The 72,089-nt window shown below is 42.9% G+C and overlaps 2 protein-coding genes across 2 annotated transcripts in view; one reads left to right on the forward strand and one right to left on the reverse strand.

Moving 5' to 3' along the window:
* vipr1b (vasoactive intestinal peptide receptor 1b) overlaps positions 1-331 on the reverse strand; it is a 165,827-nt gene extending 165,496 nt beyond the window's left edge. The window contains exon 1 of the mRNA XM_045710828.1: positions 233-331. Within this exon, the coding sequence (XP_045566784.1) occupies positions 233-331 (99 nt within the window). The remainder of the gene's footprint in view (positions 1-232) is intronic.
* Positions 332-21,253: 20,922 nt separating this feature from the next.
* On the forward strand, positions 21,254-39,501 carry LOC123731550 (1-phosphatidylinositol 4,5-bisphosphate phosphodiesterase delta-1). Its single transcript, XM_045710829.1, has 5 exons — positions 21,254-21,272; positions 29,415-29,747; positions 34,656-34,884; positions 38,526-38,655; positions 38,868-39,501. The coding sequence occupies exons 1-5, from the start codon at positions 21,254-21,256 to the stop codon at positions 39,135-39,137; spliced, it is 981 nt and encodes a 326-aa protein (XP_045566785.1). The 3' UTR covers positions 39,138-39,501.
* Positions 39,502-72,089: the final 32,588 nt, after the last annotated feature.

Raw genomic sequence — 72,089 nt, forward strand, 5'->3', positions numbered from 1 at the left:
AGGAGGGAAGAGGAGAGGAGAGCTGAAGGAGGGAAGAGGAGAGGAGAGGAGAGCTGAAGGAGGGAAGAGGAGAGGAGAGGAGAGCGAGGAGAGGGGAGGGGAGGTTAGAAGGAGGACAGGAGAGCTGAAGGAGGGAAGAGGAGAGGAGAGCTGAAGGAGGGAAGAGGAGAGGACAGGAGAGGAGAGCTGAAGGAGGGAAGAGAGGCTCTTCCAGGGTGGTCGGTAACGATGCCCTCTGGTTTCTCAGTATGATCATCTTCCAGTCCTGGCCAGCACCCAGAAACAACTCTCCAGACAGACCGCTGTGGCTGCTGTAAACACTCCCAGCCATAGCGCCTAACGCGTTTCCTGTATATATCTTCAGTAGGTCTGGTCCTGTCTCAAATTATATCTGACATGTTTGTAGTGATTGGTCAAAGCGAGGAATTCATGAAGCCTGTAACGTGGGGGTTTTCTCTCTGTTCTCTCTGTATGTTCTTCATCTGTCTTCCCTGACATTTATCAAACTGTTATTTCATGTCACATGACCAGATACACAGCCACTGAAGTAGAAACAACAGTGAGTGACTTGGCAGCGGTCCTGCGGGATGAGATATGTTTAAACAACCATCTCTGGAAGACAGCCGTGATGCCTCCTCTCTGATGGGGTAGAGAGTGGACATCAGAGGGTCTGACATGTCGATGTAACAGGCGTACTGCGCTGCTCTACTGTCTGTGTTGGGTTCCTGACTAGTGTCAACTCACGACCATGATCTCAGTGTGTGATGTTTGTCTCCACTGCCAGCGCTGCCTATTGGCCAGATAGGTTTCTATCTCTTACACCACAGACAGGACAGGACAGGACAGGACAGACAGACGGACAGACAGGCAGGCAGGACAGGACAGACAAACGGACAGACGGACAGGCGGACAGGCAGGCGGACAGGCAGGCAGGCAGGCAGGCAGGCAGGCAGACAGACAGACAGACAGACAGGACAGGACAGGACAGGACAGGACAGGACAGGACAGGACATCTCATAAATCATCCCCCTGGCAGAACAAGAGCGGCCAGGGCTCTATCTGTTGTTGTGACTGTGCTCTGAGTGATCTGGCTCCAGACACAATGGACGGACAGGGTGGTGTGTGTGTGTGTGGGATATTAACTATTAAACCCCACTATATCATCAGAACTCTTGATCCCCTCTCTGTCTACAGCTCTGGCACAGTAACTCACTCCATTATCATATCAGGGAAATCTGCTTCCTTCATCACAGACAGAGTTCTCATTGCCTTGGTGTTGTAATACTGTCATGTTGCTGTAATACAACTCATTACTAGTGATATAATACTGATGTAATACTACTCAGTACTAGTGATATAATACTGATGTAATACTACTCATTACTAGTGATATAATACTGATGCAATACTACTCATTACTAGTGAAGTAATACTGATGTAATACTACTCGGTACTAGTGAAGTAATACTGATGTAATACTACTCGGTACTAGTGAAGTAATACTGATGTAATACGACTCAGTACTAGTGATATAATACTGATGTAATACCGCTCAGTACTAGTGATGTAATACTGAGGTAATACTACTCGGGTACTAGTGAAGTAATACTGATGTAATACTACTCAGTACTAGTGATGTAATACTGATGTAATACTACTCAGTACTAGTGATGTAAAACTGAGGTAATACTACTCAGTACTAGTGATGTAATACTGATGTAATACTACTCAGTACTAGTGATGTAATACTGATGTAATACCACTCAGTACTTTTGATTTAATACTGATGTAATACCACTCAGTACTAGTGATGTAAAACTGAGGTAATACTACTCGGTAGTAGTGAAGTAATACTGATGTAATACTACTCAGTACTAGTGATGTAATACTACTCAGTACTAGTGATGTAATACTGATGTAATACCACTCAGTACTAGTGATGTAATACTGCTCAGTACTAGTGAAGTAATACTGATGTAATACTACTCAGTACTAGTGATGTAATACTGCTCAGTACTAGTGAAGTAATACTGATGTAATACTACTCAGTACTAGTGATGTAATACTGCTCAGTACTAGTGAAGTAAAACTGAGGTAATACTACCCGGTACTAGTGATGTAATACTGATGTAATACCACTCAGTACTAGTGATGTAATACTGATGTAATACCACTCAGTACTAGTGATGTAAAACTGAGGTAATACTACTCGGTACTAGTGAAGTAATACTGATGTAATACTACTCAGTACTAGTGATGTAATACTGATGTAATACCACTCAGTACTTTTGATTTAATACTGATGTAATACCACTCAGTACTAGTGATATAATACTGATGTAATACTACTCAGTACTAGTGATGTAATACTGATGTAATACTATTCAGTACTAGTGATGTAATACTGATGTAATTCTACTCAGTACTAGTGATGTAATACTGATGTAATACCACTCAGTACTTTTGATTTAATACTGATGTAATACCACTCAGTACTAGTGATGTAAAACTGAGGTAATACTACTCGGTACTAGTGAAGTAATACTGATGTAATACTACTCAGTACTAGTGATGTAATACTGATGTAATACCACTCAGTACATTTGATTTAATACTGATGTAATACCACTCAGTACTAGTGATATAATACTGATGTAATACCACTCAGTACTAGTGATATAATACTGATGTAATACTACTCAGCACTAGTGATGTAATACTGATGTAATACTTCTCAATGCTAGTGATGTAATACTGCTCAGTATTAGTGATGTAATATTGATGTAATACTACTCAGTACTAGTGATGTAATACTGATGTAATACCACTCAGTACTTTTGATTTAATACTGATGTAATACTACTCAGTATTAGTGCTGTAATACTGATGTAATACTACTCAGTATTAGTGATAGGTCTAGTGATAGGTCTTCCCTGTGGCTCAGTTGGTAGAGCATGGTGTTTGCAACGCCAGCATGGTGTGTGCAACGCCAGGGTTGTGGGTTCCATTCCCACGGGGGCCAGTATAAAAAAAGAATAAATGAAAAATAAATGAAATGTATGCAATCACTACTGTAAGTCGCTCTGGATAAGAGCGTCTGCTAAATGACTAAAATGTAAAAAAAAGATGTAATACTGATGTAATACTACTCAGTAATACTGATCTAATGCTTCTCAGTACTAGTGATGTAATACTGCTTAGTATTAATGATGTAATACTACTCAGTACTAGTGATGTAATACCACTCAGTACTTTTGATGTAATACTACTCAGCACTAGTGATGTAATACTGATGTAATACTACTCAGCACTAGTGATGTAATACTACTCAGCACTAGTGATGTAATACTCATGTAATACTACTCAGTACTAGTGCTGTAATATTGATGTAATGCTTGCTGCTCAGTATTAGTGTGTAACGGCTGTCGTAGTATGCGCCGAGCTGGAACACTCCGACCTGGCTCGATGCCCACTCTCGCATGGCACTTGCGGGGGGCTGGCATGTAGCGCTCCGAGCTATCAACGCGTACTGGGGACACCGTGCGCTTTACCGCATAACACGGTGCCTGACCAGAACTGCGCTGCCTCCTGTAAGCACGGGGAGTTGGTTCAGGTCTCCAACTCCCCGTGTGCCCCCCCAAAAAAAAAGTTTTGGGGGCTGCCTCTCATGCCTGTTGCGCTCCCTTGCCTCATACCAGCGCCTCTCAGCTATCGCCGCCTCGATCTCCCACTGCGGGCGGCGATACTCCCCAGCTTGAGCCCATGGTCCTTTACCGTCCAGTAATTCCTCCCATGTCCACGACTCCCGATAGCTCCTCTCCTGGTGCTTCTCCATCCTCCGCTGCCTGGTCCGTTTCTTGGTGGGTGATTCTGTAACGGCTGTCGTAGTAATGAAGCCAAGGTGCAGAGGAGGACGTGTGTTCATCTTGAAATTTAATTGAAAAAGTGAACACTACTAAAAATAAACAAAAGACGACAGCAAAACAGTCCTGTCAGGAAACACTCTAAACAGAAAACAATCACCCACAAACCCCAAAGGAAAAACAGGCTGCCTATGTATGACTCCCAATCAGCAACAACGAACTACAGCTGTTCCTGATTGGGAGCCACACACGGCCAACCAAAGAAACAAACCAACATAGAAAAATAAACACAGAACGCCCACCCATGTAACACCCTGGCCTAACCAAAATAGAGAACAAAAAAACCCTCTCTATGGCCAGGGTGCAGACGCTCTCATCCAGAGCAACTTACAGTAGTGAATGCATACATTTCATACATTTTTTCTCCATACTGATCCCCCTGTGGGAATCGAACACACAACCCTGGCGTTGCAAACACCATGCTCTACCAACTGAGCCACATGGAACTGATGCGATACTGATGTAATACTACTCAGCACTAGTGATGTAATACTCATGTAATACTACTCAGCACTAGTGATGTAATACTACTCAGCACTAGTGATGTAATACTCATGTAATACTACTCAGCACTAGTGATGTAATACTACTCAGTACTAGTGATGCAATACTGACGTAATACTACTCAGTACTTGTGATGTAATACTACTCAGTACTAGTGATGTAATACTGATATAATACTTCTCAGTACTAGTGATGTAATACTGATTTAATACTACTCAGTACTATTGATGTAATACGGATTTAATGCTACTCAGTAGTAGTGATGTAATACTGATGTAATACTACTCAGTATTAGTGCTGTAAAACTACTATAATACTGCTGTAAACACCATAGAGTCAATACATTTAGGCACATTTTACACAGACTCCGTGCTCTTTGGTGCCCCTCCATACAACAACATAATGTGTCAAACAGTGTTATTGCTGTTGGATCACGGAGGCTCCAGAACAGATGTTTAAAAAGACTTTCACAACAATACACCGATATTGCACCCAAAATATGTCAACGCAGATTGGCCAGACAGAACAGATAGATGACCCTGGCTGCTGTACTGGCTCTCAGTATATAGAGCATGGTGTTATCAGAAAGAGAACTAGCAGAATTATAACTGACAGAACTAGAACGAGCAGAACCAGTTCTAACAGAATTAGAACTAGAACTAGCAGAACCAGTTCTAACAGAATTAGAACTAGAACTAGCAGAACTAGAACGATCGGAACTAGAACTAGCAGAACTAGAAATATCAGAACTAGAACTATCGGAATTAGAACAATCAGAACTAGAAATATCAGATCTAGAATTATCAAAACTAGAAAAAGCAGAACTAGATAATAAACTAGACATATAATAAGTATAACTACCAGAACAACCAGAAGTAGAACTTTCACAACTATAATTATCAGAACTCGGGCTATTAGAACTAGAACTATCAGAACTAGAACTATAATAACTAGAACTATTAGAACTACAACTATCAGAACTAGAACTATAATAACTAGAACTATTAGAACTACAACTATCAGAACTAGAACTATCAGAACTAGAACTATCAGAACTAGAACTATCAGAACTAGAACTAAAACTATAATAACTAGAACTATCAGAACTAGAAATATCAGAACTAGAACTAAAACTATAATAACTAGAACTATCAGAACTAGAACTATCAGAACTAGAACTATCAGAACTAGAACTATCAGAACTAGAACTAAAACTACAATAACTAGAACTATCAGAACTAGAACTATCAGAACTAGAACTATCAGAACTAGAACTATCAGAACTAGAACTATCAGAACTAGAACTATCAGAACTAGAACTAAAACTACAACGACTAGAACTATCAGAACTAGAACGATCAGAACTAGAACTAAAACTACAATAACTAGAACTATCAGAACTAGAACTATCAGAACTAGAACTAACAGAACTAGAACTATCAGAACTAGATCTATCAGAACTAGAACTATTAGAACTAGAACTAAAACTACAATAACTAGAACTATCAGAACTAGAACTAAAACTACAATAACTAGAACTATCAGAACTAGAACTATCAGAACTAGAACTATCAGAACTAGAACTATTAGAACTAGAACTATCAGAACTAGAACTATCAGAACTAGAACTAAAACTACAATAACTAGAACTATCAGAACTAGAACTATCAGAACTAGAACTATCAGAACTAGAACTAAAACTACAACGACTAGAACTATCAGAACTAGAACGATCAGAACTAGAACTAAAACTATAATAACTAGAACTATCAGAACTAGAACTATCAGAACTAGAACTATCAGAACTAGAACTACAACTATAATAACTAGAAATATCACAACTATAACTATCAGAACTAGAACTATCAGAACTAGAACTACAACTATAATAACTAGAACTATCAGAACTAGAACTATCAGAACTAGAACTATCAGAACTTGAACGATCAGAAATAGAACTAAAACTATAATAACTAGAACTATCAGAACTATAAATATCAGAACTAGAACTAAAACTACAATAACTAGAACTATCAGAACTAGAACTATCAGAACTAGAACTATCAGAACTAGAACTATCAGAACTAGAACTACTACTATAATAACTAGAACTATCAGAACTAGAACTATCAGAACTAGAACTATCAGAACTAGAACTACAACTATAATAACTAGAACTATCAGAACTAGAACTATCAGAACTAGAACTACAACTATAATAACTAGAACTATCAGAACTAGAACTATCAGAACTAGAACTAAAACTATATTAACTAGAACTATCAGAACTAGAACTATCAGGACTAGAACTAAAACTATAATAACTAGAACTATCAGAACTAGAACTATCAGAACTAGAACTATCAGAACTAGAACTATCAGAACTAGAACTATCAGAACTAGAACTACAACTATAATAACTAGAACTATCAGAACTAGAACTATCAGAACTAGAACTAAAACTATATTAACTAGAACTATCAGAACTAGAACTATCAGGACTAGAACTAAAACTATAATAACTAGAACTATCAGAACTAGAACTATCAGAACTAGAACTACAACTATAATAACTAGAACTATCAGAACTAGAACTATCAGAACTAGAACTACAACTATAATAACTAGAACTATCAGAACTAGAACTATCAGAACTAGAACTAAAACTATATTAACTAGAACTATCAGAACTAGAACTATCAGGACTAGAACTAAAACTATAATAACTAGAACTATCAGAACTAGAACTATCAGAACTAGAACTATCAGAACTAGAACTATCAGAACTAGAACTATCAGGACTAGAACTATCAGAACTAGAACTAAAACTATAATAACTAGAACTATCAGAACTAGAACTATCAGGACTAGAACTGTCAGAACTAGAACTATCAGAACTAGAACTATCAGAACTAGAACTATCAGAACTAGAACTAAAACTATAATAACTAGAACTATCAGAACTAGAACTATCAGGACTAGAACTGTCAGAACTAGAACTATCAGAACTAGAACTATCAGAACTAGAACTATCAGAACTAGAACTACAACTATAATAACTAGAAATATCACAACTAGAACTAAAACTACAATAACTAGAACTGTCAGAACTAGAACTATCAGAACTAGAACTACTACTATAATAACTAGAACTATCAGAACTAGAACTATCAGAACTAGAACTATCAGAACTAGAACTATCAGAACTAGAACTAAAACTACAATAACTAGAACTATCAGAACTAGAACTATCAGAACTAGAACTGTCAGAACTAGAACTATCAGAACTAGAACTACTACTATAATAACTAGAACTATCAGAACTAGAACTATCAGAACTAGAACTATCAGAACTAGAACTATCAGAACTAGAACTAAAACTACAATAACTAGAACTATCAGAACTAGAACTATCAGAACTAGAACTATCAGAACTAGAACTATCAGAACTAGAACTAAAACTATAATAACTAGAACTATCAGAACTAGAACTATCAGAACTAGAACTAAAACTATAATAACTAGAACTATCAGAACTAGAACTATCAGAACTAGAACTAAAACTATAATAACTAGAACTATCAGAACTAGAACTATCAGAACTATAAATATCAGAACTAGAACTAAAACTACAATAACTAGAACTATCAGAACTAGAACTATCAGAACTAGAACTATCAGAACTAGAACTACTACTATAATAACTAGAACTATCAGAACTAGAACTATCAGAACTAGAACTATCAGAACTAGAACTACAACTATAATAACTAGAACTATCAGAACTAGAACTATCAGAACTAGAACTAAAACTATAATAACTAGAACTATCAGAACTAGAACTATCAGGACTAGAACTAAAACTATAATAACTAGAACTATCAGAACTAGAACTATCAGAACTAGAACTATCAGAACTAGAACTATCAGGACTAGAACTATCAGAACTAGAACTAAAACTATAATAACTAGAACTATCAGAACTAGAACTATCAGGACTAGAACTGTCAGAACTAGAACTATCAGAACTAGAACTATCAGAACTAGAACTATCAGAACTAGAACTATAATAACTAGAACTATCAGAACTAGAACTATCAGAACTAGAATTATCAGAACTAGAACTATAATAACTAGAACTATCAGAACTAGAACTGTCAGAACTAGAACTATCAGAACTAGAACTATCAGAACTAGAACTATAATAACTAGAACTATCAGAACTAGAACTATCAGAACTAGAACTATCAGAACTAGACCTATAATAACTAGAACTATCAGAACTAGAACTATCAGAACTAGAACTATCAGAACTAGAACTATCACAACTAGAACTAAAACTACAATAACTAGAACTATCAGAACTAGAACTAAAACTACAATAACTAGAACTATCAGAACTAGAACTATCAGAACTACAACTATCAGAACTAGAACTAAAACTATAATAACTAGAACTATCAGAACTAGAACTATCAGAACTAGAACTATCAGAACTAGAACTATTAGAACTAGAACTATCAGAACTAGAACTATCAGAACTAGAACTAAAACTACAATAACTAGAACTATCAGAACTAGAACTATCAGAACTAGAACTAAAACTACAATAACTAGAACGATCAGAACTAGAACTATCAGAACTAGAACTAAAACTATAATAACTAGAACTATCAGAACTAGAACTATCAGAACTAGAACTATCAGAACTTGAACGATCAGAAATAGAACTAAAACTATAATAACTAGAACTATCAGAACTAGAACTATCAGAACTAGAACTACAACTATAATAACTAGAACTATCAGAACTAGAACTATCAGAACTAGAACTAAAACTATATTAACTAGAACTATCAGAACTAGAACTATCAGGACTAGAACTAAAACTATAATAACTAGAACTATCAGAACTAGAACTATCAGGACTAGAACTATCAGAACTAGAACTATCAGAACTAGAACTATCAGGACTAGAACTATCAGAACTAGAACTAAAACTATAATAACTAAAACTATCAGAACTAGAACTATCAGAACTAGAACTATCAGAACTAGAACTAAAACTATATTAACTAGAACTATCAGAACTAGAACTATCAGAACTAGAACTAAAACTATATTAACTAGAACTATCAGAACTATAAATATCAGAACTAGAACTATCAGAACTAGAACTAAAACTATATTAACTAGAACTATCAGAACTAGAACTATCAGAACTAGAACTATCAGAACTAGAACTAAAACTATATTAACTAGAACTATCAGAACTTGAACGATCAGAAATAGAACTAAAACTATAATAACTAGAACTATCAGAACTAGAACTATCAGAACTAGAACTACTACTACAATAACTAGAACTATCAGAACTAGAACTATCAGAACTAGAACTACAACTATAATAACTAGAACTATCAGAACTAGAACTATCAGAACTAGAACTATCAGAACTAGAACTAAAACTATATTAACTAGAACTATCAGAACTAGAACTATCAGAACTAGAACTAAAACTATATTAACTAGAACTATCAGAACTATAAATATCAGAACTAGAACTAAAACTACAATAACTAGAACTATCAGAACTAGAACTATCAGAACTAGAACTATCAGAACTAGAACTATCAGAACTAGAACTACTACTATAATAACTAGAACTATCAGAACTAGAACTATCAGAACTAGAACTATCAGAACTAGAACTATCAGAACTAGAACTACAACTATAATAACTAGAACTATCAGAACTAGAACTATCAGAACTAGAACTATCAGAACTAGAACTACTACTATAATAACTAGAACTATCAGAACTAGAACTATCAGAACTAGAACTATCAGAACTAGAACTATCAGAACTAGAACTATCAGAACTAGAACTACAACTATAATAACTAGAACTATCAGAACTAGAACTATCAGAACTAGAACTACAACTATAATAACTAGAACTATCAGAACTAGAACTATCAGAACTAGAACTAAAACTATAATAACTAGAACTATCAGAACTAGAACTATCAGGACTAGAACTAAAACTATAATAACTAGAACTATCAGAACTAGAACTATCAGAACTAGAACTATCAGAACTAGAACTATCAGAACTAGAACTAAAACTACAATAACTAGAACTATCAGAACTAGAACTGTCAGAACTAGAACTATCAGAACTAGAACTATCAGAACTAGAACTATCAGAACTAGAACTATAATAACTAGAACTATCAGAACTAGAACTATCAGAACTAGAATTATCAGAACTAGAACTATAATAACTAGAACTATCAGAACTAGAACTGTCAGAACTAGAACTATCAGAACTAGAACTATCAGAACTAGAACTATAATAACTAGAACTATCAGAACTAGAACTATCAGAACTAGAACTATCAGAACTAGACCTATAATAACTAGAACTATCAGAACTAGAACTATCAGAACTAGAACTATCAGAACTAGAACTATCACAACTAGAACTAAAACTACAATAACTAGAACTATCAGAACTAGAACTATCAGAACTACAACTATCAGAACTAGAACTAAAACTATAATAACTAGAACTATCAGAACTAGAACTATCAGAACTAGAACTATCAGAACTAGAACTATTAGAACTAGAACTATCAGAACTAGAACTATCAGAACTAGAACTATCAGAACTAGAACTAAAACTACAATAACTAGAACTATCAGAACTAGAACTATCAGAACTAGAACTAAAACTACAACAACTAGAACTATCAGAACTAGAACGATCAGAACTAGAACTATCAGAACTAGAACTAAAACTATCAGAACTAGAACTATCAGAACTAGAACTATCAGAACTAGAACTACAACTGTCAGAACTAGAACTATCAGAACTAGAACGATCAGAACTAGAACTATCAGAACTAGAACTAAAACTATAATAACTAGAACTATCAGAACTAGAACTATCAGAACTAGAACTATCAGAACTTGAACGATCAGAAATAGAACTAAAACTATAATAACTAGAACTATCAGAACTAGAACTATCAGAACTAGAACTAAAACTACAATAACTAGAACTATCAGAACTAGAACTATCAGAACTAGAACTATCAGAACTAGAACTATCAGAACTAGAACTATCAGAACTAGAACTATCAGAACTAGAACTACAACTATAATAACTAGAACTATCAGAACTAGAACTATCAGAACTAGAACTAGAACTATAATAACTAGAACTATCAGAACTAGAACTATCAGAACTAGAACTAAAACTATCAGAACTAGAACTATCAGGACTAGAACTATCAGAACTAGAACTAAAACTATAATAACTAAAACTATAATAACTAGAACTATCAGAACTAGAACTATCAGGACTACAACTATCAGAACTAGAACTATCAGAACTAGAACTAAAACTATAATGACTAGAACTATCAGAACTAGAACTATCAGAACTAGAACTATCAGAAATAGAACTAAAACTATAATAACTAGAACTATCAGAACTAGAACTGTCAGAACTAGAACTATCAGAACTAGAACTAAAACTATAATAACTAGAACTATCAGAACTAGAACTATCAGAACGAGAACTATCACAACTAGAACTAAATCTATAATAACTAGAACTATCAGAACTAGAACTATCAGAACTAGAACTATCAGAACTAGAACTATCAGAACTAGAACTAAAACTATAATAACTAGAACTATCAGAACTAGAACTAAAACTATAATAACTAGAACTATCAGAACTAGAACTATCAGAACTAGAACTAAAACTATAATAACTAGAACTATTAGAACTAGAACTATCAGAACTAGAACTGTCAGAACTAGAATTAAAACTATAATAACTAGAACTATCAGAACTAGAACTATCAGAACTAGAACTATCAGAACTAGAACTAAAACTATCAGAACTAGAACTATTAGAACTAGAACTATCAGAACTAGAACTATCAGAACTAGAACTACAACTATAATAACTAGAACTATTAGAACTAGAACTATCAGAACTAGAACTGTCAGAACTAGAATTAAAACTATAATAACTAGAACTATCAGAACTAGAACTATCAGAACTAGAACTATCAGAACTAGAACTAAAACTATCAGAACTAGAACTATTAGAACTAGAACTATCAGAACTAGAACTGTCAGAACTAGAACTAAAACTATAATAACTAGAACTATCAGAACTAGAACTATCAGAACTAGAACTATCAGAACTAGAACTATCAGAACTAGAACTAAAACTATCAGAACTAGAACTATCAGAACTAGAACTATCAGAACTAGAACTAAAACTATCAGAACTAGAACTATTAGAACTAGAACTATAATAACTAGAACTATCAGAACTAGAACTATCAGATCTAGAACTATAATAACTAGAACTATCAGAACTAGAACTGTCAGAACTAGAACTATCAGAACTAGAACTATAATAACTAGAACTATCAGAACTAGAACTGTCAGAACTAGAACTATCAGAACTAGAACTATCAGAACTAGAACTATCAGAACTAGAACTATCAGAACTAGATCTATCAGAACTAGAACTAAAACTACAATAACTAGAACTATCAGAACTACAACTATCAGAACTAGAACTAAAACTATAATAACTAGAACTATCAGAACTAGAACTATCAGAACTAGAACTATCAGAACTAGAACGATCAGAACTAGAACTATTAGAACTAGAACTATCAGAACTAGAACTATCAGAACTAGAACTATCAGAACTAGAACTAAAACTATCAGAACTAGAACTATCAGAACTAGAACTATCAGAACTAGAACTAGAACTGTCAGAACTAGAACTATCAGAACTAGAACTATCAGAACTAGAACTATCAGAACTAGATCTACTACTATAATAACTAGAACTATCAGAACTAGAACTATCAGAACTAGAACTATCAGAACTAGAACTATCAGAACTTGAACGATCAGAAATAGAACTAAAACTATATTAACTAGAACTATCAGAACTATAAATATCAGAACTAGAACTAAAACTACAATAACTAGAACTATCAGAACTAGAACTATCAGAACTAGAACTATCAGAACTAGAACTATCAGAACTAGAACTACTACTATAATAACTAGAACTATCAGAACTAGAACTATCAGAACTAGAACTATCAGAACTAGAACTATCAGAACTAGAACTATCAGAACTAGAACTATCAGAACTAGAACTACTACTATAATAACTAGAACTATCAGAACTAGAACTATCAGAACTAGAACTATCAGAACTAGAACTATCAGAACTAGAACTACAACTATAATAACTAGAACTATCAGAACTAGAACTATCAGAACTAGAACTAGAACTATAATAACTAGAACTATCAGAACTAGAACTATCAGAACTAGAACTAAAACTATCAGAACTAGAACTATCAGGACTAGAACTATCAGAACTAGAACTATCAGAACTAGAACTATCAGAACTAGAACTATCAGAACTAGAACTAAAACTATAATAACTAAAACTATAATAACTAGAACTATCAGAACTAGAACTATCAGGACTAGAACTATCAGAACTAGAACTATCAGAACTAGAACTAAAACTATAATAACTAGAACTATCAGAACTAGAACTATCAGGACTACAACTATCAGAACTAGAACTATCAGAACTAGAACTAAAACTATAATGACTAGAACTATCAGAACTAGAACTATCAGAACTAGAACTATCAGAAATAGAACTAAAACTATAATAACTAGAACTATCAGAACTAGAACTGTCAGAACTAGAACTATCAGAACTAGAACTAAAACTATAATAACTAGAACTATCAGAACTAGAACTATCAGAACGAGAACTATCACAACTAGAACTAAATCTATAATAACTAGAACTATCAGAACTAGAACTATCAGAACTAGAACTATCAGAACTAGAACTATCAGAACTAGAACTATCAGAAATAGAACTAAAACTATAATAACTAGAACTATCAGAACTAGAACTGTCAGAACTAGAACTATCAGAACTAGAACTAAAACTATAATAACTAGAACTATCAGAACTAGAACTATCAGAACGAGAACTATCACAACTAGAACTAAATCTATAATAACTAGAACTATCAGAATTAGAACTATCAGAACTAGAACTATCAGAACTAGAACTATCAGAACTAGAACTAAAAACTATAATAACTAGAACTATCAGAACTAGAACTAAAACTATAATAACTAGAACTATCAGAACTAGAACTATCAGAACTAGAACTAAAACTATAATAACTAGAACTATTAGAACTAGAACTATCAGAACTAGAACAGTCAGAACTAGAATTAAAACTATAATAACTAGAACTATCAGAACTAGAACTATCAGAACTAGAACTATCAGAACTAGAACTAAAACTATCAGAACTAGAACTATTAGAACTAGAACTATCAGAACTAGAACTGTCAGAACTAGAACTAAAACTATAATAACTAGAACTATCAGAACTAGAACTATCAGAACTAGAACTATCAGAACTAGAACTATCAGAACTAGAACTAAAACTATCAGAACTAGAACTATCAGAACTAGAACTATCAGAACTAGAACTAAAACTATCAGAACTAGAACTATTAGAACTAGAACTATAATAACTAGAACTATCAGAACTAGAACTATCAGATCTAGAACTATAATAACTAGAACTATCAGAACTAGAACTGTCAGAACTAGAACTATCAGAACTAGAACTATAATAACTAGAACTATCAGAACTAGAACTGTCAGAACTAGAACTATCAGAACTAGAACTATCAGAACTAGAACTATCAGAACTAGATCTATCAGAACTAGAACTAAAACTACAATAACTAGAACTATCAGAACTAGAACTAAAACTACAATAACTAGAACTATCAGAACTACAACTATCAGAACTAGAACTAAAACTATAATAACTAGAACTATCAGAACTAGATCTATCAGAACTAGAACTATCAGAACTAGAACGATCAGAACTAGAACTATTAGAACTAGAACTATCAGAACTAGAACTATCAGAACTAGAACTATCAGAACTAGAACTAAAACTACAACAACTAGAACTATCAGAACTAGAACGATCAGAACTAGAACTAAAACTATCAGAACTAGAACTATCAGAACTAGAACTATCAGAACTAGAACTAGAACTGTCAGAACTAGAACTATAAGAACTAGAACTATCAGAACTAGAACTATCAGAACTTGAACGATCAGAAATAGAACTAAAACTATAATAACTAGAACTATCAGAACTATAAATATCAGAACTAGAACTAAAACTACAATAACTAGAACTATCAGAACTAGAACTATCAGAACTAGAACTATCAGAACTAGAACTACTACTATAATAACTAGAACTATCAGAACTAGAACTATCAGAACTAGAACTATCAGAACTAGAACTACAACTATAATAACTAGAACTATCAGAACTAGAACTATCAGAACTAGAACTATCAGAACTAGAACTATCAGAACTAGAACTAAAACTATAATAACTAGAACTATCAGAACTAGAACTATCAGGACTAGAACTAAAACTATAATAACTAGAACTATCAGAACTAGAACTATCAGAACTAGAACTATCAGAACTAGAACTATCAGGACTAGAACTATCAGAACTAGAACTAAAACTATAATAACTAGAACTATCAGAACTAGAACTATCAGGACTAGAACTGTCAGAACTAGAACTATCAGAACTAGAACTATCAGAACTAGAACTATCAGAACTAGAACTATAATAACTAGAACTATCAGAACTAGAACTATCAGAACTAGAACTATCAGAACTAGAACTATAATAACTAGAACTATCAGAACTAGAACTGTCAGAACTAGAACTATCAGAACTAGAACTATCAGAACTAGAACTATCAGAACTAGAACTATAATAACTAGAACTATCAGAACTAGAACTATCAGAACTAGAACTATCAGAACTAGATCTATCAGAACTAGAACTAAAACTACAATAACTAGAACTATCAGAACTAGAACTAAAACTACAATAACTAGAACTATCAGAACTACAACTATCAGAACTACAACTATCAGAACTAGAACTAAAACTATAATAACTAGAACTATCAGAACTAGAACTATCAGAACTAGAACTATCAGAACTAGAACTATTAGAACTAGAACTATCAGAACTAGAACTATCAGAACTAGAACTAAAACTACAATAACTAGAACTATCAGAACTAGAACTAAAACTACAACAACTAGAACTATCAGAACTAGAACTAAAACTACAATAACTAGAACTATCAGAACTAGAACTATCAGAACTAGAACTATCAGAACTAGAACGATCAGAACTAGAACTATCAGAACTAGAACTAAAACTATCAGAACTAGAACTATCAGAACTAGAACTATCAGAACTAGAACTACAACTGTCAGAACTAGAACTATCAGAACTAGAACGATCAGAACTAGAACTATCAGAACTAGAACTAAAACTATAATAACTAGAACTATCAGAAATAGAACTATCAGAACTAGAACTATCAGAACTTGAACGATCAGAAATAGAACTAAAACTATAATAACTAGAACTATCAGAACTATAAATATCAGAACTAGAACTAAAACTACAATAACTAGAACTATCAGAACTAGAACTATCAGAACTAGAACTATCAGAACTAGAACTACTATTATAATAACTAGAACTATCAGAACTAGAACTATCAGAACTAGAACTATCAGAACTAGAACTATCAGAACTAGAACTACAACTATAATAACTAGAACTATCAGAACTAGAACTATCAGAACTAGAACTACAACTATAATAACTAGAACTATCAGAACTAGAACTATCAGAACTAGAACTAAAACTATAAAAACTAGAACTATCAGAACTAGAACTATCAGGACTAGAACTAAAACTATAATAACTAGAACTATCAGAACTAGAACTATCAGAACTAGAACTATCAGAACTAGAACTATCAGAACTAGAACTAAAACTATAATAACTAGAACTATCAGAACTAGAACTATCAGAACTAGAACTAAAACTATCAGAACTAGAACTATCAGGACTAGAACTATCAGAACTAGAACTAAAACTATAATAACTAGAACTATCAGAACTAGAACTATCAGAACTAGAACTAAAACTATCAGAACTAGAACTATCAGGACTAGAACTAAAACTATTATGACTAGAACTATCAGAACTAGAACTATCAGAACTAGAACTAAAACTATAATGACTAGAACTATCAGAACTAGAACTATCAGAAATAGAACTATCAGAAATAGAACTAAAACTATAATAACTAGAACTATCAGAACTAGAACTGTCAGAACTAGAACTATCAGAACTAGAACTAAAACTATAATAACTAGAACTATCAGAAATAGAACTAAAACTATAATAACTAGAACTATAATAACTAGAACTATCAGAACTAGAACTATCAGAACTAGAACTATCAGAACTAGAACTAAAACTACAATAACTAGAACTATCAGAACTAGAACTATCAGAACTAGAACTATCAGAACTAGAACTAACAGAACTAGAACTAAAACTATAATAACTAGAACTATCAGAACTAGAACTAAAACTACAATAACTAGAACTATCAGAACTAGAACTATCAGAACTAGAACTAAAACTATAATAACTAGAACTATCAGAACTAGAACTATCAGAACTAGAACTATCAGAACTAGAACTAAAACTATAATAACTAGAACTATCAGAACTAGAACTATCAGAACTAGAACTATCAGAACTAGAACTGTCAGAACTAGAACTAAAACTATCAGAACTAGAACTATTAGAACTAGAACGATCAGAACTAGAACTAAAACTACAATAACTAGAACTATCAGAACTAGATCTATCAGAACTAGAACTATCAGAACTAGAACTATCAGAACTAGAACTAAAACTATAAAAACTAGAACTATCAGAACTAGAACTATCAGGACTAGAACTAAAACTATAATAACTAGAACTATCAGAACTAGAACTATCAGAACTAGAACTATCAGAACTAGAACTATCAGAACTAGAACTAAAACTATAATAACTAGAACTATCAGAACTAGAACTATCAGAACTAGAACTAAAACTATCAGAACTAGAACTATCAGGACTAGAACTATCAGAACTAGAACTAAAACTATAATAACTAGAACTATCAGAACTAGAACTATCAGAACTAGAACTAAAACTATCAGAACTAGAACTATCAGGACTACAACTATCAGAACTAGAACTATCAGAACTAGAACTAAAACTATAATGACTAGAACTATCAGAACTAGAACTATCAGAAATAGAACTATCAGAAATAGAACTAAAACTATAATAACTAGAACTATCAGAACTAGAACTGTCAGAACTAGAACTATCAGAACTAGAACTAAAACTATAATAACTAGAACTATCAGAAATAGAACTAAAACTATAATAACTAGAACTATAATAACTAGAACTATCAGAACTAGAACTATCAGAACTAGAACTATCAGAACTAGAACTAAAACTACAATAACTAGAACTATCAGAACTAGAACTATCAGAACTAGAACTATCAGAACTAGAACTAACAGAACTAGAACTAAAACTATAATAACTAGAACTATCAGAACTAGAACTAAAACTACAATAACTAGAACTATCAGAACTAGAACTATCAGAACTAGAACTATCAGAACTAGAACTATCAGAACTAGAACTAAAACTATAATAACTAGAACTATCAGAACTAGAACTATCAGAACTAGAACTATCAGAACTAGAACTAAAACTATAATAACTAGAACTATCAGAACTAGAACTATCAGAACTAGAACTATCAGAACTAGAACTGTCAGAACTAGAACTAAAACTATCAGAACTAGAACTATTAGAACTAGAACGATCAGAACTAGAACTAAAACTACAATAACTAGAACTATCAGAACTAGATCTATCAGAACTAGAACTATCAGAACTAGATCTATCAGAACTAGATCTATCAGAACTAGAATAAGCAGAACTAGAATAAGCAGAACTAGAATAAACAGAACCAGAAATAGCAGAATTAGAATATACAGCCGATACCGGTACCGAGTCTTTGTGCTGGGGTAAAGGTTAGTCAAGGTAATTGAGGTACTATGTACATGTATATAGGGTAAAGTAACTATGCATTGATAATAAATTTACTGATGGTGTTGGAGTCGTGCTTGGCCATGCAGTCATGGGTGAACAGGGAGTACAGGAGGGGATTCAGCACGCACCCCTGAGGGGCCCCCGTGTTGAGGATCAGCATAGCAGATGTGTTGTTGCCTGCCCTTGCCACCTGGGGGGCGGCCAGTCAGGAAGTCCAGGATCCAGTTTCAGAGGGAGGTGTTTAGTCCCAGGATCCTTAGCTTAATGATGAGCTTTGAGGGCACTATGGTGTTGAATGCTGAGCTGTAGTCAATTAACAGCATTCTCATGTAGGTGTTCCTTTTGTCCATATGGGAAAGGGAAGTGTGGAGTGCAAAAAAAGATTGCATCATCTGTGGATCTGTTGGGGCGGTATGCGAATTGGAGTGGGTCTAGGGTTTCTGGGATGATGGTGTTGATATGAGCAATGACTAGCCTTTCAAAACACTTCATGGCTACAGACGTGAGCGCTACGGTGCGTTAGTCATTTAGGCAGGTTACCTTGGTATTCTTGAGCACAGGGACTATGGTGGTCTATTGGAAACATGTAGGAATTACACACTCGGTCAGGGAAAGGTTGAAAATGTCAGTGAAGACACTTGCCAGTTGGTCAGCACATGCTCGCAGTACACGTCCTGGTAATCTGTCTGGCCCTGCGGCCTTGTGGATGTTGACCTGTTTAATAAAGGTCTTACTCATGTCGGCTATGGAGAGCGTGATCACATAGTCGCCCGGAACAGATGGTGCTCTCATGCATGCTTCAGTGTTGCTTGCCTCGAAGCGCGCACAGAAGTAACTTAGCTTGTCTGGTAGGCTTGTGTCACTGGGCAGATTGAGGATGGGCTTCCCTTTGTAGTCTGTAATAGTTTGCAGGCCCTGCCACATCTGACAAGCAATTGAGCCGGTGTAGTAGGATTCAGTCTTAGTCCTGTATTGGCGCTTTGCCTGTTTGATGGTTCGTTGGAGGGCATAGCGGGATTTCTTATAAGCTTCTGGGTTAGAGCCACGCTCCTTGAAAGTGGCAGCTCAACCCTTTAGCTCAATGCGGATGTTCCCTGTAATCCATGGCTTCTGGTTGGGGTATGTACATATGCTCACTGTGGGGATGACATCATCAATGAACTTATTGATGAAGCCGGTGACTGATGTGGTGTTCTCCTCAACTCCATTGGATGAATCCCGGAACATATTCCAGTCTGTGCTAGCAAAACAGTCCTGCTTCATTTGACCACTTTTTAATTGATCTAATCGTTGGTGCTTCCTGCTCTAGTTTTTGCTTGTAAGCAGGAATCAGGAGGATAGAGTTATGGTCAGATTTGCCAATTGAAGGGCGAGGTAGAACTTTGTACACGTCTGTGTGTGGAGTAAAGGTTGTCTAGAGTTTTTTTTCCCTCTGGTTGCACATGTAACATAATGGTAGAAATTAGGTAAAATGGATTTAAGATACCCTGCATTAAAGTCCCCGGCCACTAGGAGCGCCTCTCTGAATAAGCATTTTCTTGTTTGCTAAAGGCCTTATACAGCTCATTGAGTGCCATCTTAGTGCCACCATTGGTTTGTGGTGGTAAATAGATGGCTACAAATAATGTCGATGAAAACTCTCTTGGTAAATAGTGTGGTCTACAGCGTATTATGATATACTCTACCTCAGGTGAGCAATACCTTGAGATTCATTAATATTAGATATCACGCACCAGATGTTAATAAATAAATAAATAAACACCGTCACCCTTTGTTTTACCGGAGGCAGCTGTTCTGACTTGCCGGTGGACGGAAAACCCAGCCAACTGTATATTGTCGTCATTCTATCCTTGTTGTCGTTCAGCCATAACTCGGTGAAAATATAAGAGATTACAGTTTTTAATTTCCCTTCGGTAGGACCATCGATCACCACATTCTTTTGGAGAGATTGGAAACCGAAATTGGTCTACACGGACAAGTTCTGGTCTGGTTTAGATCTTATCTGTCAGAAAGATATCAGTTTGTCAGAATGTGGATGGATTGTCCTCTGACAAATCAACTGTAAATTTCTGTGTTCCTCAATGTTCCGTTTTAGGACCACAATTGTTTTCACTATATATTTTACCTCTTGGGGATGTCATTTGAAAACATAATGTTAACTTTCACTGCTATGCGGATGACACACAGCTGTACATTTCAATGAAACATGGTGAAGCCCCAAAATTACCCTCGCTGGAAGCCTGTGTTTCAGACATAAGGAAGTGGATGGCTGCAAACGTTCTACTTTTAAACTCGGACAAAACAGAGATGCTTGTTCTAGGTCCCAAGAAACAAAGAGATCTTCTGTTGAATCTGACAATTAATCTTGATGGTTGTACAGTCATCTCAAATAAAACTGTGAAGGACCTCGGCGTTACTCTGGACCCTGATCTCTCTTTTGACGAACATATCAAGACTGTTTCAAGGACAGCTTTTTTCCATCTACGTAACATTGCAAAAATCAGAAATTTTGCTGAAAAATGTATCCATGCTTTTGTCAATTCTAGGTTAGACTACTGCAATACTCTACTTTCCGGCTACTCGGATAAAGCACTAAATAAACTTCAGTTAGTGCTAAATACGGCTGCTAGAATCCTGACTAGAACCAAAAAATGTGATCATATTACTCCAGTGCTAGCCTCCCTACACTGGCTTCCTGTTAAGGCAAGGGCTGATTTCAAGGTTTTACTGCTAACCTACAAAGCATTACATGGGCTTGCTCCTACTTATCTTTCCGATTTGGTCCTGCCGTACATACCTACACATACGCTACCGTCACAAGACGCAGGCCTCCTAATTGTCCCTAGAATTTATAAGCAAACAGCTGGAAGCAGGGCTTACACATATAGAGCTCCATTTTAATGGAATGGTCTGCCTATCCATGTGAGAGACGCAAACTTGGTCTCAACAATGAGTGTAGTCTGGCCCAGGAGTGTGAAGGTGAACGGAAAGGCACTGGAGCAACGAACCGCCCTTGCTGTCTCTGCCTGGCCGGTTCCCCTCTCTCCACTGGGATTCTCTGCCTCTAACCCTATTACAGGGGCTGAGTCATTGGCTTACTGGTGCTTTTCCATGCCGTCCCTAGGAGGGGTGCGTCACTTGAGTGGGTTGAGTCACTGACATGGTCTTCCTGTCTGGGTTGGCGCCCCCCTTGGGTTGTGCTGTGGCAGAGATCTTTTTGGGCTATACTCGGGATGGTTAGTTGGTGGATGAAGATATCCCTCGAGTGGTGTGGGGGCTGTGCTTTGGCAAAGTGGGTGGGGTTATATCCTGCCTGTTTGGCCCTGTCCGGGGGTATCATCGGATGGGGCCGCAGTGTCTCCTGACCCCTCCTGTCTCAGCCTCCAGTATTTATGCTGCAGTAGTTTATGTGTCGGGGGGCTAGGGTTAGTCTGTTATATCTGGAGTATTTTTCCTGTCTTATCCGGTGTCCTGTGTGAATTTAAGTATGCTCTCTCTAATTCTCTCTTTCTCTCTTTCTTTCTTTCTTTCTTTCTCTCGGAGGACCTGAGCCCTAGGACCATGCCTCAGGACTACCTGGCATGATGACTCCTTGCTGTCCCCAGTCCACCTGGCCTTGCTGCTGCTCCAGTTTCAACTGTTCTGCCTGCGGCTATGGAACCCTGACCTGTTCACCGGATGTGCTACCTGTCCCAGACCTGCTGTTTTTAACTCTCTAGAGACAGCAGGAGCAGTAGAGATACTCTCAATGATCGGCAATGAAAAGCCAACTGATATTTACTCCTGAGGTGCTGACCTGTTGCACCCTCGACAACTACTGGTTTTATTATTATTTGACCATGCTGGTCATTTATGAACATTTGAACATCTTGGCCATGTTCTGTTATAATCTCCACCCGGCACAGCCAGAAGAGGACTGGCCACCCCTCATAGCCTGTTTCCTCTCTAGGTTTCTTCCTAGGTTTTGGCCTTTCTAGGGAGTTTTTCCTAACCACTGTGCTTCTACACCTGCATTGCTTGCTGTTTGGGGTTTTAGGCTAGGTTTCTGTACAGCACTTTGCGATATCAGCGGATGTAAGAAGGGCTTTAAAAATACATTTGATTTGATTTAGGATAGTCTCAAACAGAGCTCATCCAGTTTATTCTCCAATGATTGCAAGTTGGCCAATCGGACGGATGGCTTACCCACTTGCCGACGAATTCTCACAAGGCACCCGGACCTGCGTCCCTTACATCGGCATCTCTTCTTTGTGACGGGGATTTGGGCCTGGTCCGGTATCAGCAGTAAATCCTTCACATCCGACTCGTTAAAGAAAAAAATCTTTGTCCAGCTCGAGGTGAGTAAACTCTGTTCTGATATCCAGAAGCTCTTTTCAGGCACATTTTATTTTATTTTTATTTAATCTTCATTTAACTAGGCAAGTCAGTTAAGAACAAATTCCTATCTACAATGACGGCCTACCAAAAGGCAAAAGGCCTCCTGCGGGGACGGGGGTTGGGATTAAAATAAAAAAGAAATAAAGTATAAATATAGGACAAAACACACATCACGACAAGAGAGACCTAAGACAACAACATAGCAAGGCAGCAACACATGACAACACAGCATGGTAGCAACACAGCATGGTAGAAACACAAAACATGATACAAACCGTATTGGGCACAGACAACAGCACAAAGTGCAAGAAGGTAGAAACAACAATACATCACACATGGTATCCACAATTGTCAGTAAGAGTGTCCATGATTGAGTCTTTGAATGAAGAGATGGAGATAAAACTGTCCAGTTTGAGTGTTTGTTGCAGCTCGTTCCAGTCTCTAGCTGCAGTGAACTGAAAAGAGGAGCGACCCAGGGATGTGTGTGCTTTGGGGACCTTTACCAGAACATGACTGGCAGAAAGGGTGTTGTATGTGGAGGATGAGGGCTGCAGTAGATCTCTCAGATAGGAGGGAGTGAGGTCTAAGAGGGTTTTATAAATAAGCATCAACCAGTGGGTCTTGCGAAATGGTATACAGAGATGACTACTTTACAGGGGAGTATAGAGTGCAGTGATGTGTCCTAAAAGGATCATTGGTGGCAAATATAATGGCCGAATGGTAAAGAACACCTAGCCGCTCGAGAGTACCCTTACCTGCCGATCTATAAATGACGTCTCCGTAATCTAGCATGGGTAGGATGGTCATCTGAATCAGGGTTAGTTTGGCAGCTGGGGTGAAAGAGGAGCGATTACGATAGAGGAAACCAAGTCTAGAATTAACTTTAGCCTGCAGCTTTGATATATGCTGAGAGAAGGACAGTGTACCGTCTAGCCATACTACCAAGTATTTGTATGAGGTGACTACCTCAAGCTCTAAACCCTTAGAGGTAGTAATCACACCTGTGGGGAGAGGGGCATTCTTCTTACCAAACCACCTAACCTTTGTTTTGGAGGTGTTCAGAACAAGGTTAAGGGTAGAGAAAGCTTGGTGGACACTAAGAAAGCTTTGTTGTAGAGCATTTAACACAAATTCCGGGGATGGGCCCCGGAAGTATAAGACTGTTTCATCTGCATATAAATGGATGAGAGAGCTTCCTACTGCCAGAGCTATGTTGTTGATGTAAATTGAAAAGAGCGTGGGGCCTAGGATCGAGCATTGGGGTACTCCCTTGGTGACAGGCTGTGGCTGAGACAGCAGATTTTCTGACTTTATACACTGCAATCTTTGAGAGAGGTAGTTAGCAAACCAGGCCAAAGACCCCTCAGAGACACCAATACTCCTTAGCCGAACCCATGGAATGGTCTACTGTATCAAAAGCTTTGGCCAAGTCAATAAAAATAGAAGCACAATATTTCTTAAAATCAAGGTTGAATGGTGACATCATTGAGGACCTTTAAGGTTGCAGTGACACATCCATAACCTGAGCGGAAACCAGATTGCATACCAGAGAGAACACTATAGACATCAACAAAGGCAGTCAGTAGATTATTGACAAGTTTTTCCAACGCTTTTGATGAACAGGGCAAAATAGAAATCGGCCTATACCAGTTAGGATCAGCTTGATCCCTTTAAATAAAGGATGAACCTTGGCTGCCTTCCAAGCAATGGGAACCTCCCCAGAAAGGAGAGACCGGTTAAAAAGGTTGGAGATAGGTTTGGTGATGATAGGGGCAGCAACTTTAAAGAAGAAAGGGTCTAAACCATCTGACCCAGATGTTTTTTTTTGAGTTTAAGGAGCTCCTTGAGCACCTCTGACTCAGTGACTGCCTGCAGGGAGAAACTTTGTAGCGGGGCAGGGGCAAAAGAGGGAGAAGCATCGGGGATAGTCGCATTAGAAGGGGTGGGAGATGATGAAATGTTGGACAGGCAAGGAGGAGTGGCTGAGTCAAATATGAATCCTTACTTAATGAAGTTGTGATTAAAGAGCTCAGCCATGTGCTTCTTGTCAGTAACAACCACATTATCAACATTAAGGGACATGGCCAGCTGTGACGAGGAGGGTTTATTCTCCAGGTCTTTAACCGTTTTCCAGAACTTCTTGGGGTTAGACCCACAGAGAGAGAACTGCTCCTTAAAGTAACTAACTTTGGCCTTCCGGATAGCCTGAGTACACATATTTCTCATTTGCCTGAACGAGAGCCAAATGCAATTCTTGATGAAGAGTAACTTTTTAATTTTAGTTTTCTTTATGGGGGGCACGTTTGTTAACAATACCACTGAAAATATTAAAAAGAAGGTCCAAGTGTCTTCGACAGAGGGAATCAAGCTGATTCTATACCATTTTACCCTATCCCATGTGGACAAGATGAATACCTACGTAAAAATGCTGCTCCTTGACTACAGCTCAGCCTTCAACACCATAGTACCCTCCAAGCTCATCATTAAGCTCGAGGCAATGGGTCTGAACCCCTTATTATATTTTAAAAATATATAAATTAAAAAATAAATGAATTCAGTACCCTCCAAACTCGTCATCAAGCTGGAGGCCCTGTGCAACTGGGTCCTGGACTTTCTGACGGGCAGCCCCCAGGTGGTGAATGTAGGAAACAACACCTCCACTTTGCTGATCCTCAACACAGGTGCCCCACAAGGTTGCGTGATCAGCCCCCTCCTGTACTCCCTGTTCACCCATGACTAGAGTGGCCTCAATTATCATCTAACTCAATCATCAAGTTTGCATACGACACAACATTAGTAGGCCTGATTACTAACAATGATGAGACAGCCTACAGGGAGGAGGTGAGGGCCCTGGCGGAGTGCTGCCAGGAAAATAACCTCTCCCTCAATGTCAACAAAACGAAGGAGCTGATCGTGGACTTCAGTTCCTTCAGACTTCAGTTTCTTCAGACTTCAGTTCCTTCAGACTTCAGTTCCTTGGCCTACACATCACCGACAATCTGAAATGGTCCACCCACACAGACTGTGTGGTGATGAAGGCGCAACAGCGCCTCTTCAACCTCAGGAGGCTGAACAAATTCGGCTTGGCCGCTAAGACCCTCACAAACTTTCACAGATTCAGAATTGAGAGCATCCTGTCGGGCTGTATCACTGCCTGGTACGGCAGCTGCACCATCTGCAACCACAGGGCTCTCCAGAGGGTGGTGCGGTCTGCCCAACGCATCGCCGGGGGCAAACTACCTGCCCTCCAATACACATACAGAACCCAATGTCACAGGAAGACCAAAAAGATCATCAAGGACAACAACCACCCAAGCCATGGCCTATTCACCCCGCTAACATCCAGAAGGCGAGGTCAGTACAGGTGCATCACAGTTGGGGCTGAAAAACAGCTTCTATCTCAAGGCCATCAGACTGTTCAATAGCCATCACTAGCCGGCTACCACCCAGTTACTCAACCCTGCACCTTAGAGGCTGCTGTCCTATATACATAAACATGGAATCACTAGTCATTTTAATAATGGAACATTAGTCACTTTAATAATGTTTACATACTGCTTTACTCATCTCATATGTATATACTGTATTATATTATACTGTATTTTAGTCAATGCCACTCCAACATTGCTCGTCCTAATATTTATATATTTCTTAATTCCATAATTTTACTTTTAGATGTGTGTATTGTAGTGAATTGTTAGATATTACTGCACTGTTGGAGCTAGGAACACAAGCATTTCGCTACACCCGCAATAACATCTGCTAAATATGTGTTGGTGACCAATAAAATTTGATTTGATTTGATTCAATTCCTGTGCTGTTTGTAACTACCCTGGTAGGTTGACTGATAACCTGAATCCGGTTGCAGGCACTGGTTACAGCTTGGAGCTTTTTCTTGAGAGGGCAGCTTAATGAATGCCAGTCAATATTGAAATCACGCAGAAAATATACTTCTCTGTTGATATCACATACATTATCAAGCATTTCACACATATTATCCAGATACTGACTGTTAGCACTTGGTGGTCTATAGCAGCTTCCCACACAAATGGGCTTTAGTTGAGGCAGATTAACCTGTAGCCATATTACTTCAACAGTATTTAACATGAGATCCTCTCTAATCTTTACAGGAATGTGGTTCTGAATATAAACAGCAACACCTCCACCATTGGCATTTCTGTATTTTCTGTAGATGTTATAACCATGTATTGCTACCACTGTATCATCAAAGGTATTATCTAAGAGAGTGGTTCCTTTCACCACAGTACACAGATGCAGCACGACGCAGCACGACTACAACATTCTTGTCCTTATTAATGACTCATTCAGATTTTTTTTCCTTTCCACTCATTTAATTTCCCTATTTTATTTACTCTGTATAGAAGCTAAATGCCAACATTTGTTTAATGTTGATGACTGACTGAGCCCGAACAGATGGCTGTCTGAAGAAACCCTACATTCTAGATGTTTTGAAATGGAAACCCTGCATTCTAGATGTTTTGAAATGGAAACCCTGCATCCTAGATGTTATGAAATGGAAACCCTGCATTCTAGATGTTATGAAATGGAAACCCTGCATTCTAGATGTTTTGAAATGGAAACCATGCATTCTAGATGTTTTGAAATGGAAACACTGCATTCTAGATGTTTTGAAATGAAATGGAAACCCTGCATTCTAGATGTTATGAAATGGAAACCCTGCATTCTAGATGTTATGAAATGGAAACCCTGCATTCTAGATGTTTTAAAATGGAAACCCTGCATTCTAGATGTTTTGAAATTGTACATCCATGTCTAAAAAAAGACCCACTAGAAAAGAGAGGTGACTGACTGGTACTGACTGGTGATAGGTTGTTCCTGCCAGAAACAGCACCTGGTTCTAGATGCCTTGTTGTGCAGAGGCTCTTCTCTTTCTTTTGGTACATTAACTAACATGTCATCCATAAAACCTACAGTCACACTGGAGAGAACTGCTTTTAGTTGACTAACATCCATTTCCCCCTCAGAGAAAAGTAATACCTCCTGATCTAAACAACATCAATCTGCCATGGCGAACAAAAGATGTATTTGAACCAAACAAGAACACGATGTTACTGAATATCGATATTTATAATTCAAAGCCTGTGGCATGCCACTTTGGCGTAATAAAGCATTACTGGAAGTGAAAGGCAGAGCAACAATTCAAATTCAATATGCCACTTATGTCATGTTCAGCTGAGCTGAGACACGGCGGGTGGCAGTGAAGAGGAGACAGGGCTGTTAAAGCAGAGGAGACGGGGCTGTTACAGAACAGGATATGAGCTGAGACACAGCGGGTGGCAGGGGAAGAGGAAACAGGGCTGTTACAGAACAGGATATGAGCTGAGACACGGCGAGTGCTAGGGGAAGAGGAAAGCAGATGAAGCAGGGAGAGAGTTCAACACTCCAGATGAAGCAGGGGGCGTCAACACTCCAGATGAAGCAGGGGGCGTCAACACTCCAGATGAAGCAGGGAAAGAGTTCAACACTCCAGATGAAGCAGGGAAAGAGTTCAACACTCCAGATGAAGCAGGGGGCGTCAACACTCCAGATGAAACAGGGCGAGGCGTCAACACTCCAGATGAAGCAGGGCACGCTTTAACACTCCAGATGAAGCAGGGTGAGGCTTCAACACTCCAGATGAAGCGGGGAGAGAGTTCAACACACCAGATGAAGCAGGGAGAGGCGTCAACACTCCAGATGAAGCAGGGCGAAGCGTCAACACTCCAGATGAAGCAGGGTGAGGCTTCAAAACTCCAGATGAAGCAGGGTAGGAGTTCAACACTCCAGATGAAGCAGGGGAGGCGTCAACACTCCAGATGAAGCAGGGTGAGGCTTCAAAACTCCAGATGAAGCAGGGTAGGAGTTCAACACTCCAGATGAAGCGGGGAGAGAGTTCAACACTCCAACTGAAGCAGGGCTAGAATTCAACACTCCAGATGAAGCAGGGAAAGAGTTAAACACTCCAGATGAAGCAGGGAGAGGCTTCAACACTACAGATGAAACAGGGAGAGAGTTCAACACTCCAGAAGCAGGGGGTGAGTTCAACACTACCTCTGCACATTTACAATCAACATTTACATGATACCTTGTTTCACTGTAGAAACAGCATTTGCATGGGGAAAGAGTTTTGATTTCAACAGTCAATCATGTCTCTGAGGCTCCAGTATATTAACATCAACAGACTCTTGAGCCTGTTGGACGAATTGTAAAAGATTTACTTGATTAATTGTATAAGTTAAAGTAGAATCAAATTGAGATGATCGTACTTTGATGCGAAAAGTGCAAATCAATCCCAGAACAACAGCAAAAGACCTTGTGAAGATGCTGGAGGAAACAGGTACAAAAATATCTATATCCACAGTAAAACGAGTCCTATATCGACATAACCTCAGCAAGGAAGAAGCCACTGCTCCAAAATCGCCATAAAAAAGCCAGACTACAGTTTGCAACTGCACATCGGGACAAAGATCGTACTGTTTGGGGAAATGTCCTCTGGTCTGATAGAAAAATAGAACTGTTTGGCCATAATGACCATCGCTATGTTTAGAGGAAAGAGTGTGTATAGACAGTAGTTATTAGGATGGTGTGTATAGACAGTAGTTATATAGGATGGTGTGTATAGACAGTATAGACAGTAGTTATATAGGATGGTGTGTATAGACAGTAGTTATATAGGATGGTGTGTATAGACAGTATAGACAGTAGTTATATAGGATGGTGTGTATAGACAGTAGTTATATAGGATGGTGTGTATAGACAGTAGTTATATAGGATGGTGTGTATAGACAGTATAGACAGTAGTTATATAGGATGGTGTGTATAGACAGTATAGACAGTAGTTATATAGGATGGTGTGTATAGACAGTAGTTATATAGGATGGTGTATATAGACAGTATAGACAGTAGTTATATAGGATGGTGTGTATAGACAGTATGGACAGTAGTTATATAGGATGGTGTGTATAGACAGTAGTTATATAGGATGGTGTGTATAGACAGTAGTTATATAGGATGGTGTGTATAGACAGTAGTTATACAGGATGGTGTGTATAGACAGTATAGACAGTATTTATATAGGATGGTGTGTATAGACAGTAGTTATATAGGATCGTGTGTATAGACAGTAGTTATATAGGATGGTGTGTATAGACAGTATAGACAGTAGTTATATAGGATGGTGTGTATTGGCAGTAGTTATATCGGATGGTGTGTATAGACAGTAGTTATATATAGGATGGTGTGTATAGACAGTAGTTATATAGGATGGTGTGTATAGACAGTATGGACAGAATATGAATAGAAAAGGTGTGTATAGCAGTAGTTATATATGATTGTTATCACCATAATGAGGGGCCTCACTATTTGTTGGAGAGGGGGGAGAGAGGGAGAGAGGTATTTGGTATTTGGTATTTTATTAGGATCCCCATTAGCTGTTGCAAAAGTAGCAGCTACTCTTCCTGGGGTGCACACAGAACACAAAACATGAAACATAATACAGAATGACATAATACAGAAGGAACATCAGTAGACAAGAACAGAACTACATTAAAAAATAAATATAAAGGCACACATAGCCTACATTTCAATACATACACAAACTATCCAATAGGGGAGAGGGATTGTGCCATGAGGTGTTGCTTTATCTGTTTTTTAAACCAGGTTTGCTGTTTATCTGAGCAACATGAGATGGAACAGAGGTCCCTGCAGTAATGGCTCTATATAATACTGTACGCTTTCTTGAATTTGTTCTGGATTTAGGGACTGTGAAAATACCCCTGGTGGCATGTCTGATGGGGTAAGTGTGTGTGTCAGAGCTGTGTGTAAGTTGACTATACAAACAATTTGGGATTTTTAACACATTAATGTTTCTTATAAAAAGAAGAAGTGATGCAGTCAGTCTCTCCTCGACTCTTAGCCAAGAGAGACTGGCATACATAGTATTAATATCAGCCCTCTGATTACAATGAAGAGCAAGACATGCCGCTCTGTTCTGGACCAGCTGCAGCTTAACTAGGTCTTTCCTTGCAGCACTGGACCTCACAACTAGACAATAATCAAGATTAGACAAAACCAGAGCCTGCAGAACTTGTTTTTTGGAGTGTGGTGTCAAAAAAGCAGAGCATCTCTTTATTACAGCCAGACTTCTCCCCATCTTTACAATCATTGATTCTATAGGTTTTGACAGATTAAGGTCTAAGGTAACGCCAAGTAATTTAGTCTCCTCAACTTGTTCAACAGCCACACCATTCATTACCAGATTCAGCTGAGGTCTAGAACTTAGGTAATGATTTGTACCAAATACAATGCTCTTAGTTTTAGAGATGTTCAGGACCAGTTTATTACTGGCCACCCATTCCAAAACAGACTGCAACTCTCTGTTAAAGGTTTCAGTGACTTCATTAGCTGTGGTTGCTGACGCGTAGATGGGTGAATCATCAGCATACATGGACACACATGCTTTGTTTAATGCCAGTGGCAGGTCATTGGTAAAAATGGAAAAGAGTAGAGGGCCTAGAGAGCTGCCCTGTAGTACACCACACTTTACATGTTTGACATTAGAGAAGCTTCCATTATAGAAAACCCTTTGAGTTCTATTAGATAGATAGCTCTGACTCCACAATATGGCAGAGGTTGAAAAGCCATAACACATATGTTTTCTCAACAACAGGTTATGGTCAATAATATCAAAGGCTGCACTGAAATCTAACAGTACAGCTCCCACAATCTGCTTATTATCAATGTCTTTCAACCAATCATCAGTAATTTATGTCAGTGCTGTACATGTTGAGTGCCCTTCTCTATAAGCATGCTGAAAGTCTGTTGTTAATTTGTTTACAGAGAAAGAGCATTGTATTTGGTCAAAACACAATTTTTTTCCAACCGTTTGCTAAGAGCTGGCAACAAGCTGATAGGTCGGCTGTTAAAACCAGTAAAGGCTGCTTTACCACTCTTGGGTAGCGGAATAACTTTGGCTTCCCTCCAGGCCTGAGGACAAAGACTTTCCTCTCGTCTCAGATTAAAGATATGACAGATAGGAGTGGCTATAGAGTCAGATACCATCCTCAGTAACTTTCCATCTAAAGTTGTCAATGCCAGAAGGTTTGCCATTATTGATCGATAACAATAATTGTTCCACCTCTCCCACAATAACTTTACAAAATTCAAACTTGCAATGCTTTTCTTTCATATATATATATATATATATATATATATATATTTTTATGCATGAATATGATGGCTCACTGTTCGTTGTTGGCATTTCCTGCCTAAGTTTGCCCACTTTGCCAATGAAATAATCATAAAAATAATTGCCAACATCAAATGGTTTTGTGTTGAATAAGCCATCTGATTTCGATGAAAGGTGGAGTTGAATGTCTTTCTGCCCATAATTTCATTTAAAGTACTCCAAAGTTTTCTTTCCATCATTCTTTATATCATTGATCTTGTCTTCACAATACAGTTTCTTCTTCTTTTTGTTGAGTTTAGTCACATAATTTCTCAATTTGCAGTTAGTCAGCCAGTTAGATGTACAGCCCGACTTATTAGCCACTCCTTTTGCCCCCATCTCTTTCAACCATACAGATGTTCAAGTCCCGATCAATCCATGGAGCCTTAACAGTTCTAACAGTTCTTAACAGGTTCATGTTTATCAATAATTGTAAAAAGCAATTTCATAAAATCATCAAGTGCAGTGTCTGGATGCTCCTCGTTAATCACGTCCTGACCAGTGAAAAGGGTAATTTGCCATAGTAGAATGGTCAGGGTGTGGCGGGGGGGTGTTTTGTGTGTTTTTTTTTTTTTTTGTTTCTAGGGGAATTTGTTCTAGTATTCTATTTCTATGTTTCATTTTCCATGTTTGGCCGAGTATGGTTTCCAATCAGAGGCAGGTGTCTTTCGTTGTCTCTGATTGGAAGCCATACTTAGGCAGCCTGTTTTCCTTTGGGTTTTTGGTGGCTGGTTACTTTCCATTTAGTTGTTGTACCTGACGGAACTGTTGAGTGTTTGTTATTTTGTTGTTTGAAGTCATTAAAATCCAGAGATGAGCACTATACACGCTGCACCTTGGTCTAATCCTTTTGACGCCTGTGACACTCATTAATCACATCAGACAAACATATAATTTTTACATCGTCCACATAAGAGTCACAGCGAAATTTTTGTATGATCTCTTATACACTATTTTGGGTCCAGCTTGTGGAACTTTGGCTTTCCTGGATATAACCACTATATTGTGATCATTGCATCCAATGGGTACGGATACAGCTTTAAAACAAAGTTCTACAGTATTAGTAAAAATGTGATCGATACATGTGGATGATCTTGTTCCTGTAGTGTTTGTAAACACTCTGGTAGGTTGATTAATACTCTGAACCAGATTACAGGCACTGGTTACAGTAAAAAGCTTCCTGTTGAGAGGACAGCTTGATGAAAACCAGTCAATATTCAGGTCCCCAAGAAAGTAGACCTCTCTGTTTACATCACATACACTATCAAGCATTTCACACATATTATTTAGATACTGACTGACTGTGTAACTGACTGACCAGTAGACACCAGGGACTAAATCTGACTGATTTAGTCTCAGCTGCCATGAAACCAAGCATGCAGTGAGACTTCAGGACCAGGATTTCATAAACAATTCTAACCTCACTCCCCCTCTTGTCTCCCCTTTCAGTTTCCATTGATGACGTCGACTCTGTGCGTAAGGGCCGCCAGTCGGAGGGTCTTCAGAAGCACACAGAGGCCCACGTGGAGGACCTCTGTTTCTCCATCATCTTTAAGGGCCGCAGGAGGAACCTGGACCTGGTGGCGACCTCGGCGGAGGAGGCTAGGCAGTGGGTCAATGGTCTGGAGAAGATCCTCTCTAACGTGAAGAAACTCAACCGCCAGCAGACGAGCGAGCAGTATCCACTTTCGTTAATCTGCTTCCTTTGCAATTCACAACTAAAACATTGTTTAGTTACTTGGGGTTACAAATCAGAAAATAGTTATCCAGCCTATTCAGTATACTGGATTCCCATCTATAATGTTTATAGGTCAACATTTAAGCTCCGAGCAACTGGTTGCTAGCAATTTATGCTATTCTTCAATAACACAAACTCCAAAGAAAATCAGGGGGAGAAAAATAGGTTTATTTGAGAAGGACAAATCAAAGGGGGTGACACTCTAGACCCAAACTGTTATAGACCCATATCCATCCTGCCCTGCCTTTCTAAAGTCTTCCAAAGCCAAGTTAATAAACAGATCGCTGACCATTTCGGGTCCCACCTTGCCTTCTCCGCTGTGCAATCCGGTTTCCGAGCTGGTCAAGGGTGCACCTCAGCCACGCTCAAGATACTAAACGATATCATAACCGCCATCGATAAGAGACATTACTGTGCAGCCGTCTTCATCAACCTGGCCAAGGCATTCGACTCTGTCAATCACCATATTCTTATCGGCAGACTCAATAGCCTTGGTTTCTCAAATGACTGCCTCGCCTGGTTCACCAACTACTTCGCAGACAGAGTTCAGTGTGTCAAATCAGAGGGCCTGTTGTCCGGACCTCTGGCAGTTTCTATGGGTGTGCCACAGGGTTCAATTCTCAGGCCGACTCTTTTCTAAGTATCTATCAACGATGTCGCTCTTGCTGTGGGTGATTCCCTGATCCACCTCTACGCAGACGGCACCATTCTGTATACATCTGGCCCTTCCTTGGACACTGTGTTAAAACCTCTTTGGGGTAGGTGGGATGCTAGCGTCCCACCTGGCCAACATCCAGTGCAATTGCAGAGCGCGAAATTCAAAATTCAAAATTCGTAATATTAAACATTCTTGAAAATACAAGTGTTATACATCAGTTAAAAGCTTAACTTCTTGTTAATCCAGCCGCTTTGTCAGATTTCAAAAAGGTTTTACGGCAAAAGCATACCATGCGATTATCTAATGACAGCGCCCCGCATACAAAAGCATTATAAACATTTTCCAAACAAGCAGAGGCGTCATGAAAGTCAGAAATAGCGATAAAATAAATCACCTACCTTTGAAGATCTTCCTCTGTTTGCAATCCAAAGGGTCCCAGCTACATCACAAATGGTCATTTTGTTCGATAAAGTCCTTCTTTATATCCCAAAAAAGTCAGTTTAGTTGGCACGCTTGATTCAGTAATCCACCCAAAAGATACCAATAAACTTTGTCCAAACAAGTCAAACAACATTTCTAATCAATCCTCAGGTAACCTAATATGTAAATAATTGATAAAATTTAAGACGGAGAATAATATGTTCATTACCGGAGATAAATAACGAAGTGTGCGCCCTCACTGATGCGCGCCACAATACTACAGCCAAAATGGGAGCCACCTAGAAAAACTACAAATTCCAGCTAATTTTTCAAAAAACAAGCATGAAACTCTTTCTAAAGACTGTTGACATCTACTGGAAGCCCTAGGAACTGCAATCTGGGAGGTATTCCTTTGATATTCCCATAGACAGCCATTATAATGAGTGGTGAGCTCAACAACAAAAAAATTCCCGGATGGATTCTCCTCGGGTTTTCGCCTGCTATATCAGTTCTGTTATACTCACAGACATTATTTTAACAGTTTCGGAAACTTTAGAGTGTTTTCTATCCAATACTACCAATTATATGCATATCCTAGCTTCCGGGGCTGAGTAACAGGCAGTTTACTTTGGGCACCTCAGTCATCCAAACTTCCGAAGAAGTTTTAACTACCCTCCAAACAAGCTTCAATGCAGGGCCTCCCGGGTGGCGCAGTAGTCTAAGGCACTGCATTGCAGTGCTAGCTGTGCCACCAGAGGTTCTGGGTTCGCGCCCAGGGTCTGTCGCAGCTGGCTGTGACCGGGAGGCCCATGGGGCGACGCACAATTGGCCCAGTGTCATCCAGGTTAGGGAGGGTTTGGCCGGCAGGCAGGCTGGGTGCAGTGCACGCTGACCAGGTGTACGGTGTTTCCTCTGACACATTGGTGCAGCTGGCTTCAGTGTTGGATGTGTATTGTATCAAGAAGCAGTGCGGTTGGGTTGTGTTTTGGAGGATTCATGGCTCTCGACCTTCGCCTCTCTCGAGTCCGAGTCTGTCTGCAGCGACAAGATACCACGGAAAAAGGGGTAAGAAACCTCCAAACGAGCTACAATGCTATACAACACTCCTTCCGTGGCCTCCAACTGATCTTAAACGCTAGTAAAACCAAATGCATGACTAGCATCACTACCCTGGACGGTTCTGACCTAGAATATGTGGACAACTATAAATACCTGGGTGTCTGGTTAGACTGTAAACTCTCCATCCAGACTCACATTAAACATCTCCAGTCCAAAATCGGATCTGGAGTCGGCTTTCTATTTCGCAACGGGGCCTCCTTCACTCACGCCGCCAAACATACCCTGGCGATGTCATCTGCAAAATAGCTTCCAATACTCTGCTCAGCGGGCTGGATGCGGTCTATCACAGTGCCATTGTCCATTTGGAAGACCCATTTGCGACCAAGCTTTAACATCCTGACTGATGTCTTGAGATGTTGCTTCAATATATCCACATAATCCCGATAACAACACCCACCCATAGCACGCGCTCCAGCAGGTATATCTCACTGGTCATCCCCAAAGCCAACACCTACTTTGGCTGCCTTTCCTTCCAGTTCTCTGCTGCCAATGACTGGAACGAATTGTAAAAATCGCTGAAGCTGGACACTTATATTTCCCTCACTAACTTTAAACATCAGCTATCTGAGCAGCTAACCGATCGCTGCAGCTGTACATAGGCCATCTGTAAATAGCCCATCCAATCTACCTACCTCATCCCCATATTGTTTTTATTTACTTTTCTGCTCTTTTGCACACCAGTATCTCTACTTGCACATCATCACCTGCTTATCTATCACTCCGGTGTTAATCTGCTAAATTGTAATTACTTTGCTACTATGGCCTATTTGTTGCCTTACCACCTCACGCCATTTACACACACTGTATATAGACTTTCTTTTTTTCTATTGTATTATTGACTGTATGCTTGTTTATTACCTGTGTAACTCTGTGTTGTTGTTTGTGTCAAACTGCTTTGCTTTATCTTGGCCAGGTCGCAGTTGTAAATGAGAACTTGTTCTCAACTGGCCTACCTGGTTAAATAAAGGTGAAATAAAAAAAAAATTATAAAATGTTATGCTGGGAGGTAGATGTTCAGTCCCCTGTCCTCAGCTTTTCTCCACCGAACAATCGAACAGGATGCCATTTATAACCCCCCACCCTAACCTGGGATTGACCAATCAGAAGTCCTTGCAGTACAACTTGGCTAATGGCCAAATAACAAGTATCCTGCCCCCGACTCAATGTACAGACCAATTACAACGTGACACACGTCGCTCTGAGTTCAGCAGTGTCATTCCACAGATTCTAACAGTTGTTGAACTGAAACCCAACTCATATTTACAATTCGCTATTAACCGTTAGTACTCTCGTTTTTAGTCCTCTCATCCTCTGCGTTGTGTATTTATCTTTGACACATTCCTACATGGTGAATGATTGATCCTTAAATCTGGGCGTATTAAAGCTGGATCTTCAACTGTATGAGGAAAGCAGACAAGAACAAGGACAACAAGATGACTCTGAAGGAGCTGAAACACTTCCTCCGTCAGATCAACATCGAGGTGGACGACATGTACGCTGAAGTGCTGTTTGCAGTGAGTGGACAGCTACAGTTGGTCAATGACTTACAAGGATGGTGTTATAGACTCTGTACAGGCAGCTCCTAATGCAGTTCTGCCGTGTTCCTGTATGTATATGGGTTTCATTTAAGGTTATGCTATGTCTCAAAGCATTTTACTTTGTCTGAGGAGGAACTCAATGTACTATATCTCTTTAGTACTGTTTTGTTAATGATCTTGTCCTACAGAAATGTGACAAGTCTAACTCGGGCTCCCTGGAAGGTCCTGAGATCAAACACTTCTATGACCTGCTGGTATATCGCGAGGAGATCGATGTGATCTATGGGAAGTACGCCACTACGGGGGAGCAGATGAGTGTCAAAGACCTGCTCAACTTCCTGCTGAACGAGCAGCGTGAGGTGGCCACCATGGAGGACGCTGTAAGACTCATAGAGAGATACGAGCTGGACGATTCAGGTGAGAGATGCTCTAGTACTGACTCAATACGAGCTGGATGACTCAGGTGAGGAGAGATGCTGTGGTACTGACTCAATACGAGCTGGATGACTCAGGTGAGGAGAGATGCTGTGGTACTGACTCAATACGAGCTGGATGACTCAGGTGAGGAGAGATGCTGTGGTACTGACTCAATACGAGCTGGATGACTCAGGTGAGGAGAGATGCTGTGGTACTGACTCAATACGAGCTGGATGACTCAGGTGAGGAGAGATGCTGTGGTACTGACTCAATACGAGCTGGATGACTCAGGTGAGGAGAGATGCTGTGGTACTGACTCAATACGAGCTGGATGACTCAGGTGAGGAGAGATGCTGTGGTACTGACTCAATACGAGCTGGATGACTCAGGTGAGGAGAGTCGCTCAGACACACATTCATGAACTCACTATATAAGGGAGCATGTACACTGAGTGTAGAAAACATTAAAAACACCTGTTCTTTCCATGACAGACTGACCAGGTGAATCCAGGTGAAAGCTATGACCCCTTATTGATGTCCACTTGTTAAATCCACTTCAATCAGTGTAGATGAAGGGGAGGAGACGGGTTAAAGAAGGATTTTTACGCCTTGAGACAACTGAGACATGGATTGCGTGTTCCAGTCAGTGGGTGAATGGGAAAGACCAGTTTGAGTGTGTCAAGAATTGCAACGCTGCTCGGTTTTTCACACTGAAAAGTTTCCCGTGTCTATCAAGAATGGTCCACCACCCAAAGGGCATCTAGCCAACTTGACACAACTGTGGGTCAACAAGGGCCATTATCCCTGTGGAACGCTTTCGACACCTTGTAGACCCCCATGCCCCGACGAATTGAGGCTGTTCTGAAAAGGGGGTACAACTCAATATTAGGAAGGTGTTCCTAATGTTTTGTACACTCATTTTACCGTACGTAAGAATGCAGTATTCGATGGCAGCATACAGTTTTATGGTATTTTATGAATGTGCTAAAATACTTTGTGCATTTCTGAGGCACCTTTTCTAATGTAAGCTGAATGATATAGAATGCCTTCAGAAATGATTAATTCCTCAACTTGATACTTTTTTACATTTTAAATAAATGAAATACAGAAATGTCTTATTTACATAAGTATTCACACCCCTGAGTCAATACATGTTAGAATCACCTTTGGCAGCGATTACAGCTGTTGAGTCTTTATGGGTAACTCTTTAAGATTTCCACACCTGGATTGTGCAACATTTGCCCATTATTCTTCTCAAAATTCTTCAAGCTCTGTCAAATTGGTTGTTGATCATTGATAGACAAACTTTTTTCCAGGTCTTGCAATAGATTTACAAGCAGAATTAACTCAACCACTCAGGGACATTCACTGTCTACTTGGTAAGCAACTCCAGTGTATTTTTGACCTTGTGTTTTAGGTTATTGTCCTGGTGAAAGTTGAATTCATCTCCCAGTGTCTTTTGGAAAGCAGACTGAACCAGGTTTTCCGTGTTCTGTGCTTAGCTCCATTCCATTGCTTTTTTTATCCTGAAAAACTGCCCAGTCCTTATAGAACAAGCATACCCATAACACAGTGGTGGTCGGTGCCTTTTAAGATCGGGTCGATCATTTTTTTTTTTTATGAGCATGGCCTTATTTCTATTACAGTATATTAGGTAACTGTCATTCATATTCCATTCACCCAGTTCAACGTAACAGTGATGGGTTTAGGTTACTGGTACTTCATATTCACCCAGTTCAATGTAACAGTGATGGGTTTAGGATACTGTCCTTCATATTCACCCAGTTCAACGTAACAGTGATGGGTTTAGGTTACTGGTACTTCATATTCACCCAGTTCAATGTAACAGTGATGGGTTTAGGATACTGTCATTCACCCAGTTCAATGTAACAGTGATGGGTTTAGGATACTGTCCTTCACCCAGTTCAATGTAACAGTGATGGGTTTAGGATACTGTCATTCACCCAGTTCAATGTAACAGTGATGGGTTTAGGATACTGTCCTTCACCCAGTTCAATGTAACAGTGATGGGTTTAGGATACTGGTCCTTCATATTCACCCAGTTCAATGTAACAGTGATGGGTTTAGGATACTGTCATTCACCCAGTTCAATCTAACAGTGATGGGTTTAGGATACTGTCATTCACCCAGTTCAATGTAACAGTGATGGGTTTAGGATACTGTCCTTCATATTCACCCAGTTCAATCTAACAGTGATGGGTTTAGGATACTGTCATTCATATTCACCCAGTTCAATCTAACAGTGATGGGTTTAGGATACTGTCCTTCATATTCACCCAGTTCAATGTAACAGTGATAGGTTCAGGTTAATTTACAGTATTCTTTATATCATTGATCTTGTCTTCACAATACAGTTTCTTCTTCTTTTTGTTGAGTTTAGTCACATAATTTCTCAATTTGCAGTAAGTCAGATGTACAGCCCGACTTATTAGCCTTATTATTTCCTTTATCCCCATCTCTTTCAACCATACAGTTTTTCAATTCCTCATTAATCCATGGAGCCTGAACAGTTCTAACAGTCAGTTTCTTAACAGGTTCGTGTTTATCAATAATTGGAAGAAGCAATTTCATAAATTCATCAAGTGCAGCATCTGGATGCTCCTCATTAATCACATCAGACCGACAAATAGTTTTTGCATCATCCACGTAAGAGTTACAGCAAAATCTTTTGTATGATCTCAGAGTCAATGTGGAGGCTATATACAGGGGGTACCGGTACAAAGTCAATGTGGAGGCTATATACAGGGGGTACCGGTACAGAGTCAATGTGGAGGCTATATACAGGGGGTACCGGTACAGAGTCAATGTGGAGGCTATATACAGGGGGTACCGGTACAGAGTCAATGTGGAGGCTATATACAGGGGGTACCGGTACAGAGTCAATGTGCGGGGTTCAGGTTAGTTGAGGTAGTATGTTTTTTATTTCACCTTTATTTAACCAGGTAGGCCAGTTGAGAACAAGGTCTCATTTACAACTGCGACCTGGCCAAGATAAAGCAAAGCAGTGTGACACAAACAACAACTCAGAGTTACACATGGAATAAACAAACATACAGTCAATAACACAATAGAGAAGTCTATATACAGTGTATGCAAATGAGGTAAGATTAGGGAGGTAAGGCAATAAATAGGCCGTAGTGGTGAAGTAATTACAATTTAGCAATTAAACGCTGGACTGATAGACGTGCAGAAGATGAATGTGCAAGTAGAGATACTGGGATGCAAAGGAGCAAAACAAATAACAATCCAGGGATGAGGTAGTTGGATGGGCTATTTACAGATGGGCTGTGTACAGGTGCAATGATCTGTGAGCTGCTCTGACAGATGATGCTTAAAGTTAGTGAGGGAGATGAGTCTCCAGCTTCAGTGATTTTTGCAATTCGTTTTTGCAATGTACATGTAGGTAGAGTTAATTAAAGTGACTATGCTTAGATGACAACAGAGAGTGGCAGTGGTGTGGAGAGGAGGGAGGGGGGCAATGTAAATAGTCCAGGTAGCCATTTGACTAGATGTTGAGGAGTCTTATGACTTGGGGGTAGAAGCTGTTTAGAAGCCTCTTGGACCTAGACTTGGCGCTCCGGTACCGCTTGCCGTGCGGTAGCAGAGAGAACAGTCTATGACTGGGGGTGCTGGAGTCTTTGACAATTTTCAGGGCCCTCCTCTGACACCGCCTGGTATATGTACTGGTGATGTACTGGGCCGTTCGCACTACCCTCTGTTGTTATATCCTTGTATTGCTACTGCTGTATCATCAAAGTAATTATCTAAGTGAGTCTCAGAAATGGCTAATATATGAATGTTATCTGATGTTAGCAAGTTATTGATTTCATGAACCTTATTTCTAAGGCTACATATATTAATATGGGCTATTTTCAGCCCTTTCCTGGGTAGCTGATCAGAGAGACATAATATGGAAAAGAAAGAGAAAAACTATACATTCAGCAGTCCATTAATGAATTGGTGTGTGTGTGTGTGTGGGCTGCAGGGTTGAAGCTACAAACCCATAGGCTTGGCTCTCTCATCCCTTCCAGGCTTCTGGGAGGGATGGTGGACAATGAGCCTGTCATAGCAGATGTAAGCAATGTCCCAACACACTCTGGCAGCTTTCATGGCTGGGATCAGTTCTTTCCTCTTCTGGCGCACAGCTTCAGGATGGTCCTGCTCTTTCCAGAACAGCTACCTTGTCCTTAAATCTCAGGAACTTGACCACTATCGGCCTGTGCCTGTCACCTGGGCCTGTGGTGGGTTTTCCAATCCTGTGGGTGCGCCCCACCTCAATCTTCCTGCTGTCATCTTGCCGTTCTCCTGTTCCAACTCATCGAGCTGAGCCTGGGAGAACTATAAACTGTTCTTCAGGTCCTGGACCTCTCTGGTCAGATTGTCCATTCTTTTATTAGTAGAATCCATGAGTATTTGACAAAACTCTTGAAGCAATTTTCTTGTTGTAACAACTGCTTGTAGGTCAATGTTTGTTCATTTAAAAGATCATTCCCGCGTGACAGAGAGACACCACTGTCCTTAACGGTACTCCCGCCGGCTTCGGTCTTTGTCATGGTAGCTAGCAGGGTAGGTTACGCTGTTACTTCTCGCAGTTCCAGACAGGGCAGGTCACAGGGAAGATTGAAAACAACAAACAGCAGGGATCTAAACAGCCACAAACCCGGGACAATCGTGGTCCAAGCCACAATGGGAGACAGCATCGCGGGCTGTGTTCAAGAAAAACCCACTAGCTTTATATGCAGCTAGCTAGCAGCTAGGCTAGCTGCGACGCCAAATAGCTCCTCAGACCTGTCCTTGGTCGGCAGGATCACTGGAAAGAGACAAGCGGTCCCAGCAACTGATGCCGACAGCGTCAAGGGATCCAAACTAAGAAGCTAGCTAGCTACCAAGAACTTTACAATACACTTTCAAACAACAAACTTAAAAAATAAATAAAAACAAGCTTTTCCTCGTACAACAGGAAGTGTAATATTATCATCATACTGAGGGACCTCACCATACCATATTACCACCATACTGAGGGACCTCACCATACCATATTACCACCATACCATATTACCACCATACCATATTATCACAATACCATATTACCATATTACCACCATACCATATTACCACCATACCATATTACCACCATACCATATTACCACCATACTGAGGGACCTCACCATACCATATTACCACCATACCATATTACCACCATACCATATTACCACCATACTGAGGGACCTCACCATACCATATTACCACCATACCATATTACCACCATACTGAGGGACCTCACCATACCATATTACCACCATACCATATTACCACCATGCCATATTATCACCATACTGAGGGACCTCACCATACCATATTACCACCATACCATATTACCACCATACTTATGTGCCAATACAATATATACTGCTCAAAAAAATAAAGGGAACACTTAAACAACACAATGTAACTCCAAGTCAATCACTCTTCTGTGAAATCAAACTGTCCACTTAGGAAGCAACACTGATTGACAATCAATTTCACATGCTGTTGTGCAAATGGAATAGACAACAGGTGGAAATTATAGGCAATTAGCAAGACACCCCCAATAAAGGAGTGGTTCTGCACAGACCACTTCTCAGTTCCTATGCTTCCTGGCTGATGTTTTGGTCACTTTTGAATGCTGGCGGTGCTTTCACTCTAGTGGTAGCATGAGACGGAGTCTACAACCCACACAAGTGGCTCAGGTAGTGCAGCTCATCCGGGATGGCACATCAATGCGAGCTGTGGCAAGAAGGTTTGCTGTGTCTGTCAGCGTAGTGTCCAGAGCATGGAGGTGCTACCAGGAGATAGGCCAGTACATCAGGAGACGTGGAGGAGGCCGTAGGATGGCAACAACCCAGCAGCAGGACCGCTACCTCCGCCTTTGTGCAAGGAGGAGCAGGAGGAGCACTGCCAGAGCCCTGCAAAATGACCTCCAGCAGGCCACAAATGTGCATGTGTCTGCTCAAATGGTCAGAAACAGACTCCATGAGGGTGGTATGACAGCCCGACGTCCACAGGTGGGGGTTGTGCTTACAGCCCAACACCGTGCAGGACGTTTGGCATTTGCCAGAGAACACCAAGATTGGCAAATTCGCCACTGGCGCCCTGTGCTCTTCACAGATGAAAGCAGGTTCACACTGAGCACATGTGACAGACGTGACAGAGTCTGGAGACGCCGTGGAGAACGTTCTGCTGCCTGCAACATCCTCCAGCATGACCAGTTTGGCGGTGAGTCAGTCATGGTGTGGGGTGGCATTTCTTTGGGGGGCCGCACAGCCCTCCATGTGCTCGCCAGAGGTAGCCTGACTGCCATTAGGTACCGAGATGAGATCCTCGGACCCCTTGTGAGACCATATGCTGGTGCGGTTGGCCCTGGGTTCCTCCTAATGCAAGACAATGCTAGACCTCATGTGGCTGGAGTGTGTCAGCAGTTCCTGCAAGAGGAAGGCATTGATGCTATGGACTGGCCCGCCCGTTCCCCAGACCTGAATCCAATTGAGCACATCTGGGACATCATGTCTCGCTCCATCCACCAATGCCACGTTGCACCACAGACTGTCCAGGAGTTGGCGGATGCTTTAGTCCAGGTCTGGGAGGAGATCCCTCAGGAGACCATCCGCCACCTCATCAGGAGCATGCCCAGGCGTTGTAGGGAGGTCATACAGGCACGTGGAGGCCACACACACTACTGAGCCTCATTTTGACTTGTTTTAAGGACATTACATCAAAGTTGGATCAGCCTGTAGTGTGGTTTTCCACTTTAATTTTGAGTGTGACTCCAAATCCAGACCTCCATGGGTTGATAAATTGGATTTCCATTGATTATTTTTGTGTGATTTTGTTGTCAGCACATTCAACTATGTAAAGAAAAAAGTATTTAATAAGATTATTTCTTTCATTCAGATCTAGGATGTGTTATTTTAGTGTTCCCTTTATTTTTTTGAGCAGTGTATATTGCTATTTTATGATTATACAGTACCAGTCAAAAGTTTGGACACACCTACTCATTGAAGGGTTTTTCTTTATTTTTACATTGTAGAATAATAGTGAAGACATCAAAACTATGAAATAACACATATGGAATCATATAGTAACCAAAAAAAGTGTTAAACAATTCAAAATATATTTTATATTTCAGATTCTTCAAAGTTGCCACCCGTTGCCTTGACGACAGCTTTGCACACTCTATTACAATGTAGACAATGGTCCCAAAAAAAAATAAGAAAAACCCTTGAATGAGTAGGTGTGTACAAACTTTTGACTGGTACTGTATATTTATTGCGATTCGATATTGTGATTTTATTGTGTTTCGATGTTCCAAACATATTGCTCAACATGTCTGATGCAGAGTGACCAGATTCAACCATGAGAACAACAATGATGTCTGATATGTACCTGTACTGATTTCTTCCCCAAACATTAGTACATACACTGAGTGTACAAAACATTAGGAACATTAATTCTATTTTTATTTAACCTTTATTTACATCTGCTTTTTCCATGACACACTGACCAGGTGAATCCAGGTGAAAGCTAGGAGCCCTTATTGATGTAATTTGTTAAATCCACTTCAATCAGTGTAGATGAAGGGGAAGACACAAGTTAAAGGATTTTTAAGCCTTGAGACAATTCAGACATGGATTGTGTATGTGCCATTCAGAGGTTGAATGGGCAAGACAAATGTAATTGCCTTTGAACGGGGTATGGTAGTAGGTGCCAGGAGTGTTTGAATGTGTCAAGAACTGCAACTCTGATTGGTTTTTCATGCTCAACAGTTTCCTGTGTGTATCAAGAATGATCCAACACCCAAAGGACATCCAGACAACTTGACACAACTGTGGGAAGCATTGGAATCAAAATGGGCCAACATCCCTGTGGAACGCTTTCGACACCTTGTAGAGTCCATGCCCCCGACGAATTGAGGCTGTTCTGAGGGCAGGGGTGACGCAATATTTGGACAGTGTTCCTAATGTTTTGTACACCCAGTGTATATATAAAGTGTGTAAAACTGTGAAAGTGAAAGTCACCCTGTAAAATAAAACTTGTTTGGTTTTAAGTATACTTAAGTATCAAAAGTAAATGCTATTAATAATTTCTAATTCCTTATATTAAGCAAACCAGATGGCACAATGTTCTTTTTCATTGATAGCCAGGGGCACACTCAGACGTCATTTACAAACTAAGCATTTGTGTTTAGTGAGTCCGCCAGATCAGAGGCATTAGCAGAGTTTCTCTCGCAGAGCCAGGCAGGGCTTCTCTCACAGAGCCAGGCAGGGCTTCTCTCACAGAGCCAGGCAGGGCTTCTCTCACGCAGCCAGGCAGGGCTTCTCTCACAGAGCCAGGCAGGGCTTCTCTCACGGAGCCAGGCAGGGCTTCTCTCACAGAGCCAGGCAGGGCTTCTCTCACGGAGCCAGGCAGGGCTTCTCTCACAGAGCCAGGCAGGGCTTCTCTCACAGAGCCAGGCAGGGCTTCTTTCACAGAGCCAGGCAGGGCTTCTCTCGCAGAGCCAGGCAGGGCTTGTCTCACAGAGCCAGGCAGGGCTTCTCTCTGTATGGTAATAGCTTTGATACATGGATGGTGTGGTAATATGGTAATATAGATGCATATATCAAAAGCAGCTCTCATACCTCAAATAGTTGTTGTTTTTCTCAGTATCTTCAGACTGAATATCCTCTCCGTCCTCTCCATTGTCATTTTGGAGAATAACGGACAGACAAGAATCCAACTTTGCCGCCTCACTGAATGGAAATACCAGATTTTATTCAGGTGGCTATTATTTGTTATTGAACCAGTAAACTCTCAAGATCAATACATTTCTATTCAGCCTATGAGACCCCTCAGACAGTAGAAAGGGTGTAGAAGAACATCAATGGGACTTTCATAGTTTATCAAAGATCTCTTATTTGGTGTGAAGGCATCCCATTAACTAATTCCCTCAAATTCAATTCTGGACCTCAAAGCCAGTGCAACTGCTTTAAAAAAAAATTCTTCCCCTCTAGACGGGGGGGGACTGATTTAGACCTGGGACACCAGGTGGGTGCAATTAATGATCAGGTAGAACAAAAAACCAGCAGGCTCCATACCTCGTAGGGTAAGAGTTCAATACACCTGGTCTAGTGGGTGATTTATGTCTACATGATCCATAAAAACAGTAAATATATACTGAGTGAGCCAGTCAATTCACATATCACGCGTTAGAGAGTTATACATCCTTAATAAAAAGGGTTTAGTAGCAGAGATCAGAACAGTACGAAAAACATCCAACAGGCTTTAGAGGCTAGAGGAGAACATGTTGCATCCGGAGACATAAAGCAAATAGAAGAGATGAGTCAGCAGCATCTGAGGTGAGAGGATTAGGATGCTGGTGCAGTCTCGGTATTATTCGGTGGTCCTCGACTATAAAGAGCTCGTGATGGACTAGTGACTCATATCACGACCACCGTGTGATGGAGCCGCGGTCAGTAGAAGCACCGGGATAGGTTAGGGCTGAACCGGGAGAGGCGAAAGGTTTTGACCTGAACTGCCGCCGAGATGAAACACCGGGAAAGGCGCGAGATTAGGGCTGAACTGACAGGCGTGACTGGAGGTTCGGGTCATGCTTTGTACAAAATTCTTAAATCCTGTATATGGAACCAAAGCCTGTGCCTAAGGCTATCGGGCAAACCATAAGATGCTAGTTATTGGACATGAATTACGCGCAAAATACGCATTTGGTTACCTAACGTTATTAGCCTACCACCCATTCTTGCGAATTCGTTATGTACACAAACCAAATGTAATTTGTAACAACACACAATTACTTAATGATTTACAGCCCCGTACTGTGTCCACAAATGCTTATAAAATCTTAGTAAGCTAGTTATACTGTAAAAACAACGTCGTCTAGCCTACTATCAGAATATTATTTACTCAACAAAATCAAGCCAAAGCATATCGTATTTGTCATACACATACATATTGTTTTTTATCATAAATTCAATAGAGTCAATGCATTTAGACTAGATAACGATATCTCAGGCTACTTACCGTGGAGATGGCGCAGCGGACCACCAATATAAATGTAAAATAAATTGAAGCATCCATCCTGTCGTTTGAGTGGTGACACGTTTGAATGTCGTTAATGTTTTACAAACTCCTGGACACAAACCAAACTCCGGGACGTTTCCAACTCGTATTCCAACAAACAATTTGAAATAAAAGTTTTCTTTATGCAGAGATCGCCCCAGCGAATCGGCTTGACAGACGGGCCGTGGAACACAACTTCTCCTCGGTGGAACACAACTACCGCTCTGTGGTGACAGTGCACCTTGCGCACTGAAGCCCTTCGTCCGGCACGTCGCAATAGTTTCATGTAATGGTTTATATATACATATATATACTAGATGACACATAGGGGGCGCTGTGTTGAAGCCGCCGCACCTCCATATCGGTACCAGAACTGTAAAAATATTTAGAAAGCTATAGAAATACATGTATTAATGTCTACATTCATTTTTGCCACGTTTATTATATTACAGACATCTTAATGCATACTTTGAAATTATATTTGTGAGCTAAACATTAAACATATCAAAAGATTTTCCTTAAAGTATATATTTTTTGATCGCTAATGTTACTGTCCCCACCATAACTAAACAGTTCTTAAAAACATTTAATTTTGTCCTTGAAAAGATCAATTGAAATGCTGTATACCATTCATGTAGGACTGATCTACTGGGGAGTCCCAATATGGCTTCATAGCGGTTCAATGGCCAATACATACAGTTGAAGTCAGAAGTTTACATACACTTAGGTTGGAGTCATTAAAACTCGTTTTTTAACCACTCCACAGATTTCTTGTTAACAAACTATAGTTTTGGCAAGTCGGTTAGGACATCTACTTTGTGCATGACACAAAATCAAAAGAAATCAGCCAAGACCTCAGAAAAAAAATTGTAGACCTCCACAAGTCCGGTTCATCCTTGGAAGCAATTTCCAAATGCCTGAAGGTACCACGTTCATCTGTACAAACAATAGTACTGTAACGGTTTTGACTTGAGGTTATCATTTATAGGGGTGCCAGGTAGGTTGTGCCTACCAGAGAAAATATTGGTTTCTCCTTTTGGTTTAGGAGGGAATGAGTCCCATCTGGTCCGTCAAGTCTACACCAATACAAAGGACTCATGTAAAAGACAGGATGGAAATACACTTTTCATAAACCCTTAAAACATTGGAAAGAACTTCAAAAACAACTGTATTCTTTTGCGTGGGTTGTATTAACAACATAAATGATCACACACACACAACAATATACAATAATGAGCTTTAAACAGCTCTGGTTCCTCCAGAAATGTCCTGTACCTCGGGCCTAAAGAGTCCAGCCCGGTAAAGGAGTTCAGGGAACTCAAGTGACCTTAGTCACGCAATGTTTGTCTGTTCATACCAGTGCAGCGTAAACCCAGTATCAATCACAATAAAAATTCAGGGCCGTCACACACACCCTCCCCTGGAAAAAGCCGACCATTGCCCTGGAAGGCACATCTTGGTCGAGGAAACCGAGAAAGGTCTCCTCATCACTTTCCTCTACAAAAATATTCATGACTTTTTGGAGCTCACGCTCCTCAGCCGAGGGGTCACAGGAGTTAAGGCGTGAGACTTCTGGGTCTGGGAATCCGAGAAAAGTCTCCTCACTTTCCTCTTCAAAGATATCCAGGACCTTGCGGCGCTCAATCTCCTCCAATTCCTCAGCCGAGGGGTAACAGGCCTTAAGCCTGAGACATGGACAACGCGCATATCTTCACATGTGTCCTCTTTCACCACTCGGTAGTTCAAAGGGCCTCTCTGCTCCACAATCCTATATGGTCCTTGCCATTTAGGAGCGAGCTTGGCCGAGAAGAATTGTTCAGCTTTTGAATAAGGATGAGAGCGAAGCCACACCCGATCACGAAGCTGGAACTGCATGTCTCGTCTCATAATTTCTCTTCTGCCTGATTCGAGCCTGGATCATGTTCTTTGAGACAAGAGCTCTCAAGTCGTGGAGATGGACTACCTGGTCATAGCAAGCAGCGTCTGGAGTAACCTGCTGGGGCTGTAGCACCATCTCCAAGGGTCCTCGGAAGGGACGACTCAGGTTCAGCTCTGCAGGTGTGACACTGAGATGTTCAGAAAAATTCAGGGCCATCACAGTACGCAAGTATAAACACCATCGGACCACGCAGCCGTCATACCCTCAGGAAGGAGACACGTTCTGTCTCCTAGAGATGAACGTACTTTAGTACAAAAAGTGCAAATCGATCCCAGAAAAACAGCAAAGGACCTTGTGAAGATGCTGGAGGAAACGGGAACAAAAGTATATATATCCATAGTAAAACCAATATCGACATCACCTGAAAGGCCGCTCAGCAAGGAAGAAGCCACTGCTCCAAAACCGCCATAAAAAAGCCAGACTACGGTTTGCAACTGCACATGGGGACAAAGATCATACTTTTTGGAGAAATGTCCTCTGGTCTGATGAAACAAAAATAGAACTGTTTGGCCATAATGACCATCGTTATGTTTGGAGGAAAAAGGGGGATGCTTGCAAGCCGAAGAACACCATCCCAACCGTGAAGCACGGGGGTGGCAGCATCATGTTGTGGGGGTGCTTTGCTGCAGGAGGGACTGGTGCACTTCACAAAATAGATGGCATCATGAGGCTGGAAAATTAGGTGGCTATATTGAAGCAACATCTCAAGACATCAGTCAGGAAGTTAATGCTTGGTCGCAAATGGGTCTTCCAAATGGACAATGACCCCATCATACTTCCAAAGTTGTGGCAAAATGGCTTAAGGACAACAAAGTCCAGGTATTGGAGTGGCCATCACAAAGCCCTGACCTGAATCCTATAGAACATTTCTGGGTATAACTGAAAAAGTGTGTGCGAGCAAGGAGGCCTACAAACCTGACTCAGTTACACCAGCTCTGTCAGGAGGAATGTGCCAAAATTCACCAAACTTATTGTGAGAAGCTTGTGGAAGGCTACCTGAAACGTTTGACCCAAATTAAACAATTTTAAGTTAAACAATTTAACTTCTTGGTGACAGGGGGCAGTATTCAGATGAATACGTGCCCAAATTAAACCGCCTGCTTCTCGTGCCCAGAAGGTAGGATATTCATATTATTAGTAGATTTTGATAGAAAACACTCTGACGTTTCTAAAACTGTTTGAATGATGTCTGTGAGTATAACAAAACTCATATGGCAGGCAAAAACCTGAGAAAAAATCCAACCAGGAAGTGACTGGTAGTTATTCTATCTAATCCCTATTGAAACTACAGTGTCTGTGGGGTCATTTTGCACTTCCTAAGGCTTTCATTGGATGTCAACAGTCTTTAGAAACTTGTTTCATGCGTCTACTGTTACTGGGCAGAGAATAGGAGCTCAGTCAATCAGTGGACTGCCTGGGACCAGTGAGTTGTTTACTGCGCGAGCACGCTGGCGCGCCACTCCTTCTTTTTCCTCTGTAATGAAGACGCTATTGTCCGGTTGGAATATTATCTAAGTTTTATGTTAAAAAAGACCCTAAGGATTGATTGTAAACATCGTTTGACATGTTTCTACAAACGGTAATGGAACTATTTGACTTTTCGTCTCTGGGTTTGCGCTCTCGCATTATGCCTTTGGATTAGTGATCTGATCGCGCGAACAAAACGGAGGTATTTGGACATAAATATGGAGTTTTTTTTACAAAAATAACATTTCTTGTGGAAGTGGGAGTCCTGGGAGTGCTTTCCGACGAAGATCAGCAAAGGTAAGTGAAGATTTATAATACTAATTCTGAGTTTAGTTGACTCCAGAACTTGTCGTGTAACTGTATAGCTTGCTTTGATGGCTGAGCTCTGTACTTGAAAAATGTGCTTTCGCCGTAAAGCTATTTTGAAATCTGACACAGCGGTTGCATTAAGGAGAAGTGTATCTATAATTCTTTCAATAACTGTTGTAAATTTTATCAATGTTTATGATGAGTATTTTTGTAATTGATGTGTTCATTCACTAGGAGTTTTGGAGGGAATACATTTTCTGAACATCACGCGCCAATGTAAAATGGGGTTTATGGATATAAATATGAACTTTATCAAGCAAAACATACATGTATTGTATAACATTGAGTCCTGGGAGTGTCATCTGATGAAGATCATCAAAGGTTTGTGATTAATTCTAGCTGTATTTCTGGTTTTTGTGACGCCTCTCCTTGCTTGGAAAAAGGCTGTGTGGTTTTTCTTGTCTCGGCGCTGTCCTAACATAATCTAATGTTATGCTTTCGCCATAAAGCCTTTTTGAAATCGGACACTGTGGTTGGATTAAGGAGAATCTTATCTTTAAAATGGTGTATAATACTTGTATGTTTGAGAAATTTGAATTATGAGATATTTGTTGTTTTGAATTTACACCATACACAACGGGCATACTGACACATGGACAACTGACATACTAACAAATAGACTGTCAAATAGACTACTATCTGTCAGTAAGTCCGTTGTGTACGGCAGGAGTGTATGTGTCAGTAGTGTGTCTGTCAGTATGTCAGTAGTGCATCTGTCAGTAGTGTATCTGTCAGTAGTGTATCTGTCAGTATGTCAGTAGTGTATCTGTCAGTACTGTATCTGTCAGTAGTGTATCTGTCAGTAGTGTATCTGCCAGTATGTCAGTAGTGTATCTGTCAGTAGTGTATCTGTCAGTAGTGTATCTGCCAGTATGTCAGTTGTCTATCTGTTAGTATGTCAGTAGTGTATCTGTCAGTAGTGTATCTGTCAGTAGTGTATCTGTCAGTATGTCAGTAGTGTATCTGTCAGTAGTGTATCTGTCAGTATGTCAGTAGTGTATCTGTTAGTATGTCAGTTGTGTATCTGTCAGTAGTGTATCTGTCAGTAGTGTATCTGTTAGTAGTGTATCTGTCAGTATGTCAGTAGTGTATCTGTCAGTAGTGTATCTGTCAGTAGTGTATCTGTCAGTAGTGAATCTGTTGGTAGTGTATCTGTCAGTATGTCAGTAGTGTATCTGTCAGTAGTGTATCTGTTAGTAGTGTATCTGTCAGTATGTCAGTAGTGTATCTGTCAGTAGTGTATCTGTCAGTATGTCAGTAGTGTATCTGTCAGTAGTGTATCTGTCAGTAGTGTATCTGTCAGTATGTCAGTAGTGTATCTGTCAGTAGTGTATCTGTCAGTAGTGTATCTGTCAGTATGTCAGTAGTGTATCTGTCAGTAGTGCATCTGTCAGTAGTGTATCCGTCAGCAGTGTATCTGTCAGCAGTGTATCTGTCAGTATGTCAGTAGTGTATCCGTCAGTATGTCAGCAGTGTATCTGTCAGTATGTCAGCAGTGTATCCGTCAGTATGTCAGCAGTGTATCCGTCAGCAGTGTATCTGTTAGTAGTGTATCTGTCAGCAGTGTATTTGTCAGCAGTGTATTTGTCAGCAGTGTATCTGTCAGTAGTGTATCCGTCAGTAGTGTATCTGTCAGTATGTCAGTAGTGTATCCGTCAGTATGTCAGCAGTGTATCTGTCAGTAGTGTATCCGTCAGCAGTGTATCTGTGAGTAGTGTATCCGTCAGTAGTGTATCTGTCAGTAGTGTATCTGTTAGTAGTGTATCTGTCAGTAGTGTATCTGTCAGTATGTCAGTAGTGTATCTGTCAGTAGTGTATCTGTCAGTATGTCAGTAGTGTATCTGTCAGTATGTCAGTAGTGTATCTGTCAGTAGTGTATCTGTCAGTAGTGTATCTGTCAGTATGTCAGTAGTGTATCTGTCAGTATGTCAGTAGTGTATCTGTCAGTAGTGTATCTGTCAGTAGTGTATCTGTGAGTAGTGTATCTGTCAGTAGTGTATCTGTCAGTAGTGTATCTGTTAGTAGTGTATCTGTCAGTAGTGTATCTGTCAGTATGTCAGTAGTGTATCTGTCAGTAGTGTATCTGTCAGTATGTCAGTAGTGTATCAGTCAGTATGTCAGTAGTGTATCTGTCAGTAGTGTATCTGTCAGTAGTGTATCTGTCAGTAGTGTATCTGTCAGTATGTCAGTAGTGTATATGTCAGTATGTCAGTAGTGTATCTGTCAGTATGTCAGTAGTGTATCTGTCAGTAGTGTATCTGTTAGGAGTGTATCTGTCAGTATGTCAGTACTGTATCTGTCAGTAGTGTAGCTGTCAGTAGTGTATCTGTCAGTATGTCAGTAGTGTATCTGTCAGTAGTGTATCTGTCAGTAGTGTATCTGTCAGTATGTCAGTAGTGTATCTGTCAGTAGTGTATCTGTCAGTAGTGTATCTGTCAGTATGTCAGTAGTGTATCTGTCAGCAGTGTATCTGTTAGCAGTGTATCTGTCAGCAGTGTATCCGTCAGCGTATGTCAGCAGTGTATCTGTCAGTATGTCAGTAGTGTATCTGTCAGTAGTGTATCTGTCAGCATGTCAGCAGTGTATCTGTCAGCAGTGTATCCGTCAGTAGTGTATCCGTCAGTAGTGTATCTGTCAGCACGTCAGCAGTGTATCTGTCAGTAGTGTATCTGTCAGTAGTGTATCTGTCAGTATGTCAGCAGTGTATCTGTCAGTAGTGTATCTGTCAGTATGTCAGCAGTGTATCTGTCAGTACGTCAGCAGTGTATCTGTCAGCAGTGTATCTGTCAGTAGTGTATCTGTCAGTGTCAGCAGTGTATCTGTCAGTAGTGAATCTGTTAGTAGTGTATATGTCAGTAGTGTATCTGTCAGTATGTCAGTAGTGTATCTGTCAGTAGTGTATCTGTTAGTATGTCAGTGGTGTATCTGTCAGTATGTCAGTAGTGTATCTGTCAGTATGTCAGTAGTGTATCTGTCAGTAGTGTATCTGTCAGTAGTGTATCTGTCAGTAGTGTATCTGTCAGTATGTCAGCAGTGTATCTGTCAGTAGTGTATCTGTTAGTATGTCAGTGGTGTATCTGTCAGTATGTCAGTAGTGTATCTGTCAGTATGTCAGTAGTGTATCTGTCAGTAGTGTATCTGTCAGTAGTGTATCTGTCAGTAGTGTATCTGTCAGTAGTGTATCTGTCAGTATGTCAGTAGTGTATCTGTCAGTATGTCAGTAGAGTATCTGTCAGTATGTTAGCAGTGTATCTGTCAGCAGTGTATCTGTCAGTAGTGTATCTGTCAGTATGTCAGCAGTGTATCCGTCAGCAGTGAATCCGTCAGCAGTGTATCTGTCAGCAGTGTATCTGTCAGCAGTGTATCCGTCAGCATGTCAGCAGTGTATCCGTCAGCAGTGTATCCGTCAGCAGTGTATCCGTCAGTAGTGTATCCGTCAGCAGTGTATCCGTCAGCATGTCAGCAGTGTATCTGTCAGTATGTCAGTAGTGTATCTGTCAGTATGTCAGCAGTGTATCCGTCAGCATGTCAGCAGTGTATCTGTCAGCAGTGTATCCGTCAGTATGTCAGTAGTGTATCTGTCAGCAGTGTATCCGTCAGCAGTGTATCCGTCAGCAGTGTATCTGTCAGCAGTGTATCCGTCAGCAGTGTATCCGTCAGCAGTGTATTCGTCAGCAGTGTATCCGTCAGCAGTGTATCCGTCAGCAGTGTATCTGTCAGTACGTCAGCAGTGTATCTGTCAGTATGTCAGCAGTGTATCTGTCAGCAGTGTATCCGTCAGCAGTGTATCCGTCAGCAGTGTATCCGTCAGCAGTGTATCTGTCAGCAGTGTATCCGTCAGCAGTGTATCTGTCAGTATGTCAGCAGTGTATCCGTCAGCAGTGTATCCGTCAGTATGTCAGTAGTGTATCCGTCAGCATGTCAGCAGTGTATCCGTCAGCAGTGTATCTGTCAGCAGTGTATCCGTCAGCAGTGTATCCGTCAGTATGTCAGTAGTGTATCCGTCAGCAGTGTATCCGTCAGCATGTCAGCAGTGTATCCGTCAGCAGTGTATCCGTCAGCAGTGTATCCGTCAGCATGTCAGCAGTGTATCCGTCAGCAGTGTATCCGTCAGCAGTGTATCTGTCAGTATGTCAGCAGTGTATCCGTCAGCAGTGTATCCGTCAGCAGTGTATCCGTCAGTACGTCAGCAGTGTATCCGTCAGCAGTGTATCCGTCAGTAGTGTATCCGTCAGTATGTCAGCAGTGTATCCGTCAGCAGTGTATCTGTCAGCAGTGTATCCGTCAGCAGTGTATCCGTCAGTATGTCAGCAGTGTATCCGTCAGTATGTCAGCAGTGTATCCGTCAGCAGTGTATCCGTCAGTATGTCAGTAGTGTATCCGTCAGCAGTCAGCAGTGTATCCGTCAGCAGTGTATCTGTCAGCAGTGTATCCGTCAGCAGTGTATCCGTCAGCAGTGTATCCGTCAGCAGTGTATCCGTCAGTATGTCAGTAGTGTATCCGTCAGTAGTGTCAGTAGTGTATCTGTCAGCAGTGTATCCGTCAGTATGTCAGCAGTGTATCTGTCAGTATGTCAGCAGTGTATCTGTCAGCAGTGTATCCGTCAGCAGTGTATCCGTCAGTATGTCAGCAGTGTATCCGTCAGTAGTGTATCCGTCAGTATGTCAGCAGTGTATCCGTCAGCAGTGTATCCGTCAGCAGTGTATCCGTCAGCAGTGTATCCGTCAGCATGTCAGCAGTGTATCCGTCAGCAGTGTATCCGGCAGTGTCAGCAGTGTATCCGTCAGCAGTGTATCCGTCAGTATGTCAGCAGTGTATCCGTCAGCAGTGTATCCGTCAGCAGTGTATCCGTCAGTATGTCAGCAGTGTATCCGTCAGCAGTGTATCCGTCAGCATGTCAGTAGTGTATCCGTCAGTATGTCAGCAGTGTATCCGTCAGCAGTGTATCCGTCAGCAGTGTACCGTCAGCAGTGTATCTGTCAGCAGTGCATCCGTCAGCAGTGTATCTGTCAGCAGTGTATCCGTCAGCAGTGTATCCGTCAGTCGTCAGCAGTGTATCCGTCAGTATGTCAGCAGTGTATCCGTTAGCAGTGTATCTGTCAGCAGTGTATCCGTCAGCAGTGTATCCGTCAGCAGTGTATCCGTCAGTATGTCAGTAGTGTATCCGCAGCAGTCAGTAGAGCATCCGTCAGTATGTTAGCAGTGTATCCGTCAGTATGTCAGCAGTGTATCCGTCAGTAGTGTATCCGTCAGTATGTCAGCAGTGTATCCGTCAGCAGTGCATCCGTCAGCAGTGTATCTGTCAGTAGTGTATCCGTCAGCAGTGCATCCGTCAGTAGTGCATCCGTCAGTATGTCAGCAGTGGTATCCGTCAGTAGTGTATCCGTCAGTACGTCAGCAGTGTATCCGTCAGTAGTCAGCAGTGCATCCGTCAGCAGTGTATCCGTCAGCAGTGTATCCGTCAGTATGTCAGTAGTGTATCCGTCAGCAGTGTATCCGTCAGTACGTCAGTAGTGTATCCGTCAGTAGTGCATCTGTCAGCAGTGCATCCGTCAGTATGTCAGTAGTGTATCCGTCAGCAGTGTATCCGTCAGTATGTCAGTAGTGTATCCGTCAGCAGTGTATCCGTCAGCAGTGTATCTGTCAGTAGTGTATCCGTCAGCAGTGTATCCGTCAGCATGTCAGCAGTGTATCCGTCAGCAGTGCATCTGTTGTATGTCAGCAGTGTATCCGTCAGCAGTCAGCAGTGTATCCGTCAGCATGTCAGCAGTGTATCCGTCAGCAGTGTATCCGTCAGCAGTGTACTGTCAGCAGTGTATCTGTCAGCAGTGTATCCGTCAGTAGTCAGCAGTGTATCCGTCAGCAGTGTATCCGTCAGCAGTCAGCAGTGTATCCGTCAGCAGTGCATCCGTCAGCATGTCAGCAGTGCAGTCGCGTCAGCAGTGTATCCGTCAGCAGTGTATCCGTCAGCAGTGTATCCGTCAGCACGTCAGCAGTGTATCCGTCAGCAGTGCATCCGTCAGCAGTGTATCCGTCAGCATGTCAGCAGTGCATCCGTCAGCAGTGTATCCGTCAGCAGTGTATCCGTCAGCATGTCAGCAGTGTATCTGTCAGCAGTGTATCCGTCAGCAGTGTATCCGTCAGCATGTCAGCAGTGTATCCGTCAGCAGTGCATCCGTCAGCAGTGTATCCGTCAGCAGTCAGCAGTGTATCCGTCAGCAGTGTATCCGTCAGCAGTGCATCCGTCAGCATGTCAGCAGTGTATCCGTCAGCAGTGTATCCGTCAGCAGTGCATCCGTCAGCAGTGTATCCGTCAGCAGTGCATGTCAGCAGTGTATCCGTCAGCATGTCAGCAGTGTATCCGTCAGCAGTGTATCGCGTCAGCAGTGCATCCGTCAGCAGTGCATCCGTCAGCAGTGTATCCGTCAGCAGTGCATCCGTCAGCAGTATCGTCAGCAGTGCATCCGTCAGCAGTGCATCCGTCAGCACGTCAGCAGTGCATCCGTCAGCAGTGCATCCGTCAGCATGTCAGCAGTGTATCCGTCAGCATGTCAGCAGTGTATCCGTCAGCAGTGTATCCGTCAGCAGTGCATCCGTCAGCATGTCAGCAGTGTATCCGTCAGCAGTGCATCCGTCAGCATGTCAGCAGTGTATCCGTCAGCAGTGCATCCGTCAGCAGTGCATCCGTCAGCAGTGCATCCGTCAGCAGTCAGCAGTGTATCCGTCAGCAGTGCATCCGTCAGCATGTCAGCAGTGCATCCGTCAGCAGTGCATCCGTCAGCAGTGCAGTGCATCCGTCAGCAGTGCATCCGTCAGCAGTGTATCCGTCAGCATGTCAGCAGTGCATCCGTCAGCAGTGCATCCGTCAGCAGTCAGCAGTGCATCCGTCGCAGTCAGCAGTGCATCCGTCAGCACGTCAGCAGTGTATCCGTCAGCAGTGCATCCGTCAGCAGTGTATCCGTCAGCAGTGCATCCGTCAGCAGTGCATCCGTCAGCATGTCAGCAGTGTATCCGTCAGCAGTGCATCCGTCAGCATGTCAGCAGTGCATCCGTCAGCAGTGCATCCGTCAGCAGTGTATCCGTCAGCAGTGTATCCGTCAGCAGTGTATCCGTCAGCATGTCAGCAGTGCATCCGTCAGCAGTGCATGTCAGCAGTGCATCCGTCAGCAGTCAGCAGTGTATCCGTCAGCATGTCAGCAGTGCATCCGTCAGCAGTGTATCCGTCAGCATGTCAGCAGTGTATCCGTCAGCAGTGTATCCGTCAGCAGTGTATCCGTCAGCAGTGTATCCGTCAGCAGTGTATCCGTCAGCAGTGTATCCGTCAGCATGTCAGCAGTGTATCCGTCAGCAGTGCATCCGTCGTAGTCAGCAGTGTATCCGTCAGCAGTCAGCAGTGTATCCGTCAGCAGTGTATCTGTCAGCAGTGTATCCGTCAGCATGTCAGCAGTGTATCCGTCAGCAGTGTATCCGTCAGCATGTCAGCAGTGTATCCGTCAGCAGTGTATCCGTCAGCAGTGTATCCGTCAGCAGTGTATCCGTCAGCATGTCAGCAGTGCATCCGTCAGCAGTGTATCCGTCAGCATGTCAGCAGTGCATCCGTCAGCAGTGCATCCGTCAGCAGTGCATCCGTCAGCAGTGTATCCGTCAGCAGTGCATCCGTCAGTAGTCAGCAGTGCATCCGTCAGCAGTGCATCCGTCAGCAGTCAGCAGTGCATCCGTCAGCAGTCAGCAGTGTATCCGTCAGCATGTCAGCAGTGCATCCGTCAGCAGTGTATCCGTCAGCAGTGTATCCGTCAGCAGTGCATCCGTCAGCACGTCAGCAGTGCATCCGTCAGCAGTGCATCCGTCAGCAGTCAGCAGTGCATCCGTCAGCAGTGCATCCGTCAGCACGTCAGCAGTGCATCCGTCAGCAGTGTATCCGTCAGCAGTGCATCCGTCAGCAGTGCATCCGTCAGCATGTCAGCAGTGCATCCGTCAGCAGTGCATCCGTCAGCAGTGTATCCGTCAGCAGTGCATCCGTCAGCATGTCAGCAGTGCATCCGTCAGCAGTGTATCCGTCAGCAGTGCATCCGTCAGCATGTCAGCAGTGCATCCGTCAGCAGTGCATCCGTCAGCACGTCAGCAGTGCATCCGTCAGCACGTCAGCAGTGTATCCGTCAGCAGTGTATCCGTCAGCATGTCAGCAGTGCATCCGTCAGCAGTGTATCCGTCAGCATGTCAGCAGTGTATCCGTCAGCAGTGCATCCGTCAGCAGTGCATCCGTCAGCAGTGCATCCGTCAGCACGTCAGCAGTGTATCCGTCAGCAGTGCATCCGTCAGCATGTCAGCAGTGCATCCGTCAGCACGTCAGCAGTGCATCCGTCAGCAGTCAGCAGTGCATCCGTCAGCAGTGCATCCGTCAGCAGTGCATCCGTCAGCATGTCAGCAGTGCATCCGTCAGCAGTGTATCCGTCAGCACGTCAGCAGTGCATCCGTCAGCAGTGCATCCGTCAGCGTCAGCAGTGCATCCGTCAGCATGTCAGCAGTGTATCCGTCAGCAGTGCATCCGTCAGCGTCAGCAGTGCATCCGTCAGTGTCAGCAGTGTATCCGTCGCATGTCAGCAGTGTATCCGTCAGCAGTGTATCCGTCAGCACGTCAGCAGTGCATCCGTCAGCAGTCAGCAGTGTATCCGTCAGCACGTCAGCAGTGCATCCGTCAGCAGTGTATCCGTCAGCAGTGCATCCGTCAGCAGTGCATCCGTCAGCATGTCAGCAGTGCATCCGTCAGCAGTGTATCCGTCAGCATGTCAGCAGTGCATCCGTCGACGTCAGCAGTGTATCCGTCAGCACGTCAGCAGTGTATCCGTCAGCAGTGCATCCGTCAGCAGTGCATCCGTCAGTATGTCAGCAGTGTATCCGTCAGCAGTGCATCCGTCAGCAGTGCATCCGTCAGCAGTGTACGTCAGCAGTGCATCCGTCAGCAGTGTATCCGTCAGCAGTGCATCCGTCAGCAGTGTATCCGTCAGCAGTGTATCCGTCAGCATGTCAGCAGTGCATCCGTCAGCAGTGCATCCGTCAGCAGTGCATCCGTCAGCAGTGTATCCGTCAGCACGTCAGCAGTGCATCCGTCAGCAGTGTACGTCAGCAGTGCATCCGTCAGCAGTGTATCCGTCAGCATGTCAGCAGTGTATCCGTCAGCAGTGCATCCGTCAGCATGTCAGCAGTGTATCCGTCAGCAGTGCATCCGTCAGCAGTGTATCCGTCAGCAGTGTATCCGTCAGCATGTCAGCAGTGCATCCGTCAGCAGTGTATCCGTCAGCACGTCAGCAGTGTATCCGTCAGCAGTGTATCCGTCAGCATGTCAGCAGTGCATCCGTCAGCAGTGTATCCGTCAGCAGTGTATCCGTCAGCAGTGTATCCGTCAGCAGTCAGCAGTGCATCCGTCAGCAGTGTATCCGTCAGCAGTGCATCCGTCAGCAGTGCATCCGTCAGTATGTCAGCAGTGCATCCGTCAGCAGTGCATCCGTGTATGTCAGCAGTGTATCCGTCAGTATGTCAGCAGTGTATCCGTCAGCATGTCAGCAGTGTATCCGTCAGCAGTGCATCCGTCAGCAGTGCATCCGTCAGTCGTCAGCAGTGCATCCGTCAGCAGTGTATCCGTCAGTACGTCAGCAGTGCATCCGTCAGCAGTGTATCCGTCAGCAGTGCATCCGTCAGCAGTGCATCCGTCAGCATGTCAGCAGTGCATCCGTCAGCAGTGCATCCGGTCAGCAGTGCATCCGCGAGTCAGCAGTGCATCCGTCAGCAGGTACGTCAGCAGTGTATCCGTCAGCATGTCAGCAGTGTATCCGTCAGCAGTGTATCCGGTCAGCAGTGCATCCGTCAGCATGTCAGCAGTGTATCCGTCAGCAGTGCATCCGTCAGCAGTGTATCCGTCAGCAGTGCATCCGTCAGCAGTGTATCCGTCAGCAGTGCATCGCGAGTCAGCAGTGTATCCGTCAGCACGTCAGCAGTGTATCCGTCAGCAGTCAGCAGTGCATCCGTCAGCAGGCATGTCAGCAGTGCATCCGTCAGCAGTGCATCCGTCAGCAGTGTATCCGTCAGCATGTCAGCAGTGTATCCGTCAGCAGTGCATCCGTCAGCATGTCAGCAGTGCATCCGTCAGCAGTCAGCAGTGTATCCGTCAGCAGTGCATCCGTCAGCAGTGCATCCGTCAGCAGTGCATCCGTCAGCATGTCAGCAGTGTATCCGTCAGCAGTGTATCCGTCAGCACGTCAGCAGTGTATCCGTCAGCAGTGCATCCGTCAGCAGTGTATCCGTCAGATGTCAGCAGTGCATCCGTCAGCAGTGCATCCGTCAGCATGTCAGCAGTGCATCCGTCAGCAGTGCATCCGTCAGCAGTGCATCCGTCAGCATGTCAGCAGTGCATCCGTCAGCAGTGCATCCGTCAGCAGCGCATCCGTCAGCAGTGCATCCGTCAGCAGTGCATCCGTCAGCAGTGTATCCGTCAGCAGTGCATCCGTCAGCATGTCAGCAGTGCATCCGGGTCAGCAGTGCATCCGTCAGCATGTCAGCAGTGCATCCGTCAGCAGTGCATCCGTCAGCAGTGCATCCGTCAGCATGTCAGCAGTGCATCCGTCAGCAGTGCATCCGTCAGCATGTCAGCAGTGCATCCGTCAGCAGTGCATCCGTCAGCAGTGTATCCGTCAGCAGTGCATCCGTCAGCATGTCAGCAGTGTATCCGTCAGCAGTGCATCCGTGCTGTCAGCAGTGCATCCGTCAGCGTCAGCAGTGCATCCGTCAGCAGTCAGCAGTGCATCCGTCAGCAGTGTATCCGTCAGCAGTCAGCAGTGCATCCGTCAGCAGTCGCAGTGTATCCGTCAGCAGTCAGCAGTGCATCCGTCAGCAGTGTATCCGTCAGCAGTGTATCCGTCAGCAGTGCATCCGTCAGCATGTCAGCAGTGCATCCGTCAGCAGTGTATCCGTCAGCACGTCAGCAGTGCATCCGTCGGTCAGCAGTGCATCCGTCAGCATGTCAGCAGTGCATCCGTCAGCAGTGTATCCGTCAGCAGTGTATCCGTCAGCATGTCAGCAGTGTATCCGTCAGCAGTGTATCCGTCAGCAGTCAGCAGTGTATCCGTCAGCAGTGCATCCGTCAGCAGTGCATCCGTCAGCAGTGTATCCGTCAGCACGTCAGCAGTGTATCCGTCAGCAGTGCATCCGTCAGCACGTCAGCAGTGCATCCGTCAGCAGTCAGCAGTGCATCCGTCAGCAGTGCATCCGTCAGCAGTGCATCCGTCGCACGTCAGCAGTGCATCCGTCAGCACGTCAGCAGTGCATCCGTCAGCAGTGCATCCGTCAGCAGTGCATCCGTCAGCAGTGCATCCGTCAGCAGTGCATCCGTCAGCATGTCAGCAGTGCATCCGTCAGCAGTGCATCCGTCAGCTGTCAGCAGTGCATCCGTCGCACGTCAGCAGTGCATCCGTCAGCATGTCAGCAGTGCATCCGTCAGCAGTGCATCCGTCAGCAGTGCATCCGTCAGCAGTGCATCCGTCAGCAGTGCATCCGTCAGCATGTCAGCAGTGCATCCGTCAGCAGTGCATCCGTCAGCAGTCAGCAGTGCATCCGTCAGCAGTGCATCCGTCAGCAGTGCATCCGTCAGCAGTGCATCCGTCAGCAGTGCATCCGTCAGCAGTCAGCAGTGCATCCGGTCAGCAGTGCATCCGTCAGCAGTGCATCCGTCAGCAGTGCATCCGTCAGCAGTGCATCCGTCAGCATGTCAGCAGTGCATCCGTCAGCAGTGCATCCGTCAGCAGTGCATCCGTCAGCAGTCAGCAGTGCATCCGTCAGCAGTGCATCCGTCAGCAGTGCATCCGTCAGCAGTGCATCCGTCAGCAGTGCATCCGTCAGCAGTGCGTCAGCAGTGCATCCGTCAGCAGTGCATCCGTCAGCAGTGCATCCGTCAGCAGTGCATCCGTCAGCAGTGCATCCGTCAGCAGTGCATCCGTCAGCAGTGCATCCGTCAGCATGTCAGCAGTGCATCCGTCAGCAGTGCATCCGTCAGCAGTGCATCCGTCAGCAGTGCATCCGTCAGCAGTGTATCCGTCAGCATGTCAGCAGTGTATCCGTCAGCAGTGCATCCGTCAGCACGTCAGCAGTGCATCCGTCAGCACGTCAGCAGTGTATCCGTCAGCAGTGTATCCGTCAGCATGTCAGCAGTGCATCCGTCAGCAGTGCATCCGTCAGCATGTCAGCAGTGTATCCGTCAGCAGTGCATCCGTCAGCAGTGTATCCGTCAGCAGTGCATCCGTCAGCAGTGCATCCGTCAGCAGTGCATCCGTCAGCAGTGTATCCGTCAGCATGTCAGCAGTGCATCCGTCAGCAGCGCATCCGTCAGCAGTGTATCCGTCAGCATGTCAGCAGTGTATCCGTCAGCAGTGCATCCGTCAGTATGTCAGCAGTGTATCCGTCAGCAGTGCATCCGTCAGCAGCGTACCGTCAGCAGTGCATCCGTCAGTACGTCAGCAGTGTATCCGTCAGCAGTGTATCCGTCAGCATGTCAGCAGTGTATCCGTCAGCAGTGTATCCGTCAGCAGTGCATCCGCAGCATGTCAGCAGTGCATCCGTCAGCAGTGTATCCGTCAGTACGTCAGCAGTGCATCCGTCAGCAGTGTATCCGTCAGCAGTGCATCCGTCAGCAGTGCATCCGTCAGTCGTCAGCAGTGTATCCGTCAGCAGTGTATCCGTTGCATGTCAGCAGTGTATCCGTCAGTATGTCAGCAGTGTATCCGTCAGCATGTCAGTGTGTATCCGTCAGCAGTGTATCGCGTCAGCAGTGTATCCGTCAGTATGTCAGCAGTGCATCCGTCAGCAGTGTATCCGTCAGCAGCGCATCCGTCAGCAGTGCATCCGTCAGCAGTGTATCCGTCAGCACGTCAGCAGTGTATCCGTCAGCAGTGCATCCGTCAGCAGTGCATCCGTCAGCACGTCAGCAGTGTATCCGGTCAGCAGTGTATCCGTCAGCAGTGTATCCGTCAGCAGTGTATCCGTCAGTCGTCAGCAGTGTATCCGTCAGCAGTGCATCCGTCAGTATGTCAGCAGTGTATCCGTCAGCAGTGCATCCGTCAGCACGTCAGCAGTGCATCCGCGTCAGCAGTGCATCCGTCAGCAGTGCATCCGTCAGTATGTCAGCAGTGCATCCGTCAGCAGTGTATCCGTCAGCACGTCAGCAGTGCATCCGTCAGCAGCGCATCCGTCAGCAGTGCATCCGTCAGCAGTGTATCCGTCAGCATGTCAGCAGTGTATCCGTCAGCAGTGCATCCGTCAGCAGCGTATCCGTCAGCAGTGCATCCGTCAGCACGTCAGCAGTGTATCCGTCAGCAGTGTATCCGTCAGTATGTCAGCAGTGTATCCGCGTGTCAGCAGTGTATCCGTCAGCTGTCAGCAGTGTATCCGTCAGCAGTGTATCCGTCAGCAGTGCATCCGTCAGCAGTGTATCCGTCAGCAGTGTATCCGTCAGTCGTCAGCAGTGCATCCGTCAGCAGTGCATCCGTCAGCAGTGCATCCGTCAGCATGTCAGCAGTGTATCCGTCAGCAGTGCATCCGTCAGCAGTGCATCCGTCAGCAGTGTATCCGTCAGCAGTGCATCCGTCAGCACGTCAGCAGTGCATCCGTCAGCAGTGCATCCGTCAGCACGTCAGCAGTGTATCCGTCAGCAGTGCATCCGTCAGCAGTGTATCCGTCAGCATGTCAGCAGTGCATCCGTCAGCAGTGTATCCGTCAGCAGTGTATCCGTCAGTACGTCAGCAGTGCATCCGTCAGCAGTGTATCCGTCAGCAGTGCATCCGTCAGCATGTCAGCAGTGTATCCGTCAGCAGTGCATCCGTCAGCAGTGTATCCGTCAGCAGTGCATCCGTCAGCAGTGTATCCGTCAGCAGTGTATCCGTCAGCAGTGTCAGCAGTGCATCCGTCAGCAGTGCATCCGTCAGCAGTGTATCCGTCAGCACGTCAGCAGTGTATCCGTCAGCAGTGTATCCGTCAGGCGTGGATGTCAGCAGTGTATCCGTCAGTATGTCAGCAGTGTATCCGTCAGCACGTCAGCAGTGCATCCGTCAGCAGTGCATCCGTCAGCATGTCAGCAGTGCATCCGTCAGCAGTGTATCCGTCAGTATGTCAGCAGTGCATCCGTCAGCAGTGTACCGTCAGCAGTGCATCCGTCAGCAGTGTATCCGTCAGCAGTGCATCCGTCAGCAGTGCATCCGTCAGCATGTCAGCAGTGCAATGTCAGCAGTGTATCCGTCAGTATGTCAGCAGTGCATCCGTCAGCACGTCAGCAGTGCATCCGTCAGCAGTGCATCCGTCAGCAGTGCATCCGTCAGTCGTCAGCAGTGCATCCGTCAGCAGTGTATCCGTCAGCACGTCAGCAGTGCATCCGTCAGCAGTGTATCCGTCAGCAGTGCATCCGTCAGCAGTGTATCCGTCAGCAGTGCATCCGTCAGCAGTGTATCCGTCAGCAGTGCACGTCAGCAGTGCATCCGTCAGCAGTGTATCCGTCAGCAGTGCATCCGTCAGCATGTCAGCAGTGTATCCGTCAGCAGTGTATCCGTCAGCACGTCAGCAGTGTATCCGTCAGCAGTCAGCAGTGCATCCGTCAGCAGTGCATCCGTCAGCAGTGCATCCGTCAGCAGTGCATCCGTCAGCAGGCATCCGTCAGCAGTGCATCCGTCAGCATGTCAGCAGTGTATCCGTCAGCACGTCAGCAGTGTATCCGTCAGCAGTGTATCCGTCAGGATGTCAGCAGTGCATCCGTCAGCAGTGTATCCGTCAGCACGTCAGCAGTGTATCCGTCAGCAGTGCATCCGTCAGCAGTGTATCCGTCAGCAGTGCATCCGTCAGCAGTGCATCCGTCAGCAGTGTATCCGTCAGCATGTCAGCAGTGCATCCGTCAGCAGTGCATCCGTCAGCAGTGCATCCGTCAGCAGTCAGCAGTGTATCCGTCAGCAGTGCATCCGTCAGCAGTGTATCCGTCAGCACGTCAGCAGTGCATCCGTCAGCAGTGCATCCGTCAGCATGTCAGCAGTGCATCCGTCAGCAGTGTATCCGGTCAGCAGTGCATCCGTCAGCAGTGTATCCGTCAGCAGTGCATCCGTCAGCAGTGTATCCGTCAGCAGTGCATCCGTCAGCATGTCAGCAGTGTATCCGTCAGCAGTGTATCCGTCAGCAGTGCATCCGGTGTCAGCAGTGCATCCGTCAGTTGTCAGTAGTGCATCCGTCAGCAGTGTATCCGTCAGCAGTGTATCCGTCAGCATGTCAGCAGTGTATCCGTCAGCAGTGTATCCGTCAGTATGTCAGCAGTGTATCCGTCAGCAGTGTATCCGTCAGCAGTGTATCCGTCAGCAGTGCATCCGTCAGTATGTCAGCAGTGTATCCGTCAGCAGTGCATCCGCGCGTCAGCAGTGTATCCGTCAGCATGTCAGCAGTGCATCCGTCAGCAGTGCATCCGTCAGCAGTGTATCCGTTAGTATGTCAGCAGTGTATCCGTCGTTGTCAGCAGTGTATCCGTCAGCATGTCAGCAGTGTATCCGTCAGCAGTGCATCCGTCAGCAGTGCATCCGTCAGCAGTGTATCCGTCAGTATGTCAGCAGTGTATCCGTCAGTAGTGTATCCGTCAGCATGTCAGCAGTGTATCCGTCAGTATGTCAGCAGTGTATCCGTCAGCATGTCAGTAGTGTATCCGTCAGTAGTGTATCCGTCAGCAGTGTATCCGTCAGCACGTCAGCAGTGTATCCGTCAGCAGTGCATCCGTCAGTATGTCAGTAGTGTATCCGTCAGCAGTGTATCCGTCAGCAGTGCATCCGTCAGTATGTCAGCAGTGCATCCGTCAGCAGTGTATCCGTCAGCATGTCAGCAGTGCATCCGTCAGCAGTGTATCGTCAGCAGTGTATCCGTCAGTATGTCAGCAGTGTATCCGTCAGTATGTCAGCAGTGCATCCGTCAGCAGTGTATCCGTCAGCAGTGCATCCGTCAGCAGTGTATCCGTCAGCAGTGTATCCGTCAGCGACGTCAGCAGTGTATCCGTCAGCAGTGCATCCGTCAGCAGTGCATCCGTCAGTATGTCAGCAGTGTATCCGTCAGCAGTGCATCCGTCAGTATGTCAGCAGTGTATCCGCAGTACGTCAGCAGTGTATCCGTCAGCATGTCAGCAGTGTATCCGTCAGCAGTGTATCCGTCAGTATGTCAGTAGTGTATCCGTCAGCATGTCAGCAGTGTATCCGTCAGCAGTGTATCCGTCAGCAGTGTATCCGTCAGCAGTGCATCCGTCAGCAGTGCATCCGTCAGCAGTGCATCCGTCAGCAGTGTATCCGTCAGCACGTCAGCAGTGCATCCGTCAGCAGTGTATCCGTCAGCATGTCAGCAGTGTATCCGTCAGCAGTGTATCCGTCAGCAGTGTATCCGTCAGTACGTCAGCAGTGTATCCGTCAGCAGTGTATCCGTCAGCACGTCAGCAGTGTATCCGTCAGCAGTGTATCCGTCAGCAGTGTATCCGTCAGCAGTGTATCCGTCAGTACGTCAGCAGTGTATCCGTCAGCAGTGCATCCGTCAGTATGTCAGCAGTGTATCCGTCAGTAGTCAGCAGTGTATCCGTCAGCATGTCAGCAGTGTATCCGTCAGCAGTGTATCCGTCAGCAGTGTATCCGTCAGCATGTCAGCAGTGTATCTGTCAGCAGTGCATCCGTCAGTAGTGTATCCGTCAGTAGTGTATCCGTCAGTATGTCAGCAGTGTATCCGTCAGCAGTGTATCCGTTAGTATGTCAGCAGTGTATCCGTCAGTATGTCAGTAGTGTATCCGTCAGTACGTCAGCAGTGCATCCGTCAGTAGTGTATCCGTCAGCAGTGTATCCGTCAGTAGTGTATCTGTCAGCAGTGTATCCGTCAGTATGTCAGTAGTGTATCCGTCAGCAGTGTATCCGTCAGTATGTCAGTAGTGTATCCGTCAGTATGTCAGCAGTGTATCCGTCAGCAGTGTATCTGTCAGTAGTGTATCCGTCAGCAGTGTATCCGTCAGTATGTCAGCAGTGTATCCGTCAGGTCAGCAGTGTATCCGTCAGTATGTCAGCAGTGTATCCGTCAGCAGTGTATCCGTCAGCAGTGTATCCGTCAGTATGTCAGTAGTGCATCCGTCAGCAGTGTATCCGTCAGCAGTGCATCCGTCAGTATGTCAGCAGTGTATCCGTCAGCAGTGTATCCGTCAGTATGTCAGCAGTGCATCCGTCAGCAGTGTATCCGTCAGCAGTGTATCCGTCAGCAGTGTATCCGTCAGCAGTGTATCCGTCAGTAGTGTATCCGTCAGCAGTGAATCCGTCAGCAGTGTATCCGTCAGCAGTGTATCCGTCAGTATGTCAGCAGTGTATCCGTCAGCAGTGTATCTGTCAGCAGTGTATCCGTCAGCAGTGTATCCGTCAGTAGTGTATCCGTCAGCATGTCAGCAGTGTATCCGTCAGTAGTCAGTAGTGTATCCGTCAGTATGTTAGCAGTGCATCCGTCAGTATGTCAGCAGTGTATCTGTCAGCAGTGTATCCGTCAGTATGTCAGTAGTGTATCCGTCAGCAGTGTATCCGTCAGCAGTGCATCCGTCAGTAGTGTATCCGTCAGCAGTGCATCCGTCAGCAGTGTATCCGTCAGTACGTCAGTAGTGAGTATGTCAGCAGTGTATCCGTCAGCACGTCAGCAGTGTATCTGTCAGTACGTCAGCAGTGTATCCGTCAGCAGTGTATCCGTCAGCAGTGTATCCGTCAGTACGTCAGTAGTGTATCCGTCAGCAGTGCATCCGTCAGTACGTCAGTAGTGTATCTGTCAGCAGTGTATCTGTCAGCAGTGTATCCGTCAGCAGTGTATCCGTCAGCATGTCAGCAGTGCATCCGTCAGTAGTGTATCCGTCAGCACGTCAGTAGTGCATCCGTCAGCAGTGTATCCGTCAGTAGTGTATCTGTCAGCAGTGTATCCGTCAGCAGTGTATCCGTCAGTATGTCAGCAGTGTATCCGTCAGCAGTGTATCCGTCAGCACGTCAGCAGTGTATCCGTCAGTATGTCAGTAGTGTATCTGTCAGCATGTCAGCAGTGTATCCGTCAGCAGTGCATCCGTCAGCAGTGCATCCGTCAGCAGTGTATCCGTCAGTATGTCAGCAGTGTATCCGTCAGCAGTGTATCCGTCAGTATGTCAGTAGTGTATCCGTCAGCAGTGCATCCGTCAGCAGTGTATCTGTCAGCAGGCCGTCAGCAGTGTATCCGTCAGTAGTGTATCCGTCAGCAGTGTATCCGTCAGCAGTGCATCCGTCAGCAGTGTATCCGTCAGCAGTGTATCCGTCAGCACGTCAGCAGTGTATCCGTCAGCAGTGCATCCGTCAGTAGTGTATCCGTCAGCAGTGCATCCGTCAGCAGTGTATCCGTCAGCAGTGTATCCGTCAGCAGTGTATCCGTCAGCAGTGTATCCGTCAGTAGTGTATCCGTCAGTACGTCAGTAGTGTATCCGCAGTAGTCAGCAGTGTATCCGTCAGTATGTCAGTAGTGTATCCGTCAGCAGTGCATCCGTCAGCAGTGTATCTGTCAGTATGTCAGCAGTGTATCCGTCAGCAGTGTATCCGTCAGTACGTCAGCAGTGTATCCGTCAGCAGTGTATCCGTCAGTAGTGTATCCGTCAGCAGTGTATCCGTCAGCATGTCAGTAGTGTATCCGTCAGCAGTGTATCCGTCAGTACGTCAGCAGTGTATCCGTCAGCAGTGTATCCGTCAGTATGTCAGTAGTGTATCCGTCAGTAGTGCATCCGTCAGCAGTGTATCCGTCAGTATGTCAGCAGTGTATCCGTCAGTAGTGTATCCGTCAGCAGTGCATCCGTCAGCAGTGTATCCGTCAGCAGTGTATCCGTCAGTACGTCAGCAGTGCATCCGTCAGCAGTGTATCCGTCAGCAGTGTATCTGTCAGTATGTCAGCAGTGTATCCGTCAGCAGTGTATCCGTCAGCAGTGCACCGTCAGCAGTGTATCCGTCAGTACGTCAGCAGTGTATCCGTCAGCAGTGTATCCGTCAGTATGTCAGTAGTGTATCCGTCAGCAGTGTATCCGTCAGTAGTCA

This window comes from Salmo salar, chromosome ssa29, assembly GCF_905237065.1.
Source record: "Salmo salar chromosome ssa29, Ssal_v3.1, whole genome shotgun sequence".
NCBI classification, from domain to species: Eukaryota; Metazoa; Chordata; class Actinopteri; order Salmoniformes; family Salmonidae; genus Salmo; species Salmo salar.

Excerpts from the sequence above, each read along its gene's own strand:
- LOC123731550 (XM_045710829.1), top strand. Across the intron at positions 29,748-34,655 it reads AAAACTCCAGATGAAGCAGG|TTTCCATTGATGACGTCGAC; the intron begins GTAGGAGTTCAA and ends CTCCCCTTTCAG. Across the intron at positions 34,885-38,525 it reads CGCCAGCAGACGAGCGAGCA|CTGGATCTTCAACTGTATGA; the intron begins GTATCCACTTTC and ends GGCGTATTAAAG.